This window comes from Acomys minous (assembly GCF_964271855.1).
Source record: "Acomys minous genome assembly, chromosome: 3".
Classification (NCBI taxonomy): domain Eukaryota; kingdom Metazoa; phylum Chordata; class Mammalia; order Rodentia; family Muridae; genus Acomys; species Acomys minous.
In genome coordinates, this window is record NC_140485.1 from 74604389 (window position 1) to 74658111 (window position 53723).

The 53723-nt window shown below is 49.1% G+C and overlaps 1 protein-coding gene and 1 long non-coding RNA gene across 2 annotated transcripts in view; both read left to right on the forward strand.

Annotated features, from left to right (window-relative positions):
- The first annotated feature begins 21458 nt into the window (after positions 1–21458).
- MAFB (MAF bZIP transcription factor B) lies at positions 21459–25221 on the forward strand. Its single transcript, XM_084776772.1, has one exon. The coding sequence runs from the start codon at positions 22336–22338 to the stop codon at positions 23305–23307; it is 972 nt and encodes a 323-aa protein (XP_084632898.1). The 5' UTR covers positions 21459–22335; the 3' UTR covers positions 23308–25221.
- A 10731-nt stretch (positions 25222–35952) lies between these two features.
- Positions 35953–53723, forward strand: part of LOC311594293 — a 39588-nt gene continuing 21817 nt past the window's right edge. The window contains exon 1 of the long non-coding RNA XR_014778031.1: positions 35953–36020. This is a non-coding gene — a long non-coding RNA (uncharacterized lncRNA). The remainder of the gene's footprint in view (positions 36021–53723) is intronic.

Here is a 53723-nt window from a genome sequence, read left to right on the forward strand (position 1 = left end):
TGTCCCCTCCCCTCTTCAGATGAAAAAAAATTTTCCTCTGCAGCCATTCCTGTTAGTAATCAGCTTTATGGTGGAGACTTATCAAGTTTGTGCATTGCGTGGAGACAAATGATTGGGCCTCGTTCTCCTAGCCACGAGTGGGGTGGGAGCTTGCTTACACCTTAGATTTGCTTAGATTTGCTTGATTTATAATTACCAAATTTTACCGTGCGGCAGGAGGGGTATCTGGTCTCTTCCTGAGAGGCTGTATTTACCCTCCACAGCTCTGCTTCCTGTCAGGCAGGTGACAGATAGGATTTAGGAGAAATGCATCTCTTGTACTTTCTGGTTCTTACAAATAAAACGCAATCAATTAAAGACAAAAACAGAAAAAAAAAAAAACCCAAACCACCCCAAGCCCAAAAATCTATTCATTCTATCAGGACAAGAGGAAGGACATCTTTTCCTTGCAGGCTGGATGAGGAAAGATAAAAGGACCCTATCAGAGAATAGAAAACTGGCACTTCACGTCACTCCAAGGCCAGGGTGTGTTTTCTAACAAAGAAAGCTTCCAGTTAGCAAAGTCACTAATTAGCACAGAGAAGCTCATTAGAATTTAAAGCGCCTTTACTGTGTAGCATGGCTCTGCTCTCTGTAAAGATTCTGAGTTTCCAAAGCAAGGAAAGTATTGATTACATTGACTCGGCATGAGATGTGCCCATCTGTACTCATCGAGAGGAAGAGGGCTTCAGGTTTTCTTAACATATTTCCTGCCTGGTACCCCATAAGTTGAACCCAGGCAGGCAGTTGCGGCGGGGGGGGGGGGAGGGCAGTTTTCATCCTTCTTGTATGCCTTAGCAGAATCTAGGAGGCTTCTGGCTGCCCATCACTTCAGCAAAACCCGGTTTGATCAATGGAGGGGAAACCCACCCTGTACCAAGTTTATTCCCCACGTCTTGCAAATTGTGCTTGCTGCTTTCGTCAACGCTGATTTGACAAGGGCTACATGTCATTTGAGTCTTGATAAAGAGCTAAAAGGCAGCTTCTCAGCATGTTTATTTTTAATAGACATAAAAAATGAAAACAAAACCAGGGGCTTTCTCACTCCTTGGAACCCTTGTTGACAGAAAAGCATCAAGTATACAGAAGTGGAGATGAAAATGGAGATGCCGTGCAACCGCGGTTTTTATTGTTGCTTTACCAAAATATCCTTGTAAACTAGGGAAAAGTGGCTTTAGTGGGCTCCGTGGTTTTCTTCCCCAGCACAAAGTGCCACACACTGTGCTTAGGCACAGATGTGCCTCAGCTATGGCCACACTGCCTTTGTGTCCTCATGAGGGCTTCTGCCTCTGTCCCCACCTCACTTGTGAGACAGGCCCGGTTGTAGATGGAAGGTCTGAGTCTATTCTGGGAACCTGCCTATGGACATAGCCCCTCCTGCAGCCTTAGCAGCCATGGATAGCTCCAAATCTCACAGGACTATCCATGTAGAGAGGCCGGTAGTTTTAAAAGCCAATTAAGAACCGTTCACAACTAACAAGTGAGTATTGTCTTTCATATAGGAATTCTTCCAAATGAATAATGAAGGGATTAAAATCCCAACAGAAAGGGCTAGAGATGCTAGCACGTGTGAGTCCCTGGGTTCAATCCCCAATACTGATTAAAAACAAATACAGAAACAAAAAGACAACAGAAACCTTTCAGGATCTCAATGGGAAAGAGAGGAACATATGGAAGAGAATTTACGAAAGAAGAAAATCAAGTAGCTAATATCCACTGAGCTTTGCTGTAGGCAATATTATTTCCCTAAGATCTGTCATATTCTTTACCAAGACACTATATGCTTTTAGTCTCATTTCTATTAAAATATGAGGAAAGATAAGGCTTTGAGAAGTGAGGAGGAGGATTTCCTCTGTCTCAAGATGATTATAGTATATACATCACGTATATACACATATACACACATATAGATAGAAGTGGGGAGCCACGGTGAAGAATAAGGTAGCTCAGTTTAGCAGGTTTAGACTCTTTTTTAAAAAAATGTTTTTAATCATGCTTTGAGAATTTTATATAGTATATTCTAACCTTCTCCTCCCCTGAGTCCTCTTGGATCTTCTCCTGCCCTTCCACCCATCCAATTTCTGTCTTTCTTGTAAAAAGCAAAGCAACACACACACACACACACACACACACACACACACACACACAGAGAGAGAGAGAGAGAGAGAGAGAGAGAGAGAGAGAGAGAGAGAGAGAGAGAGAGAGAGAGAACTCCATGGAATCTGCTTTATTGTAGTGACTGCTCCTGAGCCTGTAGCCTGGCCTGGAGCGTGGTTGACACACCCAGTAACACTCCATTGAGGAAAACTCATTTTCCCTTTCCTACTAAATATCAATGGCTAATTGGTCGAGAGTGAGAGTGTGCCCACTCCTCTTTGTCAGTGCTGTTTTGAGTTTGGGCAGGGTTTTTTTTTTTTCATGCTGTTACAGGCTCTGTGAGTCAACGTGTGCACCAGCCCTCTCCTGTCTGGAAGAGGCTGTTTGCTTGAGGTTGGCCACCACCTCTGGCTCTTACCATCTTTCCACTTTTTCCTGCGAAGGACCTTGAGCCTTGAGGAGAGGAGTGTGATAAAGACACCTGTTTATCTCCAGTCTCACTGTCTAGCAGTAACTCTTAACCATATTGCTGCTGTCTCCCCCACCGCCTCCTGTGAGATGGTTTCTCTGTGTAGGTCTGGCTGTCCCAGAGCTTGCTCTGTAGACCAGGCTGGCCTCGAACTCATTGAGATCTGCCTGCCTCTGCCTCCTGAGAATTATGGATAAGGTTGAAATAAAAGAGCCCAGACTGATTAATAAGCAAAGCTTTGTTAATAATCATAAAAATTTCACTTAACCAAATTATAGAGAATTTAAAAATGTTAACACTTAATGTTGGCAAGGATAAATTCAAACATTCTTAAATGTGTAAGTAATTTGACTGGGTGATGTTACTGTAAATAATTTTTCTTAAGGAAGTACAAATGTAAGCAAAGTTTTAGGCACATAGGTCTTCACAAACAGCTAATCTCACACTTAGGAGAACATTTGGTACATTATGATGCACTCATTTAATAATAAAATGAGTAATAATAAAAATGAAGCTGTCAAAGAGTTCCTAATATGGAGAAACGCTTATGCTAAGCAAAAAAGTGAATATATAGAATTGCATAAATCAACTGTGCAAAATGTGGAAAGAAAGAAGAACGGAAGTAAACAAAATATGTCCAAGGAGGTATATTAGTCTGCTTTTGTTGATATAACAAAATGCCAAAGGCAAGCTAACTATACAAATAAAAGAGGTTTATAAGCTCCTAATTTTGGAGAGCATGGTACTGGGTCCAGTGATCTTCCAACAGACTGGAATCTCATATTCCCTTCCAAAGCCACACTCCCAATTGTCTCACTAATGTCTCTGTAAGGCTCCCAGTCATCATCACCACAGTGTGAGCCACACATCCAGCATCAAACTTTTGGGTTCATGCATTTAAACCATATCTAACCCATATCAATGATGTTATCTGTAGCTAAGTCTTCTCAATATTCTTCCAGTTTTCTATACTAAATATGTTCTATTCATCACTAAGGTAGGGACTTGAAATCAACTTTTTGAGTCTCAGACTGAATAGGGATTCATCAGTCAATACCTCCTCCAGTAAATAATAGCAAATTAAAGCACTCAGCCTGTTTGTTCTCTGCGTGGTCCCAGGTCACCCCAAGACTATCTCATATGTTGCTTAGGTCTCCTGGTCTTCTTTAGATGCAAATAGTACACTAGTAACAGCAACAGGTGCCTTATAGTTACGGTTACTTGGCTTTTGTTTTGTTAGTGAGAGGGAAGGCTAGTATTCATCAGGCACAGGACTGAGGCTGGGGTGTATATAGAAGTGGTTTGTCCTGAGCCAGACCTGAAGGCATCTTATTCTGCTACAATACCAACGCCAGCCTAGGGCTCCTGGTGCCATTGGAGACTTTCATTAGTTAACACAGAGGCAGAGGGGAATGTGCCATAGATGCCCTATAGGCATCTTGGGGCCAAGCTCCTTGCTGAGCCTCTTCATATATAGGCTTTCTTACCCATAACTTTGAGAAGCATGTTTTCATAGCTTCTCTGTGTTGTGAGTACAAGTCTGGAAGTGGCTGTCCTGGGTCACAAAGCACTCAGTGGTCAAACTGGCATTGGAGCCTCTATTGGTGTGACGCCAGAGATACCAGAGTGTGAGTTCTAGAATCAGAAAGACATGGGGCTCTGGATTTCTATGTGCTGTTGAGAGAGCAGTGAAGGCACTTGGATTTGTTATCTAGAGCAACAGTTGTGACCCCCTTTGTCAGAAAACACAGATGCTCACATTATGGTTCATAACACTTGCAAGATCACAGTTATGAAGTAGCAATGGAAAATAATGTTATGGGTTGGGCTCACCACAACATGAGGAGCTGTATTAAAAGGCTGCAGCCTTAGGAAGGCTGAGGACCATTGCTCTGGAGATTGGGACATATGGTGCTTTTTTTTTTTTTTTTTTTTTTTTTTTTTTTTGCTGCACCGTGACCACACAGCATGCTAAAGAACACAGAGGCCTTGTCAACGAAATTGTCATATAATGCTCTCTTCCCACGTGCAATTTTAATTGTATCCTTATAGAAAGGACCCTTGGGTTTATTTAGCTTTTACAATTTGTTTAAGGTCGTCCTAAAACTGCCTAGTCACAGTTGGACTCACTGTTGTTGATGCCCGTGTTCTTCAACGCTCCAACCATTCTGAGGGTTTGAAGCCAAACGTCCCCACGCTGAAAGCTGTTATTCAACTGCAAGGGTGTATATTCCCAGATAATGCCAACGCTACCAAACCCGCTCACCGCTCATTCACAGTGATGGGGCAAGACGGCTCAACGATGTCAAATCGAGCAAATGAAAGTGTGTATCTTTGAACAGATGAAACGCAGTCACTACCTTGCAGAGTGCATAGGACATTAAACAGGCATGATTGAAGGGAGTCTAGGCGGTCAGGTTAGGCCTGTACGTCTCACCGCTACCGCCATTGCTATCCCGGCCAGTTCTTCATGATATGTAGCATCCGTCTGTGGCTCTGTGGGCTCTGTCTTCAGAATCTGAGACCATATGCATCACTGATGAGTCCATGTGCCCTGGAGTAAAGTCTGCCCCACGTCCTTCTCTGGCTTCCCCTCTCCCCTTGGCCCTCCCCTCCCCCACTGCCATTTTCTGCTTTACCTATCTCCCTTGTCTTCCTGTTTCTCTGCCTCTCCTTCGTACCCCCTCCCCAACTTTTCTGCAAACAAATGGCCCTGTCACTCCTGCTCTCTTGTAGGTTTAGAGTGAATAGAAATGTCTCTTTGAAAAGCTTGTCCTGTCTGAGGCTCCTGCGTACCTCAGAGAGGCAGGCTCCTTTGCACTCGCTTCTCTGTTTAAAGACATGCTCACTCACGGGGGTTAATGATTAGCAGGGTTGCCCCTGGGTGATCGCCAAAACAGCGGAGGTAGTGGGAGCCGAGGCCTCCCCAGGAGGCCTGTGGTAGGACTCTGCACTGGTCCTATCTCTGATTGCTGTAGGAAGACTGCCTCAGGACTTGCCTGTCTGAAAAGACAACATTTGTTCAATTTGTGATTTTTTTAAAAAAAAATTTTTTTTAAATCTTGAGATTTTTATGATGCGTCTTATACATGCATTTAATAACACGAAAGTGTTTAATTACGTACAGTAAGAAGAAGTCCTCAAAGCTTGCTGGTGTCTTTAATTTTAAGTGTATTTTAACTGCCTACAATGAAAGGAACAGGACAAAAAACAAAAACAGACAAACAAACAAAAAAGAACAGTGGCAGAGTCCTCATAAATTATGGGCTGTAACTGACACGCCTGTGCTGGCACTAGGAGTGGTCCTGGGCTTGGGGTAGAGGAACAGGGCGGTCTCTTACCATAGGCCATGAGCCGCAGAATCAGCAACCTCTGCAATCCTTTCTCCTCAGACTGGAGCCACGTGCAAAACCACTCAGGGACCAGAAGCACTTCAGCCAGAGGCCTGCTTTGCACTCTGTACTGTGCTGGGTTCTTTCCCCCACGATACTGATACTGCGTTCGATCCATACAGGGAAGTGCTATAATCCCATTTTGCAGACTCAGAAACACAAACTTTATTATTATTATTATTATTATTATTATTATTATTATTATTATTATTATTATTATTTTGAGTTGGTAACCGTCGGGAGCCATCCTCTGAAGACGTGGCTTTCTGATTCCAAAGCTTCAAGTGTCTGCGCAGGGACGGGGTACCAAGCTCAGAAGGACACCCATTTGGGGGTGGGGGTGGGGGGGGCGGGGCTGATGAATGGAGAAGGAGGGAACAAACGCTGAGGCCAAGGGAGCAGTAGCCTTTAAAAGGAAGCACCTTCCTCTTTCTCACTGGGTTGCAGCCCATTTGAGGCGTGCATCATGCTGGAAACGGAATCAGGACAGAAAAAGCCACTTGAAATGAACAGCGCCTAGACAGGCCGCCATAGTGGCGTGATTGATACCGGAGCATGTAGGTGTAATGAAACTGATGCTGGCTTCTCTGCACCTGTGATTTATTGAGGACAAATTTAAGATGAGAAAGGGCCCCATACCAGGAGCTGCATCTTCCCCTTCAAGGGAGGGTGGTCATCCATCACAAGCCATTGCAAGGGCCCATTGCAGGCGGCTCATCAGATGAGCCAATAGTCTCTTTGTTGGGGTTCCTAACAAGTGTTGGATCAGCAAAAGTCTATTTATGCTGGTGGACCTTTCAGGACCAATTTGTAGTGGGTCACTGATTCTGCTGGGGTATTATCTTCTTTACTGCTCGGGCCAGTTGGGGAACGCGGCAAAGATTAATGGTTTTGGCTGCCGGCTTGCTGCCGCAATCTACTGCTTCTGGACCAAAGATTAAGTTTTTTTGTGTTTTACCAGAAAAGGCCCACCTTGTGTGTATGAGATGGGCTTTGATTTACTGACGCGCAACGGGGAAAAGTCATGGAAATGTACTTGGTGATGCCGGGGACTTGGCAGATGCCTGTGAGACCTGGCATCTGCTCTCTGCAACCTGGGCAGGGAGCTGGCTGGAGGCTTCTGGTGTGAGTCTGGTAAGCTTAAGGGTATGCAGAACCATGGCTGCTCCACCATGCTCACAGAAGGGCCCTGGCTGGCACTCAGCCACTACCTGGGTCCAGGAAGGCAGACAACACCCCGAATCTGGATATTTATTTGAAACAGTTATTAAAAGAAATAGTGATGGACTTCTCTTACTAGTTGGCATTCCGTATGTTCTTCTTAATACAGTTTGGAGGAAAAATTAAAAAATAAATAAGATCACACATAAGCCAGCCACACAGAAACATGGCTTACATTTTTATTGTGATCTTTTGCTGTGCTCATATGTTGGCATGCTCTCATATACAATTAAATGAATTGTGGGTTTTTGTGGGTTTTTAAAATATGATTTTTCTAGACTGGTTTTGACAATGAATATTATCCCTTAAGTGCCCCCTCAAACTATTTTTTCATCTCCCCTTCTCAAATTGGGTTTGTTGTAACACCTCCAGTGCCAAAAGTCTGACTATTCTTCATCAGACAGCCTCTCAGCCAGACTGCTGGGACCACAGAGCTGAGTCAGGCGTGGTACTCCTGAAGCCAAGGGCCTAGCATCCTCTTGGGGACACACATGAGCTGGGAAATGCTGCCTCACATGCCTCTCTCAAAGGCTGCCCAGAATGCTTTACATGGTTTAGAGGCTGGGGACTTGTCACTCCTGACCTCTTGTGGGTCTCTGTAGAATCCTTGTCCCATTCAAGGAAGCAAATTGGTTCTGAGGGGGAAAGAGGCTGCTGTTGTATTTATCAGCTTCTTTCCTTACTTTTTTTTTTTTTTAAAGAGTGAATTGGGAATTGAAAAGCCATTCTCCTCTCCCTCCAGAGACATCAGCATTCCAATCTTGGAAAACTGGAGAGAGGCCCCTAAGGAACCAACCATGCCAGGCAGCTGCAGAAACTTCAGTACAGCCTAGGTGTATGGGGAACCTCGGGATTCAGAGGTGAGCTTTCTTTTCAACACTGTCATTCCCCTCTTCTGAAACACAGGGCTTAGATTCCCAGCCCACTTACCCTGTGCTCAATGAAGAGGTATGTGATGGCATATTTTGCCCCTGCCAGCCTGATGCATTTTTCTAGATGTTAGGATGATTCAGATGGATGGACGGAGGGGCTCTCATAGTTGCAGCGACATGTCTGACTTGTGCAGGGTGTTTTCCTTAGGAGCCTTTGTCTCAAGGCCATAAAGCACTGGTCGAGCAGCCCTGCAGTTGGCTAGGAGTCTCGTCCTTGACTGGAGCTGGCTGCAAAAGAGAGATGAAGGGAACCTGGGCCTGCTCTCCCCAGATTTTTAACTTCCTAATGAAGACTATTATTTATTTGGTAGTTCCAATGGTACTTTTTTTTGCCATAGCCTTCCTAGCGAGCAGGCTTTCTCTCTACCCTGCTCAACAACAACAACAACCACCACCACCACCAATCCTAAAGGCAGTGAGCGTTTTCTCTAGACACCATGAGCACATGCCTTTCTAGTCCTTGCCTTGACTCACTGCAGGAGCATCTGCCAGCAGGCCCAACACCTCTGACCCTGCCCCTGTCTCTGTGTGCCATGTTGTTTACGGAAGAAGGCTTCCTCTAGTGACTCCCAGCCCCAAATGCTCCTTAACAGTCTTGTCCCATCTGTCACACTCTCCTAGCTACTCCTTATGGTGTCCCCAATTCCTCGCCTCTTGCTGCCCCAGGACATTTGCTTTCGTTGTTCTTTTTGCCTCAGTGCACATCATGGGCCCCTCACACAGCCACGACCATTTTATCCTTCAAGTTTCTATTTAAATGTTAGAGAGAGAGAAAAAAAAAAGGGTCCACGAACATCCCTTGGCCAGACCAAGTCGTGTCCTCCACGGAACAGGCCGGCATGGCCCACCGCTGCTATGCTTATTTAGACGTCTCATGCTTTGTAGAGGTGGATGTGACTCTCCCTTCTACCCTGTGAGGGGCCACGGTGATGGCATGGCCCCTTCTGCATTTCACACATGGCATGCTTTCCACAAGTAGGTGTGTTGACTGAACAAATAGGTGGTAGATGGGTAGGTGAATTGAAGGGTGAGTGAGTGAGGGAGGGAGGGAGGGAGCGAGGGAGTGAGGGAGTGAGTAACTGAGTTTCTGGGTGGTGTGCAAACATTCACTTTCCCCCACGGCCATCCCCCAGGTAAGATGGCCAAGGGCTTGAGAGGCCTTCCAGTCCTTTCTATCTTAAAGGGACAAAATGTGCTCACTCCTAATGTCTCTGAACTCTGCATCTGTAGCTCCTCCTACTTGGCGATCTGCCTTCTCCCTCTGCCCTTCTGTTTCCCCTCTCATTATTGGAGAATTTGAAACAAATCCTAGGTACCATGTAATTTTATACCTAAATATTTTAGAAGCTATAATGAACAGATCATGACTTAGAGTTTTTTATAACATGATGTACATGATCTCAACATGACATTTTACAAAGTAAATTTGTGTTTGTTTGTTTGTGTGTTTGTTTGTTGTTTTTTAGACAGAGTTTCTCTGTGTAGCCCTTGGCTGTCCCCTAGACTCGATTTGTAAACCAGGCAGACCTGGGACTCACAGCAATCTGCCTGCCTCTGCCTCCTGAGTGCTGGGATTAAAGGCCTGCGCCACCATGCCTGGCTTCATATCCAATTCTTGCTTGATATTTAAATATTCTAAATGTTCTCAAAAATACATTTTTTTTAACCTTTTATGTGTTTGGGCCATGCTACAAGGAATTGCTTTGAACTGGCATGCCTCTCCAGCTTCTTTCTGATACTCTACATTGAGAATAAGAGAAATGTCCTTATTTCTCCCTTTTAGAACGCCATGGGTTTCTGTTGGAACCTTTGCTCATCTCTGGGTGGTTCTGGGTCCCTTTGTGGATGTGGCTGACGGCCCCCCTCCTGGCGCTATTCAGTGGGCTCCTCCATTCCCAGCGCTTCCCAGAAGCCGGGAGTTAGGGTGCTGCCGTGTTCAATCTTTGGCTGGAAGCTTTAGTTGATGGTGTTGCATTCTCCTTGTTGAATCACATCCTAAAGTCTGGTTGTCTCTCTTTTAACGGCGTTAGGATCGATGTGTGGTTCACCCTGCCCTTAATTAACTCCTACTCCTGTCTCTGTTTCCATCGCTATATGAACTTGTTTTTGCAAAACAAGTCAGTTGAGAACATCGATCATATTGAACAGAAGTGGGGATGGGCAGGGGCTGGTGGCAAATGCACTGGCTTTGAGCAGCAGGCCCAGGTGAGAGGTTTTTTTTTTTTATCTCTCTGCCTTTCAGCATCCTGGAGTGTTACTATGATGGCATTGATAAGTAGCAGACAGGGAGATGCTTGCTGCACAGTCAGTGTACCGTGTGCAGCTGCTCACTAGTCTGGCAAGGCTAATGCTGTTTGTTCTGTTAGACTTGGAAGGAAGAGGAGACCCAGGCAAGTGTACACAACCTGCTCAAAGGCTACCCAGCTAGTAAAGGCAGACCTGGGGTTTGAACTCTGGCATTAGGTTCAAATGCTCTGTTCTTAGGCACAGTGCTGTGTAACCCATGACCTGTCAAAGGAGGAACTTCCTGCCCCTTTCCACACTTGGGTGCTTGCTGAAACCATTACTGGGAACTTGGACCTGGTGGTTAAAAATGTTCACAGGATGGAGTAAGTTTGCCCCCAGTGGCTGGAGCAGGTACTGCACTCTTCTCCCACCTTTTCCTAACTACCACTTCTCCCTTCACTACTGGTAGATCTACCAGGCCTGATAAGTTTGCATGCAGAGGTGGAGATGGAGAATATAAAGTCCAGTCTTCATTTATAATCCCAGAGAGGTTAAGTGACTTGCTGAAGATCACATAGCAAATGCCCCCACTGAGTTAGGATAAGAACCCCAGATTCTCCCCGGCTTTGGGCACTGTGTCTGGACCCCTTTGTGTTTCTATGATGCCATCTCTACCCTACTGGGTTAGACTTGTTCTGATCAGGATCCCTTACAGGTTGGAGGGATGGGAGGGCAGTTCCTTCCTTGTCACCACTGTAAGTCCCTCAGCCTGCTAACCTCACCACTACCCCCAGGGCCTCAAACTCGAAACAACATGACACAAAAGGTGCAGAGTTCTGTCAGAGATCTCAGTTCTTATGACTCTTACCGTGCAGTCTTGGTTACCAAAGCCTGAGTGACTCCTCTTACTTCAGCCCCATCTTCCAGTGGAGAGAAGGGCGTCTCCGAGACAGATAGCAACTTAGAGCCCCACACTGTTTCAGTTGGCAGGGTGGGATGCTGCAAAGGTTCCAGGCTTCTGATGCGCGGGCTACGCCCGCATCCAACTCTCGGGGTTAGTTTGTGAACTTAGAGTAGTTGGGGGTAGAAGCTGGAGTGGCTGCTCACCTAGGAAACAGCCTACAGTCCATGGTCCATCTTGTCTGACGACAAAAGCCAAGATAATGATTGAAGGTGGCTTTGCGTTCCCTGGGCAGCCTCTGGCGCCAATGCCTGGGGGGCTGTGTTGGCGCCTTGCACCCGGGGCATTCACTAATGGACTGTGGCTGATCCCAGGTCTGATTGGCAGCCGGCCCTGAGGTCCTCAGGGAGATCCTGGAAACTGTGGTCTCCAATCTGGAGACACTGTCCCTTCTGGGAGGCCCCTGAGGGGGATGGGGACAGGGTACTCAATCTGGTCCTAGAAAGGGGTGTTTCTGAGCCCCTGGGTGAGACAGAGGGGGCCTGAATGGAATCTCCTTGTCCCCCAACTGCCCGAATGGAATGCAAACGGAACTTCCAGACAGCAAAATACAGCAACCTGTCAAGATGCCAGCTTTCCTCCTCCTGCTGCCCTGCCCTGCTCCTCTGTACTGGCTGGTACAATACCCCCCTTGCATGCCTGGCTGTAGCTGAGGCAGTGTCAATGCTCAAACGTATTTTCAGCTAATACCTTGGGATATGGTGATCCCAAAGATGAAACCATCTTCCTCAGCACAAAGGGGAAGAATTGGAACTAAAGGCTTTCATATGTCCAAGAAAGATACTCTGTCTGGGGGCACATGCCAAACAAAGATACGCAGGAACAAATGCAAATGCCGGGAGAGTTTGGCCAATGAGGCGAGAGGGCAGACCTTGAGACCAAAGAGAAAAGTTCCAGCGCTCACTTGGTTGGCAGCAGGGGTCCACTGAGGTTCTGGAGACGGGACAGAAAAGAAGTAGCTGCGTACCCAGGGTCTGCCCAGAGTCACAACTGACTCTTAAGCACACGAGGCAAGGCGAAAGAAAATGGAGAAGCTGGTGGCTGGCGGTGACCTTGTTCTAGGACGTTCAGGAAGCAGTAGCCGCTTTGTGCGATACCCAAATGTTCCTCGCAGTGCCCAAATTTTTACTCTTTTACTAAAAGAGTGAGAAAAAGGAGCGTTAGGAAACTGCTGTAAATCCCGTGCAAATCACCATGGTAACCTGATTAGCAGCTAAATTAAGTTCATGATTAAGAAGAAATAAATAAAAATAACTCTTCCCCCTTAGCTGGGACTACCCACTGGGCCACTGGCGGCTGAGCAGATGCTGAGGCCTGGGGTAACTTCCTGGCTGAAAGTTGGGGATGGAGGGTCAGCCTTAGCATTGCCTGGGGGCGATGAGGCCCCTGGTGGCCCCTGGTGGTCAGGCCCTGAACTGCAGGCTGTGCTTCTACAGGCCAGGAGCAGGGTTTTCTCAGCAAGGGTCCCTGGCCTTCCAAGGTTGTCCTGGACCAACCTTCCTTCTGTGAGCACCCACACTCTAGCTTTGGCGCTAGAAAGTCTGAGTCCGGCATTTGACATAGATGCAACAGGAATTTGGCACACTGTGTATCAGAGGCTATGAAACACAGGCAAGCCAAGGAGGGCTTTCCAGAGGAGAGAGGACTTAAGACAGACATGCAGGTAGATGCTGGGCAGTGCTTATTTCTGGTAAACATTTTGGGTCTCTTGCTTGGAGCAGACCAACAGGCAAGCCTGGGAGAAGGTGGACATGGTCCCTAAGGAGACCAGAGAAGCTTTCTTCCTTTGGAGAATAAATATCAGGGGAGGTGGGTGCCCAGCAGGAAAGGACACCCCTATGCCTCCATGTTCCCTTTATGGACCTTTTCCTGGCCAGAGCTATTCTGAGCAATGGTTATAGTCAAAGGGACTTTGGCCCTATGGTGGACCATTTGGTAGCTGTGGCCTCTGGCAAGTGGGTCAGCTGATGTGAACTTTATCTCCTTGTCTACGAAGTGGTGGCAGCATGTTAAGACTGCCTATCTAGATGATCCCTGGTGAGGATCAAGTGAGACAATAAATTCCAAGTGCATCTCAGGCCTTTACACGTAGACAACCCCCAGCAAGATGCTCACTGAAGTTGAGATAACTTCTTGGGGGCACTCTGCCATGAGTTGGTGGTGGATGGAGGATGGATGGCCAGGAAGGGTCTGGGTGAGGTTTCCTTCCAGAGCAATGGCTGTAATTACCCAGAGGCTGCATAGACCCTGCCCTGGCACCTCTGCGTGTGTGTGCGTGTGTGCGTGTGCGCGCGCACTCGGCCCTTGGCTGTATTTCTGGTTGCTTCCAGGCCATAGTTGAGCACCGATAGGGACTTTCAACAGCCCCAGGAACTTGCTGGAACTTTTCCAGCTCAGGCCGCAGCTCCAGCTTCTTCCTTGCCAACCCCTTTCTTTCTTGCTCTTTTCACAGGTGTCTGTAGCCTCCCTGCTCCTCCTACTTCCTCCTTCCCAGTAAATCTTTCCCTTGCTTCTGAGAAGACCTAAGCTGACACAGAAGGTCTGAGAGAGAGAGAGAGAGAGAGAGAGAGAGAGAAAGAGAGAGAGAGAGAGAGAGAGACAGACTAATGCAAAAAATGGGTGGTCGAAGAGGAGAAATGAAACCAGGTAGTAGCTGATGGGCAGGTGACAGGAAATGCTGATTTATTTCCCCTTGTGTTCTGTCCTCAAATGTAGGTCTCTGTCTGTCCCAGTAGGTGCAAGCACCACAGACCCCCTCTGAATATTTCTGCTTTTTACGTTTTCTTCTCTTTGCACTAGCAAAGTGCTTATTGCTAACAGGAACAAGAAATCTTTCCCTCAGTCTCACACCTAATCTCACACAAGTCCTTGGGTCCAGTAGAAGCTCTGTCAAAGTCACGAGTGCTGTTGGGAACCCACATCGATTTTGGTTTTGCCGTCTGGTGTTTTGAGTCGCACCACGCTAGTTTATTTCAGCTCTGGAGCTTTCTGTTTATGACACAGAGACATCTGTGTTCGCCTTACCAGTCACACAGTGGGTAGTAGCAGTCTGGCTTTGGACTCCTCTGCTTGCCCCCCCCCCCACGTCTTTGCGGGGACTCTCTGTGTGTGGGGTCTGGAGGCTGACTCTAAGGGAGTCTGCTCTATGGGGGTCCTGGTCTCCTCCCCTCCACCTCCTGTTCTCAGCTCCATCTTCTCCCTTCCCCCTGCCGCCCTCTCCCACCCCCACTGCTTGTCAAGATCAGGGAAGCTGAAAACCCAACCCTTACATCAAAAGGGAGCTTGAAAAATACTTGGAGCAAAATCTGCTAACTGTGCATCCCCGCTCTGTGCCGGGACCGATATTAAATCAGGAAATGGCACTGAACAGCCGCTCTAAACACAGAAACAAGGGTTGTCAACACAGAAACCGAAAGCAATCTCTAACAGGCAGGGGTGAAAGGATCTGGCACAAGGCCTGCATGGGGGGCTGAGACCCAGGAGGGGGTTCCCAGGCTGGGTTTCTATGTATACTGTCTCTCCAGCATTCGAAAGGCAAGCAGCTTCCCGGTTCTGGCACTGAGAGATGGAAAAGAATGAAATACGCTGTTTAGATACGGCTTAGGCCCACCCATCTTTGCCTTTGCATAAATATCCATTAAGCACCTACTATGCGCCTCACATCATAAAGATGGCTGTCCGTGTGGAGATGATTTGCTGGCTCCTGGGACAGAGCTCCTCCAGTTCTTTGGCCCCTGGAGCGCTGGCTCTAGCAGAGGTGTGTGGCTCTGTCTCTAGCTTTCCTGTAACAGCTGGGCCCTTGCTTGGATGACTATTCCTGTGAGGTCTTCTTGCCTTTGTGTTTGATACATTTCTGCTCAGCCTCCAAAGCCTCAGGCAAGTATCTCCTCCTCTCGGGAGCCTTCTCTGCCACTACCAAGCTCCTCTCCTCCAACGGGCATTTGCTTGAGCCCTGATAGCACTGGGAATGTGCCGTTGCCACAACACCGGTCCAGATGCAATGGCGAGATCTGAAATTCCCTGGATGGAGGAGCCCTCATCTCCCAGCAATGCTTGCAGAATTGACGTAAAAAAATGAAAAACCTTGATAAAAATCCATTGTTGATGGATTACTATCCTAGCTTCAGATGGGAAATTAAATAGGTACAATCTTGTTGGACTCTAATTTGACAATATTAACATTGATAATATGCCTATCTTTCAATCTAGCAATTCCTTGCCTTGCTTTGAAGAGAAATGCTTGCACGCCTGTTTAAAGGAACATGTATAAAAGCTGTTAGTTGCAGCATCGTTTGCAACAGAGAAGCTTAGCCTTAAATGCCCATCAGTATGGGACTTGCTTTAAAAAAAAAAAAAAAAAAGAAAGAAAGAAAAAGAAAAATGACAGGGCATCCATTGGGCAGAATGCTGCCATACGTTAAAAAGAAAGAAGCAGATGTGAGTATGGCGGTTACTGAGTAAAACAAGCTGGCTGAAGCTGGAGACGTGGATGTTACAAACTGCACCCCTGCGTATTTTTTTTACCTCAGGAAACCGATCTTGTGCCTTTATCTTGTATATTTCATCTGAAAATGAAGAAAGGGAAAAGGAACTGGAGTGGCCACAGCAGTTCCTGCCTGACCCGAGGTTAGCTTCGTCACAGCCCAGCATCAGCACCACTCTATCAGCCTTTTGCAATGGAAGGGTGCTGCTGTTCACTTCCTCAGTAGCTAGAAATGGGATCCTCTGCAGGAAGAAGGGGACGTGGCCAGTGGATTAGGGGAACCAAATCAACCCCATTCCTTGCGTTAGTCTTTGGATGTTGGGAGGAAGGATTGAGGCTTGATTCAGGAAGGTAGTGGGGCATGCAGGAGAGGTCTGAGGATTCAGAGACATTGATCAGTTAGCAATTCTCTGAGTTTGCCCAGTTCTTTACTCATCCATCCATCCATCCATCCATCCATCCATCCATCCATCCTATAACTGTGATCGAACCCCACCTGCTATAGGTATTATGCTGGCTACTGGGAATATAGAAGCTCGAGGTCATCCTATGTTGCTTCTCCGAGTGTTTCAATAATCTGTGTGGTTCAGAAACCTGTGTTTATAGTGCATTTCCTCACGTGAAAAATCCTTTTCTGTCTGGTTCTCCTAGAATGCTAAACTCCTCTTCTGGCCCCCCACACCCAGCTACAACCTAAGTCCTCCCAAGGCCTGGGAAGAGCCACACCCTACCTTTTCAAATTCCTTGAGAGGCAAGCAACCAAGTCATTCTGGGTAGAGCATAGTCTTGTGCAAAAACCCTGTGGTAGAAAACAGCTTAGTCTGTGGAGGAACTTAAAGGAACTGGTATGCCTGGAGCATTATTGGGGTGTGTGTGTGTGTGTGGGGCAAGTACAATTAGAGTCAGGGTGAGAGAAATCACATGCAGTTCCTTCAGGGAGTAAAGAGGTGGGGGTACAATGCTCAGTTTCATAGCTCTATTGCTCCACAGAAAAACAAAATTCAATCAGTCCTTAGCCAAAGTCTCTATAGTCCTTTAAGCCATCGATGAGGGTGGCTTGGATGAGAAGGAGGTACCAGATGGAGAGCTAGAGAGCTTTGGGGGGGGGCAGGTATCCTGGTCAGGCTGTGAGAGGTGAAAGCCAGGATGTGGTTTCAAATTCTTTAATGGTGGCCTTGGGTCACGTCAAGATCAGGTGTGGTAAGAAGGGAGTGGCACTGGTTACCCTTCACTCAGCTGTGGCTTTGAGCAGTGTCGGCGTCTCAGGACCACAAGCCACATCCCTCTTCCTTTTCACTCCTCTCTTTTCTCTCCCCTCTTATCTTTCTCTCCCATCTTTCTTCCTTCTCTTCTCCTCCCCCCCTTTTCTTCTATCTTCCCAACTCACTTTTTATTCCTCCCCCCTCCTCTTTTTTTCTCTCTCAGATATTTAAGAGAGATTACCTGGCACTAAAAGTCAAACTCAGGACACAGGCAAAGCCATTGAAGCCAGGACCAACACAGGTGCTTGGAGGCCAAGGATAAGGGACAGGATGGGAAGACTGCAAACCTTCTTTCCCTTGCCTTACACTTTGTTTTGGTTGCTTGCCGACCCCAATCAGGCAAGAGAAGGATCCCAGAGATGCTTGTGACATCCACAAAAAGGCAGACACTTCCCTTATAATTGGGAAGAGGCTCAGCAGTGACAAGAACAGTCACTAGTCTGTTGAAAAATCCCAATCCAAACAGCAGTTTTAGAAGACCTATCCAGACATGTGGGTCCCTGGGTAGAGGAACCCTTCCCCCCACCCCCTGCACAGGACTCTGAAGTCAGAAGTTCTGGTTTATTACCTCTGTAAAGGCATCACTTAACCTCTGCTGAGAACCTCTCTCTGTCTTTGGGTGACCTAGTGGTGATCTTGACCAGGGCCCTCTTAGGAGCAGGTGGTGATCCAGGAATGTGAAACCCTGAGGACAACTGCCCACCAATCTAGGCAAAGTAGGAATAATGATAGTTACCTGCCTATGTGAGAATCAGAACCCAATGGCAAAGTGAATAATAAAAGGCATATCTCAAATTCCTGCCTGGGCGGAGGTGGATGTCACACAAGACACATCCCATCTCTTTGCGGCCGTACTGCCCAGTGGTTATGGAAGGTGAGCCCCTTGTGCATTCTAAAAAATTTTCTCTTTCACACACTAAAACAAAGCCAAAAAGAAGTGGGCATTTCTGTTGTTGTACAAATCCGGGCTCCACCGCTGTGCGCAGAGGGGGTGGGTTCTCCATCCTTGATGGGCACATGATGTAACTATGGTTGCTAGAGAGCCAAGAGGTGCCAGGCAGCATTTAGAATAGTACAAAACCTTTGGAAGTGCTTGTTTGGATTCTGATGGCGGTTGTGTCCAGGAGGAGCTAAGTGGAAGTGATAGCAGCTGTCCAGAGGGAGGAAGGGGAAGGACAGACTGCCCTCCACACCCTTTTGGAAGCCACAGACTTCCGGACGTTTTTTTTTTCAGGGAACGCTGGCAATAGGACATCTTCTCTTGGGATCATGTGAAGGCAGCGCAGACCTCAGGGCGACTTGTAAGAGAAGCCATGGGTGACGAAATATCCGAAGGCAGGCTTTTGCAGTTTTGTTGTTTTTCTTTCCAAACGCTAGTCTCTCCCCAGGAGAATTTAGGTCCTGGGACCCTGGGGTCCAAGGGATTCTGCTTGGTGACCGACCTGGGATGGTTGCACTCTGCTCTCTGTGAGGCTGTGAGTCTTCAACCTCTACGTGCAGAGAACTCCCCACCTAGTTCACATGCATGCGCGCACACACATACACACACGCACAGCACACACACGCACACACACACACACACACACACACACACACACACACACACTCCTCTCGTGTGCCGTTAATCTCACTCCTCCACTCGCAGATGCGCCTACTTGCTCACTAAGCACCTGCAGCCCTCGGGGAAGCCTGCATGAACCCCGCACCTTAGCGCAGGTGCCAGGGCGCCGCCCTAGTCTGAAAGCCTACTGAGTTTCTATCAGGTTACGCTGATGGCAAGGCAGAGATGCCACGAGGGCCACGCCTAGAGAACGCCTAGAGAACTCCGTGCACCACCTCTTGCTCTTAAATGGCTCGGAGAGTAACTTTTGCTCCTAAAATAGGAATGCCTTGAGGCGGTGTCTAGGACCCTTCAGAGTTACTCCATCACTGCGGTGTAGTTAGAAATTTTCAAGATGATACAGTTGGGCTAGCTTTGGAGTAAAAAAAAAAAAACTTAAATATGAGTTTAGGAGCTAGATAGGAACTATTTGGTATAGGGGCTCTGGCCGCTGTCAATCTGGGTTTTCCTTGGTGCCTGGGCCTCCCGCCTCCTTCCCCTTGCTCCCCCTCCCCTTGCTTCTTCCGCATCTCTCAACATCCCATTAAACTCGTACAGAGTGTGGGGCTCCCTCTCAAGAGGCGCCACAGCAGACTCTCGACCCGCTCCCTGTCTTTAGTGTTGGGGGGGGGGGGGAGTCCTGCTGTAATACCCAGGACCCGGAGGAATAATCTGCATCTCTCTCTCTCTCTCTCTCTCTCTCTCTCTCTCTCTCTCCAGGATAGACGCAAAGAAACGGGTTGGGGGAGGGGTAGGGAACATAGTACACTCTGAGATAGGCCAGCTAAAGCCCAGAAGAGGAGAGTGACTACAACAGAGATGGTCACAGGACAAAGAGGAGCCAAACTGCCAGGACAAAGGCTAAGTCCTCTAGACCCTGAGAGAACCGCGCGTCTTCTGGGGTTTTATAGCTACTAGAGCCCTCTTCAAGGGCCACATTCTTAAGAAGTGGGTTTCAGCTCTCGGGGATGACCGAGCCACGCGGGAACAAGCACAGCTTTGCTGTCTTCCCCAGTATTCCCGGGGGAGTGTAGAGTGAGGCGCGCACTCGGTGAAGCTCTGGGTCTCAGATAACTTGAAGGGGGGGGGGGGGAGGCGGAAGCTAAGGGCAGAGAGCCCGGTAGGAGCGAGAAGAGTACCGGCGTGGTGAGGTTGGAACCCCGGTTTGCCGAGACCCGGAACTCTAAACCCGAAGTGGCCTCAAAGAGTCCCATCTCCGAGTCGAGGTCCGAGCCTGCGCTCTCCTCGTGCCGCCGCAGCTGGGACTCTCGGAAGGCGAGTAGGTGTCCCCAGCGCCTGTCTTTATCGGCGTGAGGTTTAGTGGAACTGCTCAGGCTCTCTGCCTAGGCAGCCGAATCATTTCTACCGAGATCGCACTTTTCCAACGGTTTGAGGAGATTTCCCCAGCAGTTCACTGACCTAAACCTTTTGGGTGAAGTTTTAGTTAAAATACACTCATTTTGTTAAAAATTGGCTCCAGAGACCACTCTCTGTCTTGTCTTTCCTAAGGACTCAAGAAAAAAAAATGGTTTTTTTTCTTATTTATCGGGGGGCAGTTTTTCCCCTCCTTTTAGAGGGAAACAAAGTCTGGTCTGGTTGTCATTGCTGCCGGCCACTGGGCCCCTGTGTACGACGTCCTGTGCAGCCGGCAGCAGGGACACACTCAGCTAGCGCGCTTTGGCGGCTCATCCTCGGCTGATCTTTCCGCATCATGAGCTGGGAAGCAGAAAGCGACGCGGGAGGCGGGTTGGATCTCCGGATCCAGCGAATTCGACATCTATTCGATTTTGGCGTCGGGGTCGGGGTACGGGTCTGAAGAAAGTCCCACATTTCCGGCCCTTCTGGCCCAGGATAGGGAGTCTCTGTCTGTGTCCTACAGCCCTCTCTGAAAGCCTAGAGTACTGCGTTCTGTCTCCCCGTCTGCGTTCCGCAGAGGTTTCTCACCCGTTATCCCTGGACTCTCTCTCATTTTAGGATCCTGATCTTTCCAGCTCAGGACCTTTCCTAGAGGGGAGTAGGCCACAAGCAAACCTTGAAGGCTTGCATATGAAACTTCAGAGAGAGCGACTAGGGAGGACCCGTGGTTGAGTCCAAAGATGGGATCGGAGGGCCTGTGCATAGTTCCAGAGAGTCTGCCCTGGGTTCTGGAGAGTACACTGCCTGCGTTCAGACCTGGCTTAGTCAGATCAGTTTGTAGGACCTGATCGCGTCCGAGGCACGCCGTTCAAGCCTTCCCGCACCGTACCAACCAGTTCAGGGCGCCTTGTCGCAGCGCGGCCACTTGGGGTCGCACTTTATGCCTGTTTGACTCTCCCTGCAGCCGTCAGAAGCTGGGACCAGCTTAATCCTTACAAAACGTTCAGACAAAAAACAGGGCCCCGTCCCCCGGCAGCCTAGAGCCACTCTGTGCACCGACCGGTGTTAGTCTCGGCTCCGAGCTTCGGAGTTGTCAGGTTTCCATACGACTAGCCAGCGAAAGGTATTGAGAGCTGTGTGGCCCACTCCTTTTTTGTTTACCTTCTTTGGGTGCATTTTGGGGGTAGGGGTGAGTGCACGGAGCGGCGAGATCACTGGAGCTCTGTCTTTGGAGCTTCGGTCTCTAAACTAGCCAGGAGAGGACTGGTGTCTCTTGGCCAGAGAAACCTTAAAGGTTAAGAGTTAGGTCTGAACAGAACTCTTGGAGCCTCAACCCCGCCCCCCACCCTCTGCATACATTTGCACAGACCTCCTGAAGCACAGGCACGCCCGGCACACATTCACTCGGCCCGCGGCGCGGAGGACACACGGAGCGTCGCCCACTGGGCGGGGGCCGCTTGGGAACAAAGGGCCGGGGAAGCGTCATCCTGGCGCTTATTCTGAGCTTACTTGAGGGTGACACGGGCCGAAGGAGGGAGTGTAAAGAGTATCTAGGGAGGCGTGAGTGCAGGCAGAGGGGTGGGAACGGTGGCTTGGTCCAGGAGTGGGGCGCGCACCGAAGGCGAGCGTGCGGGGACCTAGACTCAGAGGGTGTTGGGGGTTGGGCTCAGGCCGGCCGTCCCACTCGGCTCCAGCCCTCCACCAGGCCTCAGCGGCTTCGGGGCTCCTCCGGTCTTCAGTCAGCTGACGCGGGGGGCGGGGGAGCTGTCAGGCACGCCCCGCCCAGCCTCTCTGGGCCGCGGGGGCCGTGCAGCTATTGGCCAACACGCTGGGCCGCTTGGGCCCCCGCGCTCCAGTGACATCAGGAAGCGATAAAAGGCGGCGGCGGCGCCAGCTCCAGCACAGCTGCACCGCCGGGCTGCGAGCGGCTGCAAGCAAGAAAGCCCTAGAGCCAAAGAGCCGGAGAGCTAGCGGCGGGCGCTTTGCCCCGCGCCTCCCCTCTGCCCCAACGCGCACCTCGCCGGCTTCTCTAATCAGCCCCGGCTCGACCTGACTTGGTCCCGGAGCGGCCGCAGCCCGGAGCTCCCGGGCCGCTCAGGCAGCCTTAGCCTCGGGAGGACTCTCTTGCGCGCCGCCGCGTCCCTAGACAAAGGCTTGGCCGGCGGCCCCGGCCCGCTGCGCCCTCGGCTCCCCGCCTCCCCGGCTTGCCGCTCTTCGCCCCCGCGCTTGGCTCGGCGCGTCCCGGCCGGCCGCAAAGTTTTCCCCGCGGCAGCAGCGGCTGAGCCTCGCTTTTAGCGATGGCCGCGGAGCTGAGCATGGGGCCAGAGCTGCCCACCAGCCCGCTGGCCATGGAGTATGTCAACGACTTCGACCTTCTCAAGTTCGACGTGAAGAAGGAGCCACTGGGTCGTGCGGAGCGTCCGGGCCGGCCCTGCACACGCCTGCAGCCGGCTGGTTCGGTGTCGTCTACCCCGCTCAGCACACCGTGCAGCTCGGTGCCTTCTTCGCCGAGCTTCAGCCCGACTGAACAGAAGACCCATCTGGAGGACCTGTACTGGATGGCGAGCAACTACCAGCAGATGAACCCCGAGGCACTCAACCTGACGCCCGAGGACGCGGTGGAGGCGCTCATAGGTTCGCACCCAGTGCCACAGCCGCTGCAGAGCTTCGACGGCTTCCGTAGTGCGCACCACCATCACCACCACCACCACCCTCACCCGCACCACGGGTACCCAGGAGCCGGCGTGGCTCATGATGAGCTGGGCCCGCACGCTCACCCACACCATCACCACCATCACCAAGCATCGCCGCCGCCGTCCAGCGCTGCCAGTCCGGCGCAACAGCTGCCCACCAGCCACCCGGGACCGGGACCGCACGCAGCGGCAGCGGCGACGGCTGCGGGTGGCAACGGGAGTGTGGAGGACCGCTTCTCTGACGACCAGCTGGTGTCCATGTCGGTGCGTGAGCTGAACCGCCACCTGCGGGGCTTCACCAAGGACGAGGTGATCCGCCTGAAGCAGAAGCGACGGACCCTGAAGAACCGGGGCTACGCCCAGTCCTGCAGGTATAAACGCGTCCAGCAGAAACATCACCTGGAGAATGAGAAGACGCAGCTCATTCAGCAGGTGGAGCAGCTTAAACAGGAGGTGTCCCGGCTGGCCCGCGAGAGAGACGCCTACAAGGTCAAGTGCGAGAAACTCGCCAACTCCGGCTTCAGGGAGGCGGGCTCCACCAGCGACAGCCCCTCCTCTCCTGAGTTCTTTCTGTGAGTCGTGGCGGGTCCCGGCCCCCGCCCTTGCCCTGGCCCAGACTCCCTGTCCTGTGTCCCTAGCCCTGGACTCCCTGTCCCTGCCATGGCCCCGGCCTTGACCTGTTTGAGAGAGAGGGAGGAAGGACGCGCGGGCCGCGGGCGACGGGCGGGAGCGCGGGCGGGTAGGGAACCTTGGCTAAGAAGAGGGCAGCGCAGGCCAGCGCAGCCTCTTAGACTTGGGCAGAGTCAGAGAGAACAGGGCGGGTGGGAGGTCCCAGAGTAACTTTTCTCCAGGCTGGAAGGCCGCGAGGCATATTCCAAGGAGTCGCCAAGGCCGTCTGGACACTTCTGGCTCTGAGAACTTTGTGAGTGGCAGGGCCGCCGCTTTGCAGCCCACAGCTCAGTTCGTCCCAGGAAGAGCAGAGGAGAGGAGAGGAGAGGAGAGGGACTCTGGAGTCCCCTTGGGCGCGAGGCAAGGCTGAGCTAAGGAAGGAAAACAGACAGATCTGTCTGTCCAGAGTCCGGAGAACACTGGCTCTCAGCCGGAGACGCGGGCCTCAGTTAGGACATTGGCGCGCAAAGGAAAAAAAAAATCTCATCAGTTTTATTGCCTGCTCGATTATATAGAAAAATACGAAAATCTGCATTAAAAATATTAATCCTGCATGCTGGACATGTATGGTAATAATTTCTATTTTGTACCATTTTCTTGTTTAACTTTAGCATGTTGTTCACCATGGATCATAACCCCCTTGTTTCTTTGGGTGAGAAGGGACGCAGTTCCAAAACTCCTGCGGCTGCGAGCGAGCGAAGTTTCAGTCGCCGGCCGGCTTGTAAATTGCCCGCCCGGCCAAACCCCATTGAGAACGTAGCAGCAAGCCGAAGTCTTTGTTAGGGTTTATATTATGGCATTTTTGTTTGTAAGTAAAAATAAAAGAAAGATAGGGAAAGAAAAACCCAACGTTGTCCTGGGGAACTCTTGGAATTTGTATACTCGGTCCCCTTTTCCTTCCCACTTTAGTTTTCAGTTCTGTTGGTGTTGAGGGAAAGATTGTAAAGGGAGAGACATCTGCGGAGATCCACAACCGTGCAGGAGCTTGTCCTCGACCACAGCCTGGTCTTCTGGCCAAATTGACCCCCTTCCTTGATACCCTCCCCCGCCCCCAGAAGAAAAGAAAGCAGACCGACTTCTGGCCTTTGCATCCTAAGGAGTCCTCCTAAGGCTGTTTTTGGAATCCTCCAGGAAGGCGCTAATTGCAAGCCTCCTCCCACAGAGCTTAGGGTGAAAGGATTTTCCCTACCTCTCGCTAGTTGTCAACGGTGACCTGAGCTCCCATTAAACCAAATGCCATTTTCAGAATGTACCAGAAACCCACGCATTGGCAAGTAACGCTGCAACTGTTGAAGCGCATTCTTTAGATTAATGCGTTATGTATTTCTCTGCTGTCGGGGATAGCAGGGAGAGTTGTTGGTGGTGTCCCACTCCCTTCGGTTGTACAGTAGTTTTAGGGGAGGTCTGGGTGTTTTTCTTTATTTGTTACTTTCATTTCTGCGGGTCAGTAAAAGGATTCAAGTTGCACTGACAAAACATACCAAAATGAAAGCGTACTTTTAAAAGTTCCCATCTGAATATGCTGGCGCTGCTGGCTGGATGCTTTTTTTGTTTGTTTGTTTGTTTTTGAGTTTGTATTAGTTGATAAATTTACAGTAATAACAAGATTGTATGAACCGCATGGTGCTTGCAGTTTTAAATATTGTGGATATTCGTCCTGCATCGGAAACGAGCTTTGGTTTTTACTGATTCAACTGTGTTGAAATCAAACTTGCCGCAACGCAACAGAAATTGTTTTTAATTTCATGTAAAATAAGGGATCAATTTCAGCCCCTGCTTATGATATGAAAATATTAAAATCTAGTCTTATTGTAGTTTTAATTCAGACTGGTTTCTGTTTTTTGGTTATTAAAGTGGTTTCCTATTTTGCTTATTAAAACCATGTAAATGGTGTTTATTTAGAGGACTGACTCCGTGTTTGCATGACTTTAAACTCTCTTGTTTCTTCAAGAGTTGTACTTCAAGTTTGGGACATTCTCTGGCAATGGACCCCCAAGCCAAGGCCAGGCAGATCACTTTCCTGTGTATGACTGAGTGTGCTATGTGTGAGCCTCAAATGTCTTCTCTGCTTTCCACCCTAGGTCCAAGCCCAGTCAAGAGTCCATCTGTATGCTGAGAGGGTGCATATCTGAAAGGGACACTCTACAGTGCTTTCGGGCTTGGCGGTCAGGACTAGGCTGCTGCTAGTCCGCCTGATGGTGGGGTAGTGAACAACAGAGGCTGGAGTTGCAACCTGGGTAGAGGAAGTCAGGCTTTTTTTTCCCTCTTCAGTTGCCAGTTAAGATCTGGCTCTTGCCTCTTGATGGGGGTTTTTGGGTCTTAGACTGCCGGCTCTCTGTACCAAGGCTTGCCCTCCTATTCCCAAGGTGGATGGGAGTGGCTGACACCTGACACACTAGATCTTAGGTAGGAAGCCCCTGCCTGCTTGGATATTTCTTTCTGGTTTAGTGTGTTTAGGTTGCATGGGGGGGGGGGAGGGCGGGCAGGGGGAGGGAGAGCATATCAGCCCTAAACAAGAACACTGCTCAGAGGTGCTTGGATTTCATCACCTCCTCAGACTGGAGACTGAAGGGCTTTGGGTGACTTAGCTTAGCAGCTCTCACAGTAGCCTGAAGATTCTTGACATGGAAGCGGGGTAGGGGGGCATACTATTTTCCTTTCATGGGTCCTTTGAAGATCAGTACCTTGTGGCCCTACACTGCTGGCAGCCTCCTTGGGGTCTTGTCTATGATTTAGATTGTCTGTAAGACTAATCTCTCTCTGGCAGTGGAGTAGAACACCCAGATCTTCGAAGAGGTCTGTGCTTTTGGCAATGGCTAGCTTTCTGTGGAGACTCCACGAAGGCTTCAGGGCAGAGTCTATTCTGCCTTCAAGTTCTATGCTGGGGTGGAATTTCATTATCCAGGTGGGGTGGTGTTATTGACCCAACAGGGGGAAGGAGCCCAGCAGGGAGGCTGAGTATTGGGGTAGCTTGAAAAGGAAGGGGAAAGTGATACGTACAGGGAACAGATTTTGGCCTGGATCCCTGGAGACTTGGCTGTGATTGGCATCTGAGGAAGAAGTTTGGGGGACCTAAAACAAACAAACAAAAACAAACAAGGAAAAAAAAAACCACCCAGAAACCACAGTACACCATATCGATAGTGCATTGGTGGTGTGATTTCAGCTCAAAGTGACTTGCCAAACCCAGGCCAATCCCCCAATGGAAACATGGGTTGGCAGAGAAGCTTTCCTTCCATTTGGGTAAGAGCAGCCGAGCCTTTTTCTTCTGCATGGCTGTGCTTGGGAATCCACTTGTAATTTCATATGCAAGTGCCATGGCAGGTGCTGATGTGTCTCCTTTAGGGAAAGAGGCCTTTGTCAGAATTAGAGGGGGTACCTGAAGAGACTGCACTGTGCAGGCCCCTGCAGCGATAAAAGGTGATCAGCAGCTTTCAGTGGGTGAGCCCTTAAATCTGCTGGTCTAATTCTGTCTCCAGCGTTCTAAACGGACTAGTGTTGTCTACTTCTGGCATTGCCATTTTAGGAAGGGTTGCAAATACCGAAGAATCGTCTCCACTTGGGTACAGAGACACTTAGACATACTCACTGAGGTCACTAATCCTGTGCATCCAGAAAGGACAAGGAGTGCCACCAGTTTAGAGTGACCAATGGCGTTTTAGAGATGACAGTCTCAAGACACAGCCCTAGTGACTCCTTGACGCATCAAGACATCCACACCCTACACTCACATTGATGGCACCCATTGAACATTAACTCTCCCCAGGGCCACATACAGGGAAAAGCTGAGTAGGGCGTGGAAACTCTTTGGTGAGGGGGGAGGAAGGCCAGAGCTTGTGCAGTTCATAGTTCTTAAACCAGGCAAGCCCTCTACTCGAAGCCGGTCTTTCGGACCCGACAGCATGCCACAAATCTGGGAAAGGGGAACTGGATACCCCGCAGGACCTTCGCGGTGCCGGTGCCGGGCCCCCCGTGGTACTCAGCAACCTCCATCCTTCTTTTAGGTTTCCGTTTCTCTCTACTGTTCCAGGACAACTCGGGATGCTCCACTCCCCCTGGGAAGAAAAACACTCCCTGTATCAAAATCTTACAGGCTTCCACTGATCCCACGTAGACAAGTTGGCGCTTGCAGACAGAGACAGAAACGCACAGACACCAATGCCGGGAAGCACTCAGTGAGCTCTCGTAGGCTCTGAGAATTGGGCTCCGTCCCAGGTCAGCTTCACTGCTGGGAGCAACCTCGTGGCCCTTGAGGCTTGTGCTTGGTCGGCTTTACTGCACCTCTGAATCTCACAGGTTTGAGAGACTTCCGGACAGCTGTCGCTGATGCCTCCTCCAGCTCAGCAGGGAAGGCCGTCAGTCGTCTGAGGTTCAAGCAACCTTCTCTTAGACTGTCTCTCTCTGCGTCTCTGTCTCCCCTTCCTCACCTCCCGGTCACCCCTTCCTCCTTTTCCTCTCCCCCCCCCCCTTCTCTGAGGCATTTTCTATTTCTTTAGCCTTCCCCTCCTAATCTTCTCTTTTGTTTACTCCCCTGTCCTTTATTCGAGGACAGGAGGACAGTGGGAGAGGCTGCCTAGAAGTCCCTAGAGCCTCGCAGGAGGAGAGGGGCGTGGGGGTGGGGAGTCGAGAGGCGGAGCTGCAGCCTAGGGGTTACCACACAGTTCCTCAACCTCGCTGTTTAGGATCTAGACCTCACTCTGCCCACCCTGCAGTTTTATTCCATTCCAGTGTCCGTCACTGTGGTTGGCTGGAGACTGCAGGCTGTCACACTTGCTAGCCAGGGCCGTGATCTCTGGCGAGGCTGAAGCTGGTCACAGATGCGGCCCTTCTTCCTTCTTGTAGTCACAGTAGGTCTTTATCACTTGCCTCCGGGTATTTCTGTGGCAGGACAGCTCCCTGCACTTGCCAGTCAGAGGCTCCTTTTTTTTTTTTTTTTTTTTTTTTTTTTTTTTTTTTGTTCAGGGGCTGTCCAGGGGCCTTCTGTACCAAAACTCACGGTGGAAATTGTCGTCAAGATCCACACCATGTACAACACTAGGCTGACCACTTGGCCCTGTTCTCTCATTTCCAGTCCATCTTTGGTGTAGCAGCAACCTCTAGATTAGTGTTTGGAGAGCCCCTTAGTATGCTTTCTGATGCAAAGCTCCACTGTTTTACAGACCCTTTGATTTCCCCCAAAGGAACTCTCAGGATGAGTAACTGTTTACCCCCCCTCATCCCCCCACTGTCCACTCCCCCACTCCCCACACCCCACCCCCACCCCCTGCCAGGTCTGAAGGCCTCTCTTCCCTGCAAAGAGACTTTGGCCCTGGTGTTTGGATTTATAGTGTAAGGAACTCTTCTTCCCTGACCAAAATAAATTTCTTCCGTTGCATATCCCCAAGAGCATTTCTTCAGCCCCCACCCTGCAAACCCACCCCGAGAGGAGTCAGTTCCACTGGAATAGCGGCTCTGCAGGGCTGCTCAGCACAGCATCCTGGGAAGGCAATCTCCACGGAGTGGAGGAAAGAGAGATCCTGTGGCGTGGTGTATACCTGAGTGTCAGGGGCAGCCACCAACGTGCATGCGACTTGCCTTTGAGGGCTGGGGCTTTCCTGGCTGAGAAGATAGGTCCTTTCTTTTGTGAGAAAGCTGCTGGAGGAATTTTCTGGCCAGGAAGCACTTCTTTTTTTGGGGGGGAGGGGGAAACATGGGGGAGTATACACTCACCAAGGCTTTCCTCCCTGTAAGTTCCTCAGCATCCTATGTACATCCTCCAGTAAGTTCCTCAGCATCCTATGTACATCCTCCAGTAAGTTCCTCAGCATCCTATGTACATCCTCCCGTCCATCTGAATACCTTCATTTGTCCTAACGAGCTTCTAGGCCTCCTCCCAGTTTTGATAATTTTCTTTTCCCATTGTCCTACGAATGCTGTCTTAACTGGTACATTTAGATCCTATCAGAGCTAACTGTTCTCACTTGGAGGAAATTAAAGATGTGAGAAAAGTTGCAGCTCCAACACGGAAAAACCACCTAAATTAATAATAAGGATTTGTTCCAAAGCAGCATTCGGTTGCAGCAGCCTCTTGGCATTCTTTGCGAGTGAAGTTGCTTTTAAGTAAAACGGCAGCAATTCATTAGGTATTCTGTTTTATTTTATTTTTCTTTATCAAAAAAAAAAAAAAGGAAAGAAAGAAAGGATGCCATCTTTGGGCTGGAGGGGGCAGCTGCAGAGGCACTGGGAGGAGGCCTGGAACTTTCTGGAAGAAGCAAACTATATTTGGCATGAGAAAGCCGATAAAGTGTATACATCTGGATTGTGGTGCGCTGTGCATTTTACCAGGGCTGAGGTTTCTGAGGCGTCTTCCTCCCAGAGAATGGGCAGGGATAACAGGGATGGGTACGGCGGGTGTGAGTCACAGTCGGCCCGAGGGGTGGGCATTGGTTTTTGGCTTTAGGGTTCCATCAGATACTGCAGATGAGGCTGCACTTGCCTCTCAAATTCCCTTCTCTCTTCTGACCCATTGGCCTCACTGCCCTGAAGCTGCCAGTTACAGTTCTGCCTCAGAGTTCTACTCAGAAGGGACATGCCATGAGAGCACCTGGACTCAGCTCTGCCTGCTCAGAGTGAAGAGAGGTGTATTTCCCAACATGGGGCAGGCTTTGCCCCTGCCCCTGCCTTCCTTTGTTTTCTGGGAATCTGAAGAACCTGGTATGTGGATTTTTTTTTTTTAAATGGATGCAGGACAGGACAGGCAGGTCACAGAGATGTGATCCAGCCATTGGCATTTAACTGAACTTTGCAGTATAAGCTGCTGGTATCTAAGGGCCAGGAGTGGAGGGAACAAGGCCATGGGGTCATCGCTTGCTCAAGTCACCAGAGGAGAGTCTAGAACAGAAAGCCATATTTACCTAGTGCTCAAATTTAATTTTTGTCATGAAACCTTGTACATTCTTCTATAAATTCCACATCAAAGACATTCAACCCCGTATAGGTGAAGTTGGGGTGGGGGTCAGAAACAGCCTTCTTTGGGGGGGGCATCAGTTTCCTTCCTAAATCTCTTTGCACAAGGTGGTCATTGATTTTTTTTTTTTTTTTTTTTTTTTTTTTTTTTTTGCTGCCGGATATTTATTTTTTCCAGTCACAAGGTTTCCTGCCCAAGCGAAGACATGAACCATTGACACAGCACGGCAACTTGACGACAAGGGCAGTTGTCATTCATCCTGCTCTCTGACGGAGGAGAATGATGGCGCAGAGGCTGAGCGTGTAGAAGCGGGGCATGCTTGTCTGGGAGCATCAGTGCTATTTGTGATTAACAGACGGTTCGCTCACTCTTCATCTGCTTCCGACTGAACTTTTCAATAAATGGATCCTGGTGACTGGAGCAAGTGTTCCTAGCAGAAGCAGCCTCTAGGTGAGGCAATTTGGATGCAATCATCCACACTTTAACAAAGGCTGTTTTGGGTGTGATACTGACGTTTCGGAGCTAACATAGATATGTTTCTGCTGTTTGGGCAGGTCTCCTAATGAATGCACACTTACACACTCATATTTATATATGGGGAGATGGAATTTGCATGTATTCATCTGCTATATACCCTGTTATACTCACGTGTGTATACAACTCATTACACATGTACCCAAATGCATGCATCCATGCTAGGTGCATGCATGTCTAAATGCTTGTGCACATGCATCTATAGTGTGCACGGTGTTTATAATTATGCACACAGCTGTACGCCTCTATACTCACATCAAAGCGTGATTGATTACACATGCACGTAGGCTCTTGCAAAATGTATAGGGCTCCTGTATGCCCTCCTGTACTCGCACCCGTGTGTGTAAGTGAACACTGGCCTTCTTGCTCATCTGCACACACAGGCATCATGTAACGAGGGAAATGCAGCACCACTAGGGTTAATGGAGGCCCCAGACTCCCATAAATATTTATAGGAAGCACTCAAGCTCTCAAACTGGGAGACAAAACCTCTCCTCGGAGCCCGTGTAAATCACACGGGCGGCTGCGTGTTACCTGTCAGATCCCGGCTGTGTCCTGCAAAGGCGACACACACACACACACACACACACACACACACACACACACACACACACACACACGAGCTGCTGTCTTTCAGGGGTCAGGGGTGAAGAGGACAGGGCCACGTGGTCATCTCTTGCCTTGCTCAGAGTCACCAGGGGAGAGTCTAGAACACAAATCCTCCTCTTTTAGGGGAGTCAGTTTCTTCTCTAAGTGTCTTTGCACAGGGTCCTCCTCATCACGGTAGATCAGCAGGCATCCAGCAAACATGTCAGGGTCACTCCTCACTACTGGGGCACTTCTTCAAGGGTCAAGGGAAGCAGCTCAGTGCTGCTGCTGCTGCTGCTGCTGCTCCTGAGCTCAGGGCTGCAGAATAGAGAGGGTTTTTTTGTGACTATGTGAGACTCCTGCTGCCTCGTGGAGGGACTGGGGTGTCTCAGGCTGGATGGGAATGGTTCTGGTAGAAGACAGGTTTGATGTGGGGGTTGGGGGTGGGGGGTGGGGGTGTAGGTGGTGGTGGTGTGAGGTGTGCGGTGTGGGGGTGGGACAGGTGGGTAGGGGGTGGGAGTGGGGGGTGGGGGTGGGGGATGGGGTGTGGGAGGGTTGGTGGTGTCGGAGGTGGGGGGTGGGGAGTGGGGTGTGAGATGGGTGGGTAAGGGGGTGGGTAGGGGGGTGGGGATTATGAGGGAGCAGGGCTACCCCAGATTCAAGAGCTGTTCTCACCCACCAGCTTTGTGTCCCAAAGGCCTACTGGATCTCAGGGTCCCCAAGCAGCCAGGACTGTGTTCAGTGAGAATTCTGTGTTCCGTTTTGTCACCTGAAACTGCTGGACACTATTCTAGGGTTAGATAAAGCAAAGATCAGGAAGCATCCAAGTGTCCCTGCCTATCAGTTTTCAATCTGATAGGAGAGTAGAGATGACCTTCAGGTAGCCCAGAGAACAGCAAGGGCCAACAGGAGACAACACTCAGGAAAGCAGCCAGAGCCTTGAAGACATCCACACAACAGTGCAGAGAGTGGAGAAAGAGCAGTCAAGGAGGGCTTCCTGGAGTTGTCGGCGCATGAATGGAGAGCTGAAGTCTGAGGGGAAGTTATTCAAGTCAAATGGATAGAAGACCACTCTGGATTGGCGCCATCCCATGGATGTTTCTATGGTAACAGAAATTTTCTATATTTGTGCCGTCTGATAAGACAACTATTAGCTACAGGTGGTGACTGAGACTTTGTGGCTCAGGCAACTGAGAGTATGAATATATTTTTGTGTAGTGTATGCATGTGTTCATGTGTGCTGTGCACGTATGTGGATGTGCACATCTGCGGTGGTTCAGAGGTCAGCATCAGCTATCTTCCACAGTTGCCCTCTGTCTTGTCATTTAATGCAGAGTCAATGACCATGGAGCTCATTAGTCAGGCTAGACTGGCTGGCTAGTAAGCCCTTGGGACTCTATCTGTGTGTCTCCCACTTCCCAGCCCTGAGATCACATAGGTGTGCCTCAGTGTCCAGATTTTTATGTGGCTATTGGGGACTAAACTCAGGTCCTTATAACTTTTTTTTTTTTGGTGTTTTGAGACAGGGTTTCTCTGTGTAACCTTGCCTGTCCTGGACTCACCTCCGCCTCCTAGAGTGCTGGGATTAAAGGCCTGGCTCCTGGTATTTCTCTAACAAGTACCTTACTATGTGAGTTTTCCCTGGTCAGTTCATTTATCTACCACTTATCTGTCTGTCTGTCTATCTATCTATTTATCTTCATTATCATCATTTGTCTATTATCCATCCATGTTCTTTTTCTACGTCTTCTTTCAGAATTCTAGGGGAAAAAATACATGGCATTAAATTTTCTTCAACAATGTGTTTGTGTATCATTCTCCAAAATCACACACACCATCAGAGGTTGCATTTTGGGGCACATTCTAGCTTCTGGGTACAGACAGGAGGGGATGGCATATGGTGTTAGAGGCCACAGGGGTGATAATAGGAGGGCTTTTTTTTTTTTTTTTTACAGGGTTTCCCTGTGTAGCCATGGCCATCCTGGAACTCACAAATAATCCTTCGGCCTCTGCCTCCCAAGTGCTGGGATTAAAGGCATAACTGCCTGGCTCTCGAAGGATTTTTGAACCACATCTTGGGTGGTTTCTGACCTTTTCCCTCCTTCAATTTATCCTTTGCCCAGCACTAGCCTCTTGGGGAAAAAAATCTCCCCAAACAAACAGTTCCCTCATTTCTTCCTGAGCTGAGAAGAAAGTCCCTCCCACGCTAATTCCTCAGACAGTTCTCCTCAAAAAGAAATAGCATGTCTAGATTCAAGACTTGTGATGGCACTTCTCCTAAAAGAAGACACAAGCTGAAGTAACAACCTCGCTGTTTTAAGCAGTGTCTGGACTGGGGGAGCAGCCCTGGGGTCCACAAACTCTGGAAACACCAGAGGAGAGTCCTCAGTGTCCGAGGGTGCAAAGGAACGTTCCATAGCTCCGCTAATCAGGACCATCTCAAAAAGCAGAACCCCGGTGAATGGGCGAGGCCTGGTGAAGGGGCGGGGCCTGGTGAAGGGGCGGGGCCTGTGTAGGTGCTTGAGCACAGCAGCCACTCAAATTTTGTAAGAATTTGTCCTTTCCCTTTCCTGGGAAGGGATCAGATGTAGTATTGCATGTCTACTTCACAGATGGATGAATAGACTTAGAGAAATCTTATTGTTTCTCTAGGACCCTGCTACTGCCGCAAAGCCAGGTGAAGGTCTCAGGTCCCTGTTGCCCCAGATCTTGAGAACAAGCCGATTTCACTGGGACAAATCTCCTCTCAGGCACACCGTCCTGGAAGGTCATCTTGTTCTGTTGGTCAGTTCTCAATAGTTTCATAACTCATCTTGTAGGCCTGACCATCCCTCTGGGACTACCCAGGTTCTTTCAAAAAACTTACCCCTGTCCCCATCACTTGCTCGCTTAGAAACTCAACAAGTGATTGGTCTGATCTTGTCCCGGAGGAGATGAGTGCTCCAAATTTTACTTCCTCACCCCAGACTGTACCTTTGTCACTCTGAGATGCTAAAGCACAACTCCAATGGCATTTGGAGATAATCAAAGGACAGAGGCTGGGGGTGGGGGGGGGGGAGACCCTTAGCACCCTACTGTTAGCACTGTCAGATGACTCCTGGTGGGACCCACCTCTGCCTTTCTTTTGGCCTGTCCAAAACCCGTGTTTCCTTCAAGGTCATGACCTTGACATTTATAGTTTCCTATAGTACAAAAATGACATGCCATTTGGATTGCAGGTACCATACAGCTAAACGTCTTTCTTTGGCTTCAGGTCTCTAAGAAGCAAGGCCTACTGTGTGTTCAGGGGGTAACTCTCCCCTCTCTGCTGCCATAAGGAAGGGGGAATCACAAGAATTCCAGCTTGCAATGAGTGCAGTAGTTCCCCATGATGGCCCCCTTCAGCCCTGCCTTCTATCTCACTTGCAGTCTTTTGCGACTCTGTTGCCTTGCAGAACCTCTCTCTCCCCCAGGGACCCACAGCTTCCACGCCACGCTGGGAATCAGGTAGGGGACCTTCACCCTTTATTCCAGTTTCTCCAGCATTAATTACCCTTAGTCAAAAAAAGTAGTAATACTGGGGCCAAAGCTGATATAATTATTAACGTGTAATGGTTTATTCTGTGGGTTATGGGCACATGGATCTAAAAGTTCCAGACATGTTATCATAATAATGATGGTGTAGGTAGCAAAGACATTGATAACTATTAACGGGACCTAGTAAAGGGTCATGGGGGAGTGAACCCATTCTGTAAGACTCATCCTATTTTAGTCTTTGGAAGACAAGGGGCTGTGAACTCAAAGCTCTGGATCTAACAAGTGCCTTCTGAATGCCTGGTATTGTCAGGCGGTTTGTAACTCTCCAGTCACTCACATACCCCAAGTAACTCTGAGATGTGGGAAGACGCTGTCCCCACGTTCTGGATGAGGAAATAGAATCACAGAGATGTCAAGCAATTTGCCCAAAGATGAAAAGCTAGCTAGTCGCAGTGATGGTGTTCAAACCGTGACAGACTGAGTCTGGGGTCTGGATCTTCAACCGCAATTCCTTTTAAGGCCAAGAGTTGGATGATGGGTGACTTTGTAACCAGCTTGAAAATGTTTCAAGGTTATAATTGGTGAACCTGAATTTGAGAAGAGCATCCCCCATTCAGGTCACTATGCATCCTCCTCTTAAATGGCACATACTTTGGAACATTGTCTTAAAATATTTATTGACGTATTAGTAATGAGCCATGCTCTGAAACCATCTACAGCTCGCATTGCCTTTAGAATTCTGTACACTTTAGCCTTCGAAACTCCATTCTTCATGCCTCAGTTGACCTCTGGACAGAATGACCCCAGATCCTGAGGTCCTTTGACTTCCATACTTTCTCCTGAGCTGGCTTTGTTTTTGTTTTTGCTGTTTTGTTTTTTGTTTTTTTTTCCTACAAAGTTCTCTAACATTCACATTTCTCAGTTTTTAAGGTCACTGTCTCAAGCAAATAAAATAGTCTAAGAGAAGGACATCTTCCTTTTCTTCCTGTCCTGGGGGCAAAATAGGACCTTGGAAGAACTCATCAGGTGGAAACAGGTAAGGCCTGCTGCCAGCCTCAGTCCAGCCCTTCCTCTTGCGGGCTACGAGGGCCTTCGAGGGTCATGCCACCTTTTTGAACTTCAATTGCCTCTTGGGCAGATGGGGAACATCTTGCCCACATCTGGTTTCTGAAGGGCTCTTTTGAGCCACAGGCGGTTAGAAATACCTGGTGTGGGTGCATTGAAGTGCAGGGTGCAGGGGCGGGGTGGGCTGCTGGTGTGGTGTGCGGTGTGCGGTGGCTGCTGTGGTCCTGGCTGGCACAGCCATGTAAACTCTTGCATTGTCCAACCCTTCTCTGCTCTCTTACAATGTGCAGAGGAGCAGGAGGACAGGAAACGCTGTGGGGAGCAGCTGCAGAGACTGTCCAGCAGGTCTAACTGGTTTTCCTCTGGCCAGGATCTTGGGTTCAAATAGCTCTGAATTCGATTGGGAGGGAAGGCCTGGAAGGCAAACGTGCACAGCCCAGTAGGAGGGCTGGAAAAGAGATTACAGACTCAGAACTCAGAGAGCCAAGAGTTCCAGCCCTGGGTGCGAATACGCTTACCCACACCAGTGGATTGACACTGTCCAGATGTTCAGACCAGGAACCAGGCCTGAGGGCTAGCCAGCATTTTTTCTCAGGAGGGACACCCACTTGGCCTTGATTTCCAACTTGCCTTTCTCTTTGGGAGTCAAGTTTTAGAGAGAACATCAGATTCCTTGGTTCTTGGGCTGGGGGGGTCCCTAACTTAATGACAATGTAGTTTGTTTTTAGTGTCTGTGTTTCTGTTTGAGTTGCTGTCTGGATTGGTATCTTGGTGCACATGTATGCATGCATATCAACTCACGGAGACCGTGTATCTCTGGGTGTGCACGTGCACACCAGCTCATGTAGACCTGTACGTGTTTGTACAGAGCCACAGAAAACAGTGCTCTTCAGTGATAAAGGCGGCAGGCTGAGAGGAGAGCTGGGTGGAATCAGGGTTCATGGTAACTCTCCTCTCTGTCCTTGGCAGGTGTGCTGGCAATTTTTTAATGTCAATTTGACACAAGCTAGAGTCACTAAAGAAGAGGGAGCCTCAATTGAGGAAATACCTCCATAAGATCAGGCTGTGCAGAACATTTTCTTAACTAGTGATTGATGTGAGAGGGCCCAGCCCATTATGGGTGTGGCCCTCCCTAGGCAAGTGGTCCTGGGTTCTGTAAGAAAGTGAACTGCTCAAACCATGGGAAGAAAGGCAATAAACCATACTCCTCCATGGCCTCTTCATCAGCTCCTGCCTCCAGGTTCCTGCCCAGTTTGAGTTCCTGCCTTGGCTTCCCTCAATGGACTGTGAATCTGGGTGTGTAAGCCAAATCAACTTTTTTTTTTCCCTCCCCGTGTTGCTTTTAGTTTTGGTGTTTCATCCCAGTACTAGAAACCCTAACTAGGACAGAAATTGGTACCAAGCTAATGGAGTATTGCTGTTACAGACCTGACCATATTTTTTTTGGGGGGGGGGCGGACTGTGGAAGGACATTGGACCTTTGGGTGAGAAAAGCCATGGAATATTCCAAGCTTGCCGAGCTGTTCTGTGAATTCTTGGAAGATAAGAATGTTGAGAGTGAGTGCCCATGATGGAGACCTGGTTTGTGAAGTTTCAGAGGGAAGGTCCAGAGTCCCTGACTTACTCCATCAGGGCCAGTTGATACTTTGAGTTAAGATTCTGTGGTTCTGGTCAGCTCGGGCTAGAGAGTCAGCTGTGAGTCACAAGATGCCAGTGAGATATTTGTTTTACTGGGCCAATGGATGCTGGTCAGCTGGAGCTGAGACCGTGTATCTGGGTGTTCACGGTGAGAAATTAGCTGCGATTAAGAAGGGACCAATATCACTGAGGTACAAATCTTCTGCGAACTGTTTCCCTAGAGCCATCCTGAGCAACGCCTGTTCTAGAGGACACCAGGTTGTACCTTGTGCTGGCAGTGGGACTTGTAGTGTAAGAATCGCCTAGGTGGTGCTGGTTCTGAAGGCATGGAGAGGAGAGCAGCTGAGGCTTGGAACTGTGCAGCAGGGTTGGAGTCCCTCAAAAGAGGCTGGGAGGGGCTATTGATGAAAGCACAGCCCAGTTGCAGCAATAGTCCCCAGGCAGCATTTTGGAGAAGCTGGTACCATGAGATGACTGCTAAGGAAAAGAGTGGAGCTGGTCTGAGACAAGCTGTGTGTGCTGCAGAAGACAGAGCCAGATAAATGACCCAGGTGCTTTGGAGGAGCCCAGAAGATGGTGAGTGAGTCCCAGATATTGGACACTGAGTTATTTACATGGTTAGAGTTTGGTTTTGCTTTGTTCGGATGATGACTGTGCCCTGGTTCTTTCCCCTTTCAAGTAAGAAAGCATTCAACTTTATTTTGATTTCTATAGGAGGCCACAGTTTTTGAACTTCTAAAAGAGATTTTGTCTTTAAAGTGACTGGATATTTTAAAGAGCTGAATTTTTTAAATGTGTGAAAATTTGTTAAGACTGTGGGAGTTTTAAAGCTATTTATGTTTTAAATGCGAGCTCTTAGAGATGAATAAGAAATAAAAGGTCGTGGCTTAATAGTAATGTTTTTGTGTGTCAAGTTGAAAAGGGATCAATTGTTCTGACTAATTGTATCAACTTGACCCAAGATTCACTGGAGAAAGGGAGCCTCAGTAGAGAAAGATGCCTTCATAAGATCAGGCTGTAGGCAAGCCTGTAGGGCATTTTCTTAATTAGTGATTGATGTGAGAGAGCCCAACCCATTGTGATTGGATGGATCCTCCCCTGGGCAGGTGGTCCTGGGTTCTATAAGAACAAACTGCTCAAGCCAGCAAACCATACTCCTCCATGGCCTCTGCATCAGTATCGGGTTTCTGCCCACTTTGAGTTCCTGCCTTGGTTTCTCTCAGTGGACTGGGACTCTGGATATGTAAGCCAAATCAACTTTTTTCCTGCCCGTGTTGTTTTTGGTTGTGGTGTTTCATCACAGCACTAGAAATCCTAACTAGGATGGCAAGGATACCATCTCTTCTCCCAGAGTGGACTTATATGTATGAGTTATTGACAACATGTGAATCGGCAAAGCTCAGGGAAGGCAACAGCTTTTCTTCTCGTCATGATCTAAGATGCAGAGAATGGGAGGAGAGGTGCTGAGGGGGGTAATGAGCCTGAGTGAGCCGAGATGGTGCTCCCAGCACAGTGAGTGGATCAGCAAAGAGTCTTGGGGGGGGGTGCAAGAAGACCACTAGGCTAGAGAGAGGAGCCCATGCATGGTTGCCAGGGGCCTTGAATTCAGCATAGAGTTTAGCATAACCCTGTACTGGTGAAATCTGCTGTCATACTTCTCCTGTGTGACCCAGCATCACACGGCTGCTTGGACCAAGTTGACCAACCACTGACTTCCTTAGAGACTTGGGTTTGGATCCTACAGAGAAGGCAAGATTGTGGTGGGATGGAGAGCCCAGGGAAACTTCACTAAGTGAGGAGCCACAAAGGATAGAGTAGTAGGTATGTGGAAGAGGTTTAGGATGGCTGGATGAAGCCAGATTTAATAGGGCGAGTCAGATCAGCCAATGAATGAATAAGAACAAGAAACAACAACAACAACAACAAAAATCCCCTGACTATAAAACAGAAAGAAGGGAATAAAAGCAAAAGCAAGGTCTGTAAGTAAGGCTGATCTGAAAGTAACGTGATGATATAAAGTCTGTATTGAGGTGAGCCAGGATTCAGCTGTGTGTTGGGTTATGCCTGACTCTTACGAGAAGAGAGAGAGGAAAGGGAAGCTACTTAAAAGGTAGACTTACAGAGAGAAGGAGCAGTTTTACCAGAACAGTAATAGAGAGATGGGTGGCAGAGAGAGAACTCAGATGAAGACAGGACAAGCCAGAAAATGAGAAGAAGCCAGAAGATTAGAGCAGATTGTTGGGGCCAAGCAGAGCAAATCCAGGCTGAGAAAGAGAAGCCAGATTAAATAAGTCAGCTGGGAGAAGAGTTTGAGCCAGAACAGCTGTGTTGAACCAGCCAGCCCAGAGCTCAGAAAGAACAAGTAAGGGTGAGCTTATAAGCAGTAAATCTCAGAGGCTGAAAACATTCTAGGCCTAGGTTAGATTGTATGGAGGCTCTATAGAAGCTTCCAGAACTAGGCCTAGGTTGGCTGAAGGAGGCAGCAAGCCTCCAAGACAACTATTGAAACAGGCAAATAAAAGTTACTTTTATAACCATGAGCCCCCTAACAGCCAATGGGAAGAGGAACAAAAAGATCAACTTTTAAGTTAAGAAAGGCAACTCCACTGTAGTCAGGAGAGACGTAAGATTTCTGGTTTGGGGACAGGAAATAACTTTTCTTTTCTTTTTCTTTTTCTTTTTTCTTTTTTTTTTGTGGGTAAGATTTTGGGTCAATTTTAAGTCAGCAGGGTGATGGGAGGCAGTAGAATTTATTCTGGGAGTCAGGAGACTGGATCCAACTTCACACGTAACCTTAGGAGGTGGTTTAACCTGAGTTTTAATTCACTCTACTTCAAGGGCCTTGATGGTGACCTGACAGAGTTCGTGGAAGGATGGGGCACACAGTTTTCATTTCTCATTTGCCTTCTCCTGCCTTGGGACAGCTCCCCCCCCCCCCCCACTGCCCCTGAGACCAGGCACAACTGGGCTGCTGGCATGATGCCTGGTGAACTGTGCCTATGTCTGCCTATGACCTGCTCTGGCCCCCAGACTCTGACAGCTGTGGCCTTCTCTGCTCCTAGCCCCAGAGTGGCTGAGAACTCTGTTCCCTGGGCCAGTCTGGCCTCAGCATGTGCCCCCTTAGCACTCTCTGTGCCTTTCCACCCCAAAATCCTAGGAATAGATAAATAATTGTCTGTGCAATCTGTTGTTTTAACCTCCATCCAGTGGCTAGAACATGTGTCCCCAAAATATCGTTGTGCCAGCCCCTGTGATGCTGGTCTAGAGGCCTGAGTGAGTCAGGAACAATGAATGAATGGGATGAATGAATGAATCAATAAAGGTTTGCTTGGGGCTGGGGAGTCAGTTCAGGGGGTAGAGTGCTTTCTGCAGGACTGGCAGCAGGTGCCTGTAACCCTAGTGCTCGAGAGTGGAGGCAGGTGTGAGTGCTGTGAGCTTGTTGACCAATAAGTCTAGCTGAAATGGCCAGGTCCAGTGAGAACCTCTCTGTGGTGTGTGTGTGTGTGAGAGAGAGAGAGAGAGGGAGAGAGAGAGAGGGGGGGGAGAGAGAAAGAGAGGGAGAGGGAGAGGGAGGGAGAGAGAGAGAGGGAGAGGAAGAGAGAGGGAGAGGGAGAGAGAGAGAGAGAGGGAGGGGGAGAGAGAGAGAGAGGGAGAGGAAGAGAGAGGGAGAGGGAGAGGAAGGGAGAGGGAGAGGGAGAGAGAGAGAGAGGGAGAGAGAGAGAGAGAGAGGGAGGGGAGAGAGAGAGAGAGGGAGAGGAAGAGAGAGGGAGAGGGAGAGGAAGGGAGAGGGAGAGGGAGAGAGAGAGGGAGAGAGAGAGAGAGAGAGAGAGAGAGAGAGGGAGGGGGAGAGAGAGAGAGAGGGAGAGGAAGAGAGAGGGAGAGGAAGGGAGAGGGAGAGGGAGAGGGAGAGAGAGAGAGAGGGAGAGAGAGAGAGAGAGAGAGGGAGGGGGAGAGAGAGAGAGAGGGAGAGGAAGAGAGAGGGAGAGGGAGAATGAGAACATTTCAGTGTTAGTCAGTCTCTGCCTGCCACACACATGTTAAACCTTGCATACACACACACACACACACACACACACACACACACACACACACACACACACTCACACACGTGCACACTCCCACACACAAATTTGAGTGAAGTCAGAATTCACCTTACAGCTAAGGAAAGCCGAGGGTTATGTTGTTTTCAAGACAGTCTCCGGTAGTCCATGCTGGCCAGGAGCAGGCCCTGGCAGCCAGCTGTGGACCTTGAGCTTTGGCCTCTCCTGCTGCTGCTTCCCTCCCTAGTGTGACTCTGCCTGGTGTCCTATGGTGCTGGGGATCAACCCAGAGCTTCCTTCTTCATGCTAGGCAGGCCCCTCTCCCACATCCCTATATCCCCCACCTGGAACTCAATTTAAATAAAACCTGTCATATAGGTGTGCACTTTTTTAAATTGCCTCCCCCTGTTTTCCCCCTTCAAACTCCCCCTGCACGCCCCCACACTTCCTTTCAAACACCTGGCCTCTTTTTTGTTAATTTTAATTCTATCTTTTAAAATTTTGTTTCAAACTTTTTTTTTTCCAAGCCAGTCTTTATGCTTCAGCGACTCCCTTAGCAAACTGGTACCTAAAGTTCTAGGGGGCAGGGTCAGGTTCATTCCCCCGCCCCCGTATTCATCCATGGGGGTGTGTTTATTTTCTCCCATGATCCTCTTAACTGCAAATGCCCCTACTTGTATAAACTGTAGAGAACAGTGCAAAATGCAAATGAATAGCTTCTTACTACAAAATTAATGAGATCTGGGCGTGGTAATGCAAATTTGTAATCCTGATACCCAAGAGGCTAAGGAGTAATGTGGAGAGTTCAATGCCACCTTGGGCTAAAATAGTAAGTTTGAGGCCAAACTGATCTAGAAAGAGAGACACAGTTATTTAAAAAAAAAAAAGTTATATTAAATTCTCAAGAAAAAAACAACAACCTCTTTCATATTAAATTGAGACATTCAAGATGGCAGCAGCACACATTAAATCTGGCACTGCCTTTTAAACCACATGGTATTGTGAGGCATCAGAGGCACAAGTAGACTTGGAGTACTGGGCCTTACTTCCTGCTGCCTCACAGTTCAGCCAATACCTGGTTCTCATTAGCATATCATTTAAATATTAAATGAGTGAATAAAAGTAGATACACCAGGAGAAGTTATATAGCTTTCCTGAGTTCTAGTATCCTCATCTGCAATGTGGGAATATCCTGCTTGCTTCCCAGGCAGGTAATGAGGCTCCTCCGAGCCTGAAGCCACTAGGTAAACCATGGGAGACGTGGCCTGGAACTAGTCAGGTCCAAGTGGATAGAGGCCAGAGGCCAGCTTTGTGAAGGGCAGAGTGAGGCTGGCCTGATAAGGTAGGTGGACTCTGTTCTCTGCACGCAGCCAGAATGCCTCTGATGACATGTGTCTTCCTGGCCAGAGCTGGGAACTTGGGAGAGTCTGTACCAGTCTGTCTGTCTTTCTTTTTCTTTTCTTTTCTTTTTTGTTTTGTTTTTTTGAGACAGGGTTTCTCTGTGTAGCCTTGGTTGTCCTGGACTCACTTTGTAGATCAGGCTGGCCCCGAACTCATAGTGATCCACTTGCCTCTGTCTCCCGAGTGGAGTGCTGGGATTAAAGGCTTGCGCTGTCACTCACCAACACGGATCTGGTACCATGGTAGGAATTCCGCATACTTTATCACTTTCGTCCTGATTTTGTAACAAAAGTGCCAAAGCTAGGGTCACAGAGTGAGAAATGCTAGGTCCGAGGCAGATCAGTTAGTTAGCCTGGGCAGAGAGTCAGCATAGAGGCTGGATCAGTGATAGCCTCTATCAGTCTGCTGCCAGAGGACTGTGACGAACCTGTGAGGTGAGGGTGTGTGCACCCCTGTGCAGGGCGCTAGAGGACATCCCACACTCTGGCTTTAGATGCCACCCACCATCTCTGGGGCCAGAACGACCTCTGTCTGTCCAGCAGGGCTTCTGCACCCTTGAGGCTGTAGCTGGCCAGTGCCGATATGGCAAACCTGGGGCATCGAAACAATGAGGCCAACGCTGCCCATTTTTTCTGGGGATCCATTCTTATACAATGTTTGGTTTGCCTTTGCCTTTTACGTCAGAAAAATAATGGCATTTTAAACTTAAAATGCACTAAAGCCTTTATAAGCGTGTGTTATAAAATTAAGGAGTGCATCCCAATTCACATGCCTTGTACCACCACATATAACACATACAGACTTCAAACACAGTGTGTCTCATGGCCACGCCTCCTCCACGTTCTTTCACTTTCCTTTTTAAAGAATTGAAGTCAAAAGCGAGATGCCTACGTAGGGCCCTGGGATTTGGCTTCTGCTGGGAGTTTAGACTGTATAATTTGATAAGGCCTAAGGTCACTCCGGAGTTTTAAACAGCCATCAAAGCTCTCCTTTTTTGCCTTGAAAACATCTGTGTTTTGAAATTTGTGGTTGGATGGATGCACGCGCGCGTGCACATGTGTACACACACACACACACACACACACACACACACGCGCGCGCGCGCGCACGCACGCACGCACGCACGCACACTCTTAAGATGGGTGAAACTTACATCTGGTGTTAATGAAATTCATCTCATGCTTTTCCTCTGCTGTGCCTTAGAACATCTTGTCTGCACAGCCTCGGACCTCCACTGTTTAATGACTACTAGGTGTTATGGGCCTTTTCTGATAGTGCAACAGCAGATGTGCCATGCAGGAGACTTCAAAGACATGTTTTACTTCTATTTCTTTGAAGTTTCATGGTGGCTTGTGATGTACAGACTTCCTAGAACTGTGGTGTCTGTAGGTGCTGGTCATGGCCTTCAGGGTAACTTGGAGGAGACTCTGAGCCCAGGGCTACCGTTTCCATCCTGGAAGCACTCTTAACACTGGCTTTCCTTCTGTTGCTCATATAGGCATACTCCTTCTCTCTCTCTCTCTCTCTCTCTCCTCCCCGCCCCCCCCAGAGACCCTAATACCAGGAAAAAAAATCTTACTCTCTCTCTCTCTCTCTCTCTCTCTCTCTCTCTCTCTCTCTCTCTCTCTCGAACCCCAGAGTCCCCAATACCAGGAAAGTCTTCCTTGCCAGACACCCCGCCTATTGTTGTCAATGTGAACCTGACCTCCAGGCTGTGGAGCAGGCAGGCTGAGACGTTCCTCAGCATGCCCAGTGCTGCCAGAGGAACCTTACATGTTGGTACCTGTGGCTCTCTGATCCCTTCATAGATGAGGAAAAACTGAGGCTCAGATGGGAGCATCATCCCTACAGATACACAGAGAGCCGGGAGCCGAGTCTGGGCTATACATATCTCACTGTCCTTGTAGATCTGTGGCTCTCCAAATAAGGTTCTCTGGGTTATGAAGACTGTTGACCTGGCTTTCCCAGCATCCATAGCTCCTGCAAAACACTTTTTTGGTTCAGTGCAACAGCACCCACCATAAAACCAGCCGAGCCTTTCCCCATCATCCCTAGGAGCTGGGGAAGAATAATGGCCTTTGAGAGATGTCCATGTCTCAATCTCTAGAGCCTAGAACTACGTTTTCTTATTGTGGCTAAAAAGGACTTTGCAGCTACCATCCAAGCTAATGACCCTGAGGTGGGGTATGTGTCCTCACCTCTTTCAACTGAAAAGCTTTCCCCACTGTGGTCAGGCCAGGTGTGATTGGACAAAGCCATGTTTGGAAGCACAACACTGCTGACTTTGGGGGTAGAAAGAGGTGGTAGAAGCCAAGGAGGTGCCCCTCACAGGGTGAGGAGGGTCAAGGAGCTCCAGAACGGAGACTCAGCATGAGCGACACCTTGAGATTTCCTTGTGAACTTCTAACACACAACTGTGATGGAAATGATAATGTAGACCCGTGATTTCTCCAGATAGCTCCCTTTGTTCGCTCACAGGTCCTTCCCCAATCACTGTACACACATGTACATACACATGCAATTATGCTGTTCCTCGACTCAGGGTGAGTACCGGCAAGGCAAGGCACAGTCCTAAGGAGGAGGAGGAAGAAAAAGAATGGTAATGTTAGTTCCATTAATGTTAGTCTGATACTACTGACAGCAACACCCTTGGGCCCTCTGCTGAGTGTGTCATGGTTGGATGTCTGTTCAGGCGTCATAACAATGCTAGGAGACATTACCTATGTTCCAACACCCATTTTATAGGCAAGGAAACTAAGACTTTAGAGGTTAAATGACTTTCCCAGGGTCTCACAATCAAGAAGCAGAGGTAAGGTTGGACCTAGGCTATCTGGATCACATTGTTTCCGACACACACACACACACACACACACACACACACACACACACACACACACACACACACACACCACACCCAGTTCTAACCAGCCTTCCTCTGTCAGATTCCCCCTCCTTTCTTCTGATCCCTCCCTCCTATTATTACTGCCTAAAGGGTTAAAAAAAAAAAAGGACCCATACGTGGAGCTCCCTAGGAGTTTCCATTGTTGAGTCTGGTCAAAACTTTTGATAATGAATCCATCAAGAAAAAACTAGTTGCTCATGTTTTACATCCACTCGTACATCTCTTTTTCTATGAAACCTCACTCCCTTCAGCCAGATGATTGGTTGGACGTGATGTGTTATTAATTGCACATGGTGAGTCAACGTGTCAGGTTTGGTGTAAGGTTTCAGGCTCGTCAGCTCACAGAAGTGGGGACGGCCTGGCTTGGCATGAACATGGACTGCAGTGGGGTCTTGCAGGTAGTTCCTCTTTTGGGGGTGTCTCACTTGGTTGGGCAGGGCAGCGACTGCGGAGATTTCCCTTTTGTCGGGGAGCTACCAGCAGTTGGCCTTCATATCCACATCCCTACTTGCCTAAGGGGAAAGGTTGGGCCAGGCCTCAGGAACCTGTTGGTCTGGTTTGGAAGCTTATAACCAGCCTCTCAGGGAAGGATGGAGACATTGGGGTGGGTGGGGGGTGGGGGAGTGGGGGTGTTAGAGGGGAGCAGGAGCGGGATGGAGGAGAGGGAGGAAGTCTCAGTAGGGATGGGGGTGTGAGGGTGAAACAGAGAGATAGCACTGGTTCACCTGGAATAAACAACTGGTGTTCCAGATTCATCTATCCTATTCCTTGCCCACCTGCTCTGGTTCCCAGAGCCAGGACTTAGGAAGGGGCAGTCTTTGAGGAGCTCTCCTTAATATCTGGCCAAATCTGTTTCCAGAGACTCTTTCCTGCTTTAGAGACGTGTGTTGTATTTCTTATCGAAGTGCCTTGAGAAAGAGGTGATAAGCCAGGCATGGTGGCGCACACCTCTAATCCCAGCACTGGGATGGCAGAGAGGCAGGCAGATCTCTGTGGGTTTGAGGCCAGCCTGGTCTACAGAGTGAGTTCCAGGACAGCCAGGGCTGTTACACAGAGAAACCTTGTCTCAGGTTGAACAAAGAGAGGTGATAGTAAGACGGGAGCTGTGCCGTGCAGCACACTCCATGGGCATCCTGAAAAGTGATGGGCAGCTCTACACAGCTGGCTCAGGTAGACAGTCTGATGGATTCTTCTTTGCACAGGTACTTTGACACTAATGGTCAAAATAACCAAGACATAAGTCACTTCCTATTGTCACTCTCTGTACACTGACCTAGGCCCCAATGCCCAAATGCCTTCTGACCCACGTGATATTTTCTCTCCTTTTTCCTCCTCTCTTCCTTCTTCCCACAGTTACTTGGAGGCTAGTGCTGTGTAGAGATTGGGGATCAGAGAAGATCTTTGCCCTCTGAGCTTATAGCCCAGGGTCTCTTAATGGTATCTGAGTGGTAGCAGAGCCATTTGGAGGCTGAGCAGGTAAGACCAGAGGAGAATCTATACCCCGGACCCCAATCCTGACACACCTCATCTCAGCCAACTGCCTATAGAGCAGGCCTGGTGGCCCCAGCTGCATGGTTAAAAAAAAAATCAGTGCTTAGAATGAACAGATGACTTGTCCAAAGGTCACATGTTCATATGTCATACCTAGAGGCAGTGATGGGAATGAGACCTAGGTCAGTTTGATTCAAAACTCCATAGCCTACAGCTAGAACACTTCTCTCCTCAGGAAGGTATTCCCAGGCCAGGGAGGACTAAGGAGGGTGGAAAAAGTGAGGGCACCTCTTAGCTGAGGCCTGGCCTTATGTGGGGACCCAAGTGTGCACTTGTGTGAGCGCAGGCTTCTGGTGCTTGCTAATGGTCTGATCAAGACACCTTGGGAGGTCAGCCATCAGGCAAATGCTGAAAGATTTCTTCTGCAAAACGCTGGGTCCCTAGAGGTAAAGTGGCCAGGTGCTTGAAGCATGGGTCTCCATGTAAGGCTGCGTTCAAATCCTGACACAGTCACTTGCTTCTGCATGACTTGGAGCAAGTCTTCCTTGATCACATGTGGCTGCTTTGTGAGCCATAAAAGAGACCTGTTTATGGAGCGGTTATAGGCACTGAGTGAGTGCAATACTTTTGTCCAGAGCTGGACACATGCTGAGGATCGACAAGGTCCGTGTTTTCTTTCATAGGCTGACATCAGGAATAGTATGGAGTGCTTCAGGAAGCCCCAGGAAAGGGAACTCTCAGGCCAGGGTTCAACAGTTTGGGAGACTGGGCCTTCTCCCTCCCCCCAGAGCCCATTGTCCTTGCCCTAAGCTTTGGAGTGATGGGGGTGAGGTGGGGAGGGGTGGGGAGGAAAGAGAGGTTCCAAAGGTCACCTGTGAGGCCTGTCTTTCCCAGGAAGCAAGGGAGGCTCTTGGGCCAACAGCTGCAGGGGGGGGGGGGGACAAAGAGCTGCAGCAGCCTCTGTACCACCAGGGCCCAGCAAACAGGTCCTGGGCAGAAGGCATTTTTTTTTCCTGCTCCTCGATGGGCTTCTGGGTTGAGTCTCAAGGCATCTAGGTTTTCCTTCTCCTGTCCATCCATGAGGCTGGCCAGTTGAAAAGATCAAGGGGTCTCAGAAGAAGTGCCGTGGCCTCAGAGGTGACCTGGTGGAGTGCTGACAGGTGCTGTGGTGTCCTTCCCACTCACAGGGCTAAGCATGGCTTTGGTTAGTTGTGAAGGAGCTAATTGCCTTAGACGCAGAGGCACACTGTGGCTGACATACCCAGCAGGCACAGACCATGGGGAATGGAGCCCTGGATACTGGAAGAGGCCTATGAAGATGCCTTAATGCCTTTGAAACCAGAAGCAAGAATCTGGGAGAAACAAGAAGCTGTTGTGTCAACAGGCACTGGGTAGAAGTTTAACCTTTTTTTTTTTTTTAGTGGAGAAAGGTCCTCATGGATACCAAAGTTCCTCAGGCCCATGAAAACCACACAGAGGCCAGTCTTTATACTCCCTTCCCTCAAGAGCTGAGGTCTCAAGAGACAGAGGACTGAGGTACTGGGTTCACATGGAGTTGAGTTGGGGCCCTGACTCACTTCCTAGTTCTGTGATCCTTGGCTGAGTGGCATAAGCTCCCTGAACTCCAGGCTGTGAGATGGATGAATGAAAAGCCTTCACGGGTGTGTGTGTGTGTGCGTGTGTGTGTGTGTGTGTGTGTGTGTGTGTGTGTGTGTGTGTGTGTGTGTGTAACCTCTGAACGCCTGACAACAATCTGATGTACCCAATTCATCGAGGAGTTCAAGAAAATAAAGATGTCAGCATGTTGTTTAAAACTGCTCCTGTTTCCTAGATTTCCGTGAGCACTTGCTTCGGGCCGGGTTTTACGTTATGTATCTTACCCCTTGGCCTCTGCCTGTTGCCAGGTCCTTTTCACAGATCTTGGTCCCCAGAGCCCCTTCCTGCATCCTCATCACCGGGCTCCTTACTCCCAGCTTGCAGAGATCCCAGGGTCCTATTCCTTAACTGCCACTGTCCTTAGACTCTGCTTTGCCTCTGGCCAGGCCAGCTGAACCTAGGCCCAGTAGAGCCCAGATGTCATGGCCTCACCATTAGCTTCCTTAAGATGAGCTGCCTATCTTCAATTTCCCTGGAGCCCCACACCCCAGTGGGTCTCACTTGAACCTAAGACCCACAGTCTCTCCTCGCCTGCAGAGCCATGTCCAAAGTCAGCCCAGAGCTGGCTACTTTCACATTCCCCAGGTATCTGCAGAAACCTAGGCCCAGCTACTTCCCACTTAAAATGTTGACAAGTGCTCCTAATAAAATAAAAGCCTGTTTTCTGTCTTTTTTTTTTCCCTGCCAAAGGCATCAAGGATGATTGAGTGATTGATTGATTTAGAGAAATTAAAACATGTCACTTATTTTATAAGCAACTTACGCACCCATGCAGGAGCCTGAATACCTGACATAAAAATTCTGGCTTTGAACATGGAAGTGAATATTTTTTTTCAATACTCAAATCAGTATCAGATATGGAAAAAAAATGAATAAGGAGCAGAAATCATTTCTTTTCTCTAATTGGCACACAGTACCTACTTCTGTAGCTCCAGGTCTCCCAGGGGTATAGCTGTGGTTTAAGACCGGATTAAGATAGACGTATGAAAACATAACATGGTATAGTCGAAGGTATCAGCGAATGATCACGTCTCGAGATACGACTCCAAATGTGGCCACCACTGAGAACCTCCTAGATCTCGCTCACTTGTCCACCCTTATCTCATGCGAACGAGCTCCACGCTCTTTCCCTCCGAAGCACACCTCCTTATTCTCCTCCTCTGCTTGTCATACCGTTTCCCCCGGGGCATCTGGAATGCATGCTCTAGGAGGCTAGACCTCTTTAACTGATGGACCCCGAGTTCCTAGCCTGACGTCGCGCATTCAGTACGTGCTTGTTAAACATTTGGAAAGATGAATTGATCAGCTTGGAAAACCTCTACTTGGCTTTAAAACCTCCATCAAATATTTTCTGTCTGTTTTTTTTTTCTTCTTCTTTGTGCTCAATCAGGTCTGACACTGCAGTCTATATGCTTCCTTGCTGCTGTGTGTTGAGTGGGTTCACCTTTACAAATTACTGTGTGTGTGTGTGTGTGTGTGTGTGTGTGTGTGTGTGTGTGTATGCATGCTTGCAAGTGTGTGTGGTGCATGTGAGTACAGGTGCCCATGGAGGCCAGAAGAGGGTTCTGCAGTTATAGACAGTTGTGAGGTTCCGTATGGGTACTGGGAATCGAGCCTGTGTCCTCTGAAAGAACAGCCAGTGTTCTCAGCAGTTGGGCCAATTCTCCACTCTTCTTTGGTTCACCTTTTACATATACGTAAAACAAGGGACGCTTTAGTCTTTGGAGTAATCAGATCTAGGACACAATTTTATTTTCATCATTCATTCATTCAATCATTCATTCATTCTTTCATATATTCAACAGAGAGTTGCTGGGTATCTGGCTCCTATGTGCCAATCTCTGGTAATTAAATGCGAGTAAAGGCAGAGTGGCACCTGCTTCTCATGGGGTTTCTCACAGGCATGCTCCCTGCCTTCCTGTGCTTTGGATTCCTTAGCTGTGATTTCCTTGGGATCTGATTAAGTCAGGAGGTTCTGGGAGGCGCCTGGTGCTTGCTAGGTGCTCAGTAGACTTTGCTCAGTCCTCAGCTGCTGTTTTGAACTATGAGCTTTGTCCAGGGTTGGGAGAGGTTTCTGTGTCCGGTCACTTCTCTTGGACACAGGGGAGATGTCAGTCAGTGTCAGCTGGTACTGAGCGTGGCAGAGGGGCTCTTTATGCCTGTTTTCTTTTGGCTCTTTCTGAGTCACATGCAAACACACACACACACACACACACACACACACACACACACACACAAAGCACACACTTAAATAAGGTGTGGTCAGATGTGGCCTGGCTTGACTGCACAGTCTGTTCTAATATCCTCTGTCACCCTTTCCTTCTGTGTGGGCCAGCTATAGGACAATCAGGAGACTCCCTGGACCTCCAGGACCCCCAGGTCCAGAAGAACATGGGCAGAGTGCTCAGTATCTGACCTAAGGTAGCTGAGGCCCAGATGGGCCATACGTTACCCAGTTTTGTGTGGAATTTTGAAGAGATGAGATGGGGTCAGAACTCCAGGACAAAAATGATACAGCGAGGACCAGATCTAAGACTCCAGAAGAGATGGAGTGTGGAGTTCTCTGGAGAGCAGGTTGGAGTTCAAACTGCCTGTGTGAAACTATTAATAATTTCATAAAATGTTGGTGGGGGGGGTAGCAAACCTCAGAAAATAGCGAGTGTCCTTTGTGTTAAAGGTTGGGACTTCACAAAAGGACGTGGCTTAAAATTAAGTAGAACAGTTGGCATTAATTCTTTAAAAAGATCAAATGCAAACTTATATTGGTACCTCAGGTTTTCACGTAACATTTTGGGGGTCATCCCAATTGTGCATAGAGAGCTTGGAAACATTACTGTTTTGTGAGAAGGGAAGGGTCCCATTACGGTAATGACAGGGTACGGGGTGGTGGTCCAGGAATGGAGAAGGGCGGAACATCAGATGGGAAGCCACAGGAGATCCAGGAAGGGGAGGGGACCCATGGGTCACAGCTCCAGGAAGAGGGAAGAAAAGTCCACAGGTCACAGACTGGGACTTAGTACTGGAGGAGGTCATGTGCTTTGTCCCAGTATGTCCCCCTCCCCCTGTCCTGGGGCTTTTCTCTAGTTGCACTGGCCACCCTAGAAAAAATGCCTCAGGTCTCTTGACTCAGCCTCTCTCCCTGGCTCTTCTCTTTGTTGGCAGTTCTTCACCCCTGCCATCATCTGTGTCAGATGCACACTGACTCAGAGGGTCTTAGGTCTACCCTGCTCATGTACTGGATGTAATTGGCTGCCCCTGAGGTGCCTGTTTCCACTTTTAACTTTAAATATTTGGTCCAATGCCTGTCTGCCCAGCAGGAGCAAGTGCTGGGAGCAAGGCTTGTCTCTGCTTTGGTCGTCACTGTCACCCTGCCCCTAAGCACTAGGACAGGCACAATAACTACTGAGGAACGAATGAATGGCTGCCAATGGTTGATGTCTTTACCAAGCCTGGCTTTTTACTCAGCCACAAATCCTGGGCCAGATGAGAACTTTCCAGTGGTCCATGTGAGCTTCTGACTTTGGAATCAATTTCCATGGTCAAGTCCAGAGCATTGGGAAATAAGGCACTGTGTCGTAAGAAGGTGTCCTGGTGACGTGGGTACTGCTGCACAACAAACCTCCCACAGCTTGCTGTTGTCACACAGCATCCCTTTCAGTCTGCTCACAGGCTCTGAGGGCAGGGAATTAGTGAAGCAAACAGCTCCTTTCTGCTTTGTAATGTTTGGGGGACCTCAGTTGGTAGGACTGCAGAGCTGGGAAAGGGACCCTCTTTGAGATGATTATTGTTCCTGTGTCTGTGGTCTGTGCTGGGTTGGCTGAAGGCTTATCTTGCTGGATTGTCATGTGAGGGCCCACACGTGACCTCAAGTCTCATGGTTTTGGGGTAGTAGGGAAGTAGGGTTTCTTAGTGACAGCTTATTCCCCTACCCCCTCGCCCGACCCCCAGTGCTCTATGCTGTAAAGTGGAGCTTGTGTGACGTGCAGTGACAATTCTATATTCTGGTGATCAGAGGTGGCCCAGCTCTAGAGGAAGGACCACAGATCCCAAAGCTCATGGAAATTCTGCCAGACGATCTATGGCATCAAAACTGCCATGGATGATTCACACATGGTAGATCTCTGGGATCCGGCTGGCCCACGACCATGCAATGAACAGACGAACAAACCCATTTCCCATTCACCTTCTCACACTGGTAAAGAACATTCTAATCATCTAGGCAGAAGAGGCAAGAGGCTTGGTGCTTCACAGGCCTGGGTTCAAATCCTAGTTCTCTGATCTTGTGCAAGTCACTCAATGCACTTGTATCCCGCACATTGGCAGCCTGATCCTGAAGTGAGGGCTAGGGAGCTACTGCTGGAGGAAGGCTTGTGGCTTCATGATAGCCCAGTGCTTGGTCCCTCTTGAACTCATCCATGCTTTTCCATGTAGAGAGACTCAGAATAAATGCTTCTTCTTCTTCTTCTTCTTCTTCTTCTTCTTCTTCTTCTTCTTCTTCTTCTTCTTCTTCTTCTTCTTCTTCTTCTTGTTTTTCAAGACAGGGTTT

Excerpts from the sequence above, each read along its gene's own strand:
- MAFB (XM_084776772.1), top strand. The coding sequence starts at position 22,336 with ATGGCCGCGGAGCTGAGCATGGGGCCAGAGCTGCCCACCAGCCCGCTG.